General features: G+C 39.3%; 2 protein-coding genes and 1 long non-coding RNA gene across 20 annotated transcripts; 2 read left to right on the top strand and 1 right to left on the bottom strand.

The window, feature by feature from the left end:
- Positions 1-13,387: 13,387 nt before the first annotated feature.
- LOC143885848 (protein FAR1-RELATED SEQUENCE 5-like) lies at positions 13,388-14,638 on the top strand. The gene has a single exon (XM_077389898.1). It carries the CDS (start codon positions 13,388-13,390, stop codon positions 14,636-14,638), a length of 1,251 nt encoding a protein of 416 aa, XP_077246013.1.
- Positions 14,639-14,994: 356 nt separating this feature from the next.
- LOC143886131 (uncharacterized) lies at positions 14,995-16,202 on the top strand. Its single transcript, XR_013253687.1, has 3 exons — positions 14,995-15,594; positions 15,670-15,742; positions 15,897-16,202. It is a non-coding gene; the product is annotated as an uncharacterized LOC143886131 (long non-coding RNA).
- Positions 16,203-18,398: 2,196 nt separating this feature from the next.
- LOC143886403 (uncharacterized) lies at positions 18,399-56,315 on the bottom strand. Of its 18 annotated transcripts, none has more exons than XM_077390363.1 (16): positions 56,148-56,315; positions 30,495-30,650; positions 28,511-28,770; positions 28,301-28,400; positions 28,086-28,210; positions 27,919-27,997; positions 27,698-27,842; positions 27,421-27,530; positions 27,197-27,317; positions 26,911-27,088; positions 26,708-26,800; positions 26,338-26,430; positions 26,190-26,269; positions 25,561-25,605; positions 23,134-23,234; positions 18,399-18,600 (listed from the first exon to the last, which is right to left on the bottom strand). In XM_077390363.1, the coding sequence occupies exons 7-16, from the start codon at positions 27,806-27,808 to the stop codon at positions 18,525-18,527; spliced, it is 1,008 nt and encodes a 335-aa protein (XP_077246478.1). In that variant the 5' UTR covers positions 27,809-27,842; positions 27,919-27,997; positions 28,086-28,210; positions 28,301-28,400; positions 28,511-28,770; positions 30,495-30,650; positions 56,148-56,315; the 3' UTR covers positions 18,399-18,524. The 18 variants fall into 18 exon arrangements, 8 of the variants coding, with proteins under 8 accessions (XP_077246478.1, XP_077246476.1, XP_077246475.1 ...); XM_077390361.1 differs by lacking the exon at positions 30,495-30,650 and adding an exon at positions 28,890-29,034; XR_013253773.1 differs by lacking the exon at positions 30,495-30,650 and adding an exon at positions 19,147-19,433 and having other exon boundaries at positions 18,526-19,072.
- Between the last annotated feature and the right edge of the window lie 15,774 nt (positions 56,316-72,089).

Raw genomic sequence — 72,089 nt, 5'->3', positions numbered from 1 at the left:
AAAATCAGAAATTGATATCAAATCTTAATGATAATTCATGAAATGTTTCCAGTAGGCCACAATCATCTATATCTTGTTACTGGAAAAGTTTCAATTGAGTTGGAGTTTGATTGCTTAGGGTTACTGTCTAATCCTAGCAATCTGGTCTTAATGATATTAAATCACAATTTAATAGCAAATCAATACAAAAGTCAGTAAAAATCTCCAAAATACCTTAACTTTTCATCATAAATTCAATCCCTAACTTTTTTGAAACAGAAACCTTAGGGTTCATAGATTGCCTTTGTAAATTGGCTATGCTGAGACAATTTAACTGCCGAGATCGTAACTATAATCGTATACTAATTACGATCGATCCAGCATAATTGGAGTGCGTAAATTATAGTATGTTATTGGCTCTGAGGTCCACTGTCCACGGAAATCCTGAGAAACATGCCAGGCAATAAGATACTATAACTTACGTGTTAAATTATACAAGGGTTGAGAGCACGATTCCCTTCCATGGTTGTGATTCGAGGCCGAAACTTGCGAACCATAGAGCCTTTGGTATTCCTTAGATGTTTAGGAATCGAAAATTCTCAAAAATCGAAAATCATTAAGTTCAACAAATTGAATTAACTCGATCCGCGTCTTAAGAGCCGTTGGATTACGGTCTCCTATCGTAGGAACCTTTAGGGCCCGTAAGGAACACTTACGTCACGTTGCGTCCTAGGTTTAGGGAGTCCTAGAGTTAAGAGTCCAGCTTCATCACGGGCGTTTGCTATGGATAGCAACCATGCCATAGATCTAGTTACACTAGTCACCCAATTTTTTCCTAGGACAAACCTAGTTACCTAGGATGTAGGTTAACCTGCATTAGTCTAAGGGACATCTTGCACCTAGATATGACCATATGGCATCTTAGATGAAGTCTTAGGATAATAAAATCTTCAACTTTAATTAAATAATTTCTCTTAAACTGTTAAAACAGTCAATCCAGTCTAGGTCGGTGTCCTAGATGAGTTCAGCATAAGTAGCTTAGTTCAGGTGCACCGAACTGCGTCGACTCTGATTCCAGTGAGGCTGGGATACGTAGGCAACTTGGATACTTGAGTGGCATACCAAGCCCGAGTCGGCTCCACACATAAGTGGTGGGGTTTTTTACATTAATCCTTAAATTAAAAATAATTAAATCACTTAGGACTTTCCATGAAATTAGAATTTTAGGAGAATTTTTACTTAGATTGAAATCAAACAAATTAAGAAAATCAAGATACATATTTAGGAATTACACTGAAATTAGATCTTAGGATGCATGTTATGTAGTTCGCACATTAATATAGAGTTAAATAAGCCATTTAAAAGATATTCAAAAGAGTTAACTTTTGGAATTGAAGACCGATTATCGGGCATGAATAGTGCATGTGGTGGTAACTCTCCATACCTTCCATTCTCGTAACCAGGTAACGAGTCTAGATTTCTGGTCAATTATGGGGTCCTAGATCCCTCATCAAGGTGGCGACTCTGTCACTCTCTTTTGCGTGGAATTCGGATTGCTTTAGTGATCCCAAGTTCACGAAAAAGATAAATTAAATCACACCTTGCTAGGCTCGGCGGCTTACCCCTGCCCTTATGGGTACTGGGTTGCACGTTTGTTTGCACCCTATGGCTTGGTTGCTGCCTGCTTGGTTGGGTAATTAAAATCAATAATAAAAAGCACACGCCATTCGTGTGGGTACGAGAGACCAAGAGAGAGCGTAGCACCTCGCGCGCTCGCGACCCTCTCGCGGGATCGGGTCCCACAATAGCAAGGTGATCCGAGGTCTAAATTTACTTTGGATCGTGATCCAGACATAGCCACAAAATCTGATGGAATGTTTTAGATCTGAATGGAGGTGCAAATGTAGAAAAATACACTTTATATTTTCCCCCGTTTATGTCTATTCATTAGTGGTAGCTTTGTTACATTAAAAAACTCTACTTAAACCACAAACAACATGCTACTTTCTCACTTTTCGTTTCGACAACGATTCTTTGGACGTACTTCCCTCTGCTCCCTTCCAATACTAGGCCATGTTCATTTCAGATTGTGACAACCGATGGTGAGGGCCCCAACCGATTATTGGCTTGGGGCCCTCACCATTGGCTTCCACAATATGAAATGAACAGGGCCTAAAATTGTAACTGTGTACTCACAAGTAGAACCTAGATCTCTCAGATTCAAAATGGATCACAAACCAAACTCAGAAAAGTACATAGGATCCAAAAAGCACTAAAAAAAGATTAGACCAATAAGTGATCGAAAGGAATGGGTGTACTTCTTTGGCTTAAAGTCATGGGTATGCTCCCCAACGACGGGAGTTCAAATACCCATGTAGTAACCCGAAGCACATGGTTTATGGGTGATTGCCCACATCCATAGGGATTAGCCTGCCCTAAAATAAGGCGGGCATACCCTATGTCCTAAAAAAAAATCATAAAGAAACTTGACGGAGTTCGGGCCGGGCCATCAACACCCCTACAAACAAGTTTTCCTTAATCTATTAATTACCTTATAGATGTAAATTTCCTTATAGCTATTAAATGCCTTAAATATTACATCCTTAATCTCCATCTCTATTTTTATATCAAAGAAATTTTGTAACAAGAGGGTGTATCTTTCATAAGAATATTGTACAGGCTATGCGCGTTGCTGGATGATATATAATGAAATAAGATAATAAAAGCCCAGTCATTATAAAGAAATTGTTAAACGAGTCATCTATCTATATCTATAAAGTTGAATGTGGTAAGCTGGGGTGTCGCCACGTGGCACCCCCACTACATCCCGAAATTTAAAAACGCTTGAATGTGGTAAGCGGAATCCTCTACGCTGCCTTTAATTTAGATGTTTCTATTAAATAGGCAGTAATGTCCCTTTAATTTAGCAATAAATCCTACAAAAATCTCTCTTTATTCACCCATATAGTAGGTTGTATATGAAGGTCTCTCCGTTTCCTCTAACCCTTTCGTCGTAGAAACTACCTCCTCGCATTCCACATTTTTCAGTGCTATATTTTAGGAAAAAAATTGGTTTCTCGGAAATCTTTTAACGTATAGCCCTCTACGCAAAAATCTCGCCCAAATCTTCACGGCTATCTATCTATATCTATAAAAATTAACTGAAAGTACGTTTTTCCAAGATTTTAGGCAACGATAATCTTTTTTTTTGGGTAGGTAACGATAATCTTCCCCAAACGTCAACTATAGAAAGTATTACGTCTTTTCCTATCCCGGACTCTCTTTTCGTGTTCCAAACGGATGCAACCCTTGATTTATCTCAATCATCTTTTATTTCTTCCACAGCAGCCATGCAACCCTTGATACCAGACCCTAACTCTAGCATTCTTACTGCCCACAATCATCACTTTTAATGATTTAGTGTTAAAAGTAAGGTCGGGTTTCAGGTTTTTTCGCCTTCTCCTTCCTCTGTTTTTATTTATTAGGCGAATTGTCATTTTTCTGGGGGATTTTCATTAACTATAGTTTTTCTGATTCTATGTATTTTATGTTTCTTTCGTTAGATTTTCCTTCTCTTACCAGATGATGTCAAGGTGGAATAATATTAGGAAGAGTTGAAGGATGTTATCCTCTATCTAGCCATACCCAGATTAGAAGAATAGAAAAAAAAAGGTATAAGGGTGGTAGAAATCAAGTGACCATTTTTCTGGGATGTGTGTATTTTGGAAGGTTGAGAATTGCTATTGCGAAAATTTCAGGGTCGTCTTTTGTTGTATTGAATGTGGATCGATTAGGTCTTGGGCAATTTCATTGTCCCAAATGAAGTGTTTTAATATTTTTATACCATTCCGTGTTACTGCCAGGGCATTTTTTTATATTACTATTATATTTCTTAGAAGTCCCACTTATATTGTTGTTTCTCTAATATTTTAGTTTTGATTGATTTATTTTGGTTTTGATTTGCGGATATAATAACTTCCCTTGTGGTGGAGGTGAGTAGATTATGCCTCTTGATTTTTTTTAGTTTCCTTCTCCTTTCTTTACTGCAGAGATGGGTTTTATGTTGTTTACATCAATGAATATTGTTAACTTTTCCTTTTTAGATTGTTGGATTATAAACTTTTGATGGGCTTTGGTTGTTTTTTTTGGCTTTGAATGATATGTTTTGGGCCTTCATCTTTTCCATTGTAAGATTAGAAATGATTTTTTTGGTATTGTTGTATATGGTTGTAAATGTTATTTTGGATGTTAAAAATAAAATATCGCGCGCATTGTTCATTTGAATGACCAAATGTCGTTCCTTATGAATGTTTATTCTCATCGGTTTAGGGTTTGATGTATTTTTCTAATGAACTGTAGGAAAGATGTAATTTTCTAATGAACCATAGGAAATACATGTCTGGTGACTTCTAGAGCCAGTGGATCCGAAATGGATTTGTCTTTTAACACCCCTTCACCTTTGCAACACGTGCATTTAGCAGGAATGTTGTCAAGTAGGCATGGTCATTCCAGCACTTGGCTGATTTCAAGGCGTTATGGTAATGCCCATCAGAAATATATTATAGTGACATATTTGATTTTGAAGGATACAAAAAAAATGAAGTATTTGAGGGTTCAATTATTTCTTTCATTTTGATTGTGCTTTCTTCGTTGCATTCATTGAGACTCTTCAATCTTCATCCTCCTCACCTTGCATCCTCCTTCCCATATTTGCTACTAACTACAGTGATCTGCTCCGGTTCCACCATCAATATCACACAGCATGTGCTTTTTTTTGGTTTGGGAAATATTTGTTTCATATTTTTTTACAACATTATTTCCCTCTAATTTTTTCAATTAGGGACCTTCAATTTATAATGATATCCTCATATCCCTCTAAATTGCAGTCTAAAATCCTGATTTCTTTCTTTTAATTTCCATTTCATTGCTTCTGCAGCCTTATACTACTTGATATAGACCTTGCCATTCATAAAAAAAAATTATAGTTGTTTGTAGGATTGCAGGTTAGATGATTAGAATTTTTTTTCATTTAATTTCCATTTCATTGCTTCTGTAAACTTATATTGCTTGATATAAAACTTGCCATTTATAAAAAAAATATAGTTGTTTGTAGGATTATAAGTTAATTGGTATGGTTAGACGATTAGGGTCTTGAAAAGCTGCATCCTTTACCAAGGGTTGCTACCAAAACTGGATTCGATTTAAAAAATACTGGTATGGTTAGATGATTAGACTTTTTTCCATATTTGTTTTACTTCATTTCTCCTAAAATAAGTTTACGTGCATGAAATTTTTGTATCTTATTCTTTGACGGTTTAGGGCTTCATCAGAATCTAGATTTTAGCTTTCTTTTAGGGCCCGTTTGGATGCCGAGAAGATTTTGATTTGGATTTCTCACATTTGCAGCCTTTTTGCATTGTAATTTGGATCGGATCAAATTCTTGGATTTCTAATTCAGCAGCTAACAGTGAAAAATAAATAGATTTCTAAGTTTGAGGTGGAAATAAGAAATTGGAAATCAAATTCTTTAGGGCCCATGAAATTGGATCTGAAATGGATTTGTCTTTTTACGCTCCTTCACCTTTGCAACACGTGCATTTAGAAGGAATGTTGTCAAGTAGGCATGGTCATTCCAAGAATGACTTTCAAATTCATTGTTGGTTCTAATTCTCCAAGCTCTCTCGGAGATTAATATCTGGATCAATTCCTCTAAGCTGTGGCTGTGCCATGTGGCACATCCTCTCTATCTCTGGAATTTTAAAAGTCACTTTACTTTCGTATCTATCTAACCAATCTTAAGGAATTTCAAAGGTCACTTTACTTTTATATCTATCTGCGCCTAAGGGTGTCAATTTTGGCTCGGGCTCGGAGGCTCGCTCGAGCTCGGCTCGAATCCTTAACGAGCCGAGCCGAGCCGGCTCGCCAGGCTCGTTAAGCTTAATGAGCCTAGCCCAATTTAGGCCAGGCTCGGCTCGGCTCGTTAAGAATTTAATATATTTAAATATATATATATTATATATTAATTTATACATTAAAAGGGTTGTCCAGGGAGTGAAAGGGGGTCAAAATATATCACTTCATTTTTGGAACCCCATTTGTGACTAGGACCACCCCCCATAGTGTAAAAAGAGTAGTCAAATTACACTAGTAGGGCTGTCCACGGAAGATGAGGGGTGTGAACATAATATAACCCGAGCTCGGTAAGGCTCGCGAGCCTGGCCGAGCCTGACCGAGCTCGAGCCTGGTTCAAGTCCGAGCCGAGCCTGAGCCGAGCTTTTGAGCTTAATGAGCCGAGCCGAGCCGAGCCTGACCAAGCTCGGCTCGGCTCCTTTACACCCCTATCTGCGCCCATTCTTATCGCATTTAATAAAGAGGAAGTTGAGTTAAGAATATGAAACGTTACCAATATGAAATGTTCCAATACCTCTGCATGGATAAGTCTCTCTTTATACAGCTGCTTCTATAATGCTTACTATTTTACTCTCTCTCCATTTCAACGACAAAATCTATAATATAATATTAAGCTCTCTCAGAGATTAATATCTGTGATATTAATATGGTTTATATCCTCTCTCTAAAAATGGCTGGGAATGCCATGATTTCCGTATTTTCTTCAACCTCTCCCCATATCTCTCGGTACATTTCCCATACCGATTGAGTGTTCTCTCTCTACCTTGGTATTTCTTCTGGAAAAAGTACTGAATTAGGGCTTGATTTGGGTTTTTTCGGGTGAATTGGAAAAGGTTCCAATACCTTGGTTTTTTGTTTAGTTGGGTTTCCTTAGATTTCTGTTGCAATTTGGAATTTTTTTTTAATTTTCATTTCTTTTTTTTTTCTTTTTCGTTTATATCTATTCTTGCTTTATGATGTTCTTATATATTTTACTTCGTTGTTTCTAAAGTTAGGTGTTTTTTTTCGAATTTTGTTTCGGATTCATGATATGTTTGGCTAAGTTTTATGAATTCCTTTATTTTTTGTGCTTAAATTTGTTATGTATTTTAATTATTCATTATTTTTTGTTGAAGATATATGTCCTTGGATTGTTTTCTTATGCGTTCTTCTCTTGAAATTTTCTCAATATCTTACGATGAATGTTTCTTCTTTCTTTACTTCTTTTTCTTTTTTTTTTAAATATAAGTTATAAAGCTTTCTGTTTTAGTTATAAAGCTTTCTGTTTAGGCCGGGACTGCAACTAGTTTAAGACTATTTTTTTTTTTGGGATAATTGCATTTTCACCCCCTCTAGTTTCTGACATATCCACTTCCACCCCTATAGTTTAAAATGTAACAAATACACCCTTGTAGTTTCAATTTGTTTAAGGTTTGCCCCCTCAGCTGAAGGTTCGTCCATAGATTGAAGGGTTAGGATGATCCGATGGAGCTGATTTTTTGGGCACACCCTATCTATGTCAGGACCCATCAAATGAACGCTTTGGATCATCCAAATAATGTGGGCCCATACCCGAATCCAAACACTACCAAAAAATCATCCAAATAATATGGGCCCACATTGTTTGGATGATCTAAAACGTTCATTTGATGGGTCCTGACATAGATAGGGTGTGCCCAAAAAATCAGCTCCATCGGATCATCCTAACCCTTCAATCTATAAACGAACCTTCAACTGAGGGGGCCTACCTTAAACAAATTGAAACTACAGGGGTGTATTTTTCACGTTTTAAACTATAGGGGTGGAAGTGGATGTGTCAGGCCTACCTTAAACAAATTGAAACTAAAGGGGTGTATTTGTCACGTTTTAAACTATAGGGGTGTAAGTGGATGTGTCAGAAGCTGGAGGGGGTGTAAATGTAATTTTCCCTTTTTTTAAAATGGATGTACTTTTTCTTTTAAAAAACAAAAGTATGTTATATCGGGATGGTTTGTCACGGTCACAACACCGTATAATTCAACGCTCACGGGTCTTTGTTTTTTGGGGGTGTGGTGGCTTTCCTTTGTTTCTGATCACCAAACTCAAATGCAAAGATTGTTTCTCCTTTTATAAAATTTTGTGTTTGTCGTTATTTATTCTCCCCCTCGTGATAACGGATGTGATATGAGACTATTACTGCTACTGAATTGATATCCACAGCCCCATTTTTTCATATTGCCGCCCCTCACATTATTAAACACTTTTCTGGCTAACTGTTGAAGTCTTTCAAACATTGTGAAACTTTTAATATGGAAAGGAAAATGATATCAGCACAACCATGTTTTGATGACTGCACTAACTCAACTCGTCTTTTAGTATTTAAAGAGCTGTCAAAGGCATTACAGTTCCCTAAAAGCCCTCCCAAGCCAATTAAAATAGAAAAGACAAGTTGAGTTTGTGCAATTAATAAAACATCGTAGTGTCAGATGCTCAAAAGACTGTTACTCACAGGCTTGTTCTTAAAGAGCCACTCTCTGATTCCAACCCGATTTTAAGGAAAAAGCCCAAAAATCGACCAAAGTTGCACCCCCCCCCAATCAGAAAAGCATGCATATAGAGTGCCACTATTAAAACAATGGGGTGTGAATATCAGTTTTCCTACTAGAGAAAATACAAGAATAAATTCGGGGTTAAAACATACAAAAAAAATAGGGCGCTGATATTCTCCCTCACCCGTGATGGCTGGCTAACTTTAAACGTTAGGATTTAACGTATGTGTCACTTTCCCACCATTTGACATTTTGACCGGTCTCTCTCTCTCTCCACACACACAACAGGAACAGTTGGTGGGCCCAACAGAAATCGTTGGTGGAATGGTAGGCCCATCGTTGAACAACATAGGCCCCACCCATACCACACCATAGGATAATCCTAACCGTCCATTTGATGGGCCATAAATGTAAATAGGTTGCTTCCCAAAATATCATTTCCATAGGCTGATCCTAGCCCTCCGATCTAAATAGAAACTACATCTTATGCAACCTATATAGATTGTAGGGTTGTGATCATCCTATGGAAATGATTTTTGGGGCACAACCTATTTACATTGTGGCCCATCAAATGAATGGTTTGGATCATTCTATGGAGTTGGTCGTAAAGTAACATTAAGGCCCGTCCACAACATAGGACGATCCAAGCCGTCCATGGTTTGGATAATCCTATGGAGTTGGTCGTACAGTAACATTAAGGCCCAATCGTAGGCCCCACCAATATTTTTTCAAATTGAAGCGTACCGTCCACAACATAGGATGATCCAAGCCGTCCATGGTTTGGATCATCCTATGGTGTGATTCGTACAGTAACATTAAGGCCCAATTTAGGCCCCACCCATATTTTTGAAAATGAAGTGTACCGTCCAGACCAGAGGATGATCCGAGCCATCCATTTGATGGGCCATAACATAAATGGGTTGTGCCCCCAAAAGGGTAGGCCCATCAAATGAATGGTTTGGATCATCCTGTGGTCGTACACTAACATTAAGGCCCGTCCACAACATAGGATGATCCAAGCCGTCCATGGTTTGGATAATCCTATGGAGTTGGTCGTACACTAACATTAAGGCCCAATCGTAGGCCCCACTGATATTTTTCAAATTGAAGCGTACCGTCCACAACACATGATGATCCAAGCCGTCCATGGTTTGGATCATCCTATGGTGTGGTTCGTACCAATTTAGGCCCCACCCATATTGTTGAAAATGAGGTGTACCATCTAGACCATAGGATGAACCGAGCCATCCATTTGATGGGCCACAATGTAAATAGGTTGTGCCCCAAAAATCATTTCCGTAGGATGATCACAACCCTACAATCTATAGAGGTTGCATAAGATGTAGTTTCTATTTAGATCGGAGGGCTAGGATCAGCCTATGGAAATAATATTTTGGGACGCAACCTATTTACGTTTATGGCCCATCAAATGGACGGTTTGGATTATCCTATGGTGTGGTATGGGCGGGGCCTACATTGTTCAAAGATGGGCCCACCATTCCACCAACGGTTTCTGTTGGGCCCACCAATTGTTCCTGTTGTGTGTGTGCGTGGATGGAGAGAGAGAGAGAGAGAGAGAGAGAGAGAGAGAGAGAGAGAGAGAGAGAGAGACCGGTCAAATGGTGGGAAAACGTTAGCCAGCCGTCGGAGGGGGGGGGGTATCAGCGCCCAAAAAATATAAGAAATATTTTTGAACCGGAAATGACCATGTATGTTACAAGGTTAAAAAACTTGTTGGCCATCAAAACTTCAGTCAGTCGCCCACAGTTCTACCCTCATTGAATGATCCTACCAGTGTTGAATGGATTCAGATTCGCGTCGCGGGATCCGACATGGATTAGAGGTGTCGGATTTGACAAACCCCCAAAATTTGCATTCGGTAATCCTTGAATAAAATAAATTTTCAAAATAAATTTTTTTACATTTATATATATATATATATATATATATATATGAGAGAACATTTCCTACACACTTGTGTAGGTAAGTTACCTACACACTAGCTTAAAATACAGTGGGGGCCCACATTGTTTGGGTGATCCAAACCATTCATTTGAATGATCCTCACATAGATAGGGTGTCCACAAAAAATCAGATCCATAGGATCATCCTAACCATTCAAACTATGGAGGCGAAAAATGGACTAAAATGGCCCATCAAAAATATTTTGAAAAATATGGGAGGGTTTGACTCGACCTGTAAGGCTCCGGGTGACACGGGTCAGGTCAAAATGATCGGGAAAAATTTACGGGTCACGAATCTTGGACCCATACCCGGCCCAAGAACTGTACGGACCACATCATAGGTTGATCCAAACCGTCCATGTGATGGAACACAACAACAACAGGTTGTGCCCCTGAAATCATTTCCATATGCTGATCCTAGCCGTCCAATCTATAGAGGTTTCCATAATATGTTGTTCCTCTTACATCGGATGGTTAAGATCACCTTATAGATTTTTTATTACTAAAGCATAAAGGAGGGGGTAAGATTGAAATTATGTGGCTTTCATGGGTGCCTTTGTTAAAAAGCATAAAGGAGGGGGTAGGATTGAAATTATGTGGCTTTAACAGGTGCCTTTGTTAGAAAGCATAATAGAGGAATGGAAACTAAGGGAATTATTTGAATTTCTCCCAAAAATCTATGAGAATTACACATCACTTTTTTTGACTTTTTTTCAACAAAGGCACCCATTCAACCCACATATTTTCAATCCTACCCCTTCCTTTATGCTTTCTAACAAAGGCACCTGTTAAAGCCACATAATTTTAATCCTACCCCCTCCTTTATGCTTTTTAACAAAGGCACCCATGAAAGCCATATAATTTCAATCTTACCCCCCTCCTTTATGCTTTTGTAATAAAAAATCCATAGGGTGATCTTAACCATCCGATGTAAGAGGAATGGAAACTAAGGGAATTATTTGAATTTCTCCGAAAAATCTGTGAGAATTACACATCAATTTTTTTGACTTTTTTTTTAACAAAGGCACCCATTCAACCCACATATTTTCAATCCTACCCTCTCCTTTACGCTTTCTAACAAAGGCACCTGTTAAAGCCACATAATTTCAAACCTACCCCTCCTTTATGCTTTTTAACAAAGGCACCCATGAAAGCCACATAATTTCAATCTTACCCCTTTCCTTTATGCATTTGTAATAAAAAATCCATAGGGTGATCTTAACCGTCCGAAGTAAGAGGAACAACATATTATGGAAACCTCTATCGATTGGACGGCTAGGATCAGCGTATGGAAATGATTTTTGGGGCATAACCTGTTGATGTTGTACAGTTCTTGGGGCGGGTACGGGTTCAAGATTCGTAACCCGTAAATTCCCCAGGTCATTTTGATCTGGCCCGTGTCACCCGGACCCTTACGGGTCAGGTCAAACCCTCCCATATTTTTGAAAATCTTTTTGATGGGCCCAAAAATTAATTTCTTCTAATCTTTGCACTGGTCTATCCCCCACAGTTGGTGGGCCCAAAAATTATTTTCTTCAAATCTTTGAACAAGGTAGGCCCCACCTGTATTTTTCAAAATGAATTGTACGCACCACCCCATGATTCAAACCCTCCATTTGATAATCATAGCCCTCCGATCTAAAGAAAAACTGCATATTACAGAAGAGAAAACGGTTCCTACACATATGTGTAGAGAATTCTCTAAACATTAGTGATGTCTGAGATGTGGCTTAATTTCAGCCCTTAGATCAATACACATCTAAGCCATACATTTAAAAAACGAAAACCAGTGAGGGTTTCTCACGCCCAAACCCAAAAACGAACAAAGCCCAAAAACGAACAAAACCCAAAATCTAGGGCATCTTAGGAAGAAACCCAAATCTGTAAACCTCTTCTCTTCTCTGATTAGCTTCTCTGGTTTTGATCAAACCTCATCTCCTTGCATCTCCTACACAGGCTGAGAAACCTCCAAAAACCCGATTGTTCTCAATACAATACAGAAGCCGGCTCGGGTTTTGTACGAACTCTCGTCTCCTCGCATCTCCTTCACAGTTCGAGGTAGACCGTCGAAGAAGAACAAGGGTGAAACCCAAAGCCGACGATCTCCTTCACCAGGTAAGTCCTTCCTTCTCTGTTCTTTTTTTTTTCCATTTTTTAATGCTAAAAGAGGAAGAATCGGGTTTTTGGGTTTTTTTCGTTTTTGGCTTTCTTGCTCTTGGTGAAGGAAATCGTCGGCTTTGGGTGACGGAGATCTTGGTGAAGCAGAAACCCAAAATGCTTATTTCCAGTGTAAATGAGGGGATCTCAGCAACAAACCCAAAAACGAAAAAAAACCCAAAACTAGGGCATCTCAGCAAGAAACCCAAATCTATAAACCTCTTCTCTGTTCTTTTTTTTTCCATTTTTTTATGCTAAAAGAGGAAGAATCGGGTTTTTGGGTTTTTTTCTTTTTTGGCTTTCTTGCTCTTGGGTTTCCACCTCCTTCCCCAGGTAAGGGTGAAACCCAAACAGAGGGAAGAACAAAAGCAGAAACCCAAACACTAGGAAGACAAAAATGAGGAAACGCATCTCGCTTCCTCGCCTTAGATTCTCGGGTTAGCAGCTTCTCTCTTTTTATTTACGTTTCCCTTTTTCCCCTCAAAATGCAGGGATTAGGGGTAGCGTTTCTCTATTACGGTAGTTAAATCTGTGGAGGAACAGAGAAGGAAGAAGAGCTTATTTACTCAACATAGTCTGAACTGGTAAGAGTTTATTAATATTTTTTTGATTTTATTTCTAGTGTTGAAGGGATTTAAATGCTTATTTCCAGTATGAATTAGGGTTTCTATCGATGTTTAGGTTGTTAAAATTTTCTCTTTAGCTTTTTGGTGTGAGATTCATCTGTACGATTTCTATTTACTTACTTATTTCATCAATTTGCAATTTTCTAAATTTTGAAGTTACATGTTTATCTCGATCTGATGTTTTTTTCGGTTTATATGGTCGATCAGTTGCATCTTCAGGTTTTTTGATCCTCCTTTACAGTATATGGATCCGTTTGGGCTGTCTATTGTGGATGTTGATGAAAATAGATTAATTATGGCTGATGATACAATGTCGCAAGCCGATAGGTTATGTGTTTATGAGGGAAATAGATTAGAGATGGGTGATGAAGAGGAACCGCTAGGTTGGGTTGATAATGATGAGGGCGGTACTGGTACCTCAGAAACGCCTAATAAGGATGATGCGGCGAGTGTTTTAGGTAGCAAACCTTTTGAAGGCCAGCTTTTTTATAATTGTGAAGATGCCTATGCATTCTATAACTCATATGCGTTGAGTACAGGTTTTGAAATTCGAAAAGGCAGGACCAATAGGTCGATCAAAACAGGTGAACCTATAAGGAAGAGTTATGTATGTGATAAAGAGGGATTGAGAAATCCTAATGATAAGAGACAGATTGGGATGGATGTGAAGCGGCGTCGTGAAACAAGAGAGGGTTGCGAGGCAAAGATGGAGATCAATTTGACAAAAGAGGATAAGTGGGAAGTTAGAATTTTTGTGGAAGAACATTGCCATGATCTTACATCTCCATTGAAGACACGATTGCATCATTCACATAATACATTACATAAGAAAGCCTTATGTAAAAACTTGATGGATAAAATGCACAGTGATGGGTTTGGTCCTTCTGGCATTGCAAGGGCAATTAACGCTTCAAATGATGGTTCATCTAGTGCTCTCACACCAGATCAGGTGTCGTCTCATTTGAGAGCACATAGGGCTAACAACATGGGACGAGAAGTTGCCACAGTAGCTAATCAGTTCCAACAGAAACGAGCGGAAGATCCAAATTTTCAGTTTGCCATGGAGATAGATGTTGATGGAAACCTGAGATCGATGTTTTGGGCGGATTCGAGGGCCAGAGAGGCATACCTAACCTTTAGCGACGTAATTTTTTTTGACGTCACTTATAAGACGAACAGGTATAGGATGCCGTTTGCACCATTTACCGGCGTAAACCACCACAAACAGTCTACACTTTTTGGTTGTGCCCTCTTAGCAGATGAGACGGAGGAGACATTCACTTGGTTGTTTCGACAGTGGTTAAAATGCATGTTTGACAAAGCTCCAGGGTGTATAATAACTGATATGGATGGGGCGATGAGAAACGCGATTAGGCATGTTTTTCCAAATACACGCCATCGCTTTTGCTCTTGGCACATTAGTAGGCATCTAGTTGAGCATGTTCCAGACATGCGAGATGCAACTAGTCAGTTGTATAAGGAATACAACCATTAGTTTTATAGGAAACACAAAACCGACAGTGAGAAGGAATTGGGAGCGTTGGTGGAGAAATATAATTTACATGACAGACATTGGTTATGTAAGATGTGGGATTTACGAATGCACTGGGTTCCTGCTTATTTTAGAGACACATTTACAGCTGGAATGACTTCAAGTGCACGAAGCGAAAGCATTAATGCTTTCTTTGATGGATTTGTTAAGCAAAGTACCACTTTAGAAAAATTCGTGGTACAATATGAAAAGGCACTTGTGGCTCGGCGGAAAAAGGAAGCTGAAGAGGATTGGAGGACTAAATCATCACATGCAGTATTGATTGTTGGGAGGACAAGGTAAGAATGCGTAATGAGGAGGAATGGAAGAGTTACAAGGTTATATATGATGTATCGGAAGGTGTTAATGCTACATGTGAGTGTGCGATGTTTGAGACCGCAGGGATTCTATGTAAACACATACTTCGCATAATGGATATGAGGCGTTTAGGTTCTATTCCTGAGCGATATCTCTTAAATAGGTGGACAATTGGGGCGAGATATCAAGTGAATAGTTTCGCATCTACAAGCATAGGAGATAGTGCCGAAGTAACTTCATTTGAGAGATGGTGCATTACATCAAGGGTTCATAAAGTACTAGATGAACACCCGAGAAAGAAGAGCATTTTGAAGAAGATGGAAGAAGACTTAAATGTGTGGGTAGCGGAATGCGAAGAAGCAAAGAAAGACAAGGAGAGTGTCTTGGAAAGCAGTGGCAGTCAAGTACAATCCAACTATCCTCTCGAGATACCTATTCACGACCCTCAAGTTGTGAGAACCAAGGGTCGGCCAAAAAATGCTACAAGGTTTAAATCTCCATTGGAGGCCTCTCAATCTCAACCCAAGCAGCAAAGGACGTGTAAAAAATGTGGAGAAAAAGGCCATTATGCGACCACGTGCAAAAACATACCCGAGGAAGAGGTATGTTTTTAAATCTCAATGTGTTTCTAATAATTTTTTCCAAATTGGAAGGTTTATAATATGTTTCTCATATAGATGACTACAACGAAGGTTGTATAGGAAGAGGTTAGAGTTGGCGAGAAGGAGGACCACCGTTGGAGTGCACTAAGTAAGTGTTTACAATCATAATCCCTCTATTCTTTTTAATTAAAACTCATGCAAAATGATTGGCCATCCTTTCTTTATCTGTGTGCCATATCTTGTTTCACTTCTAATAGATTTTTGTGTACCACTGATGAATTTTAATCATGCATTTGATGCAGGTCAGTAGAAGAGGTTGGAAATTGGTCACTGAAGCTTTGGTGCAGATATTTTTTTGTTCACCTGCTATTTGGAACCAACAACATTTTTCTTCACCTGCTGTTGGTGAGATAGTTTCGCATCTACTTTTTTGAATGGCTGTTATGATTAGAGATGCATATAGTATTTTATGGTATAGTTTTTTTAAAAATTGCAGCATTCAATCAGATCTAAGATGCTAACACACACAAAATATTAAGTGAACGGACAGTTATCACAAGCCATATGCAGTGCCATATTATGGTGTGTAGATTTGTGTTTAGATTAGTTTTGAGTCCCATCTAGATTAGTTTTTCAAAACCATTATTTTGCTTGTTTTAAGTCATGATTTTTTCTGTCCTCCCCGGACCTCAGCGTACAATTCCGGGTTAAAAAAAATAAGATTTTTGTTTATGTATGTTATACTATGCGACTGCTAACATTTTCTGTTAGTATGTTCTTAATTTAGAGTGTAATCGTGTAATGCATTTATCAGTTTGTATTAATGTCTTTTTTACTTTACTGAACAAATGATATAACAAACATGCTGGAAATCCTTTAATGATCAGTATATATAGACTTTTAACAGTAACAGTGTGGTTGATTTGTTCATATAACACAGGTTTGACAAAACATAAAGGCTTTTAACTGTAACAGTGTGGTTGATTTGTTCATATAACACAGGTTTGACAAAACATAAAGGCTTTTAACAGTAACAGTGTGGTTGAATGTTCATATAACCGAGACAGGTTTTTGACAAAACATGGGTCATCCTTATTCTTATATAACAGACATGGATTTATAGATCTCACTCTTGCTTTCATAATTCTTCCTGAAGCTTTGTATTATTTATGGAATAGCTTTCACTATGTTTCTAGAGTTCTAGTTAATAAAAATTATCATTTTCATGTTGATTTGTATCTGGCAATTAAAATTTCTCTTGAACAGATTATCACATCTTTTCTCATGAAGGAAATTTTTAATAACAATAACTGACGCATGCATAATTCCTCAGTTAAATATTAGGTGACCCTTCAATTGGATGGTTAGGATCAATGAGAATGTGAACCAATTATATAGTAGGGATGGCAATGCTTATCTTTAAATGCTTATATCATACAGTTTGATATGTACTATCCTTTTTAGCCCTTTTTTTTCAATGCTTATAGTCCTCTTTAAATGCTTATAGTTCTTTTTAGCCCTTCTTTAAATGCTCATCAAGCATATGGTTTACATACTTATGCAGGTTCCAGAATAGCAGTTCCACGGAGTCTTCGGTGGGCTGCTTGTGGAGCGGTATCCATAGCTCGACGACAGCTCTGCTTGTCCGCCTTTTTAGTCCTCAATGTGAACCCCAAAATATAGCTGCTTATGACAAGGCCCAGTAGAGCCTTCTATTTATAATATTTGAAGCTTGAGATCTAGTGTTTGTAATTCTATGGTACCAACAGAAACCATTAACAGTGCATTTATTAGTGACCTTCTCCAAAATTTTCAGTAGGTGATTGCTCTTGAGCCCTACTGAACGATGCAGGGTTTTTTTTTTTTTTTTTGGGTTGAACAAAGGAAGTTTGATGAATGTCTTTGAAGTATACATGTTTTGGTCACACAATTTGATTGTTTGGCTTTAGTATCTTTATCATCTTTTATGACGAAAAATTACCTTCAGGTAATGTTTGGATGCCATGATTTTTTTTTTCCATGGAATATTTGTTTATTAAGTGATGTGAGAGGGCCAGGGAGGGTGGGAGAAGGACAGAGTAGAGATTGCATGACAGAGGAGAAGGGGTTAAAAAGCAGGGAAAAATAAATTGTATTTTGATTACAGTTTTTCTTTTCCTTGTCTTCAGCCTTCAGCCTTCTCTAAAACTTTTAATTCATGGCAGCCAAACATGGCCTTATTATGTGAAAATTTTACCAGTTACTCCATGCCTTACTGAATATAATGGGAAATGATAAAAAAAGATTTTGGATCTACTTGTGTCATGTCTGTGTGATTAAATCCGTAAGTCCCACCAGCCAGATGTTGTTGAGAACACGTTCAGTTTTATTCCAGCCATAGCTAAACCATTGATTTTGGTACTTCTCTATCGAAAGCTTGTAGGTGCTGTTTTTGAGAGATTTAGGGCAAGGAAAGGATTGTGGGTTTTTGCTAGGGCTTTCTCTCATGTTCCTAGGGGGCTCCTACCTATCGATTGAAAGAAAGCATACAATGTATCTCTCGTGAATAAAACTGAAGAAAAAATAAAGAACAGAACATGTGCTTTGAGTTGGGTTCTCTTTAGAAACCTCCTAATTGCAAAAGGATATATGCCTCGTGCATGTTTGGAACCCTGTGAATTAAGCTTGTCTTCTTGTATCTAACATTTTGTCAGAACGTTGATAACTCGCTTGCAAAAGAAGAAAATTGCCTTTGCCACATTTGTTTGTTTATGCTCATCATTTTGGTTAATTAATTCACATGAATCCAAATCCATTTCTTCCAATGTAGTACATGAGATATATAGCCCACAATTTAGGGTGGTCCATGGACATTTTTATAGAAAATACAAACCTAAAGGAAAAATTACTGCCATCTTTTCAAGATTACCTTTCTTAAGACAAAAATACTCTTATCTTCTGAAAAAATGACAAACATATCCTGCTTGAACACCAGTCGTCCTGTTCGTTTGAGATTGAACACCAGTCCTGTTTGTAGAGTCGACTTATCAGTCAATTTACAAGTGCAACCATGGCGAAAGCATATGAAGCTTACAACTATACAAGCAAAGCATTACAAGAGATGATGTCTGTTACAATATGATTGAGACTCTTTCATTCTTCCCACCTCACTTAGTGCTACATTTAAAAAAAAAAAAACAAGGAAAAAAACCACAACACCCATAACTTTAATCCACCCAGTTTCATTCTCGACCACTTTAACGGCTTCACGTCCCTGTTGCACCAACACCTTCAATTCAGCAACCTCATTATCCAACCATTCCAACACTTTAATGGCTTCACGTCCCTGTTGCACCAACACCTTCAATTCGGCAACCTCGCTCTCCAACCTTTGCAGACGTTGATTTGCAATCTTGTTGTCCCTCCTCAAACGAAATTCGTTGTCGTCAACATCATTTTGACACCAACGGAAATACTCACACTTCTTGATGCCAAGTTCCTGTGCGTTGCATGAGCTTTAGGAATTTGAAATTTGATCAAGAAATTAAATCACACGTATGAATTTTTACTTACAACAAATCCACATGTGTAGTAGGGCCGTCCTCGGTTTCCATTCTTATCTGACTTAGTTATTCTGATACATGCTTTCTTTTGACACTCACAATTCACCACAGTTGAACTACCATCAACCACACTGTTACCTGGTGAAGGAGATCGTCGGCTTTGGGTTTCACCCTTGTTCTTCTTCGACGGTCTACCTCGAACTGTGAAGGAGATGCGAGGAGACGAGAGTTCGTACAAAACCCTAGCCGGCTTCTATATTGTATTGAGAACAATCGGGTTTTTGGAGGTTTCTCAGCCTGTGTAGGAGATGCAAGGAGATGAGGTTTGATCAAAACTAGAGAAGCTAATCAGAGAAGAGAAGAGGTTTACAGATTTGGGTTTCTTCCTGAGATGCCCTAGATTTTGGGTTTTGTTCGTTTTTGGGCTTTGTTCGTTTTTGGGTTTGGGCGTGAGAAACCCTCACTGGTTTTCATTTTTTAAATGTATGGCTTAGATGTGTATTGATCTAAGGGCTGAAATTAAGCAACATCTCAGACATCACTAATGTTTAGAGAATTCTCTACACATATGTGTAGGAACCGTTTTCTCATTACAGAAACCTCTATAGATTGGAAAGTTGTGATCATCCAATGGAAATTATTTTTGGGGCACAACCTATTTACATTGTGGCCCATCAAATGAATGGTTTCGATCATCCTATGGTGTGGGTCGTGCATTAACATTAAGGCCAAATTGTAAGACCCACCCAGATTTTTCAAATTAAGTTTGCGGTCAACGCCATAGGATGATCCAAGCTATCCATTTGATGGGCCGCGACGCAAATAGGTTGTGTCCCCAAAATCATTTCGATGGGATGATCGCAACCCTCCGATCTATAAAGTTTCCGTAATATGCAGTTTCTCTATTGTCTATCATGAGAAGCTAAATATAATGTTAAATATATACTAGTGGGACACCCCGTGCGATGCACGGGGAGTGGGAAAACATTATATTTAGCTTCTCATGATAGACAATAGAGAAACTGCATATTATAGAAACCTTATAGATCGGAGGGTTGCGATCATCCCATCGAAATGATTTTGGGGACACAACCTATTTGCGTCGCGGCCCATCAAATGGACGGCTTGGATCATCCTATGGCGTTGACCGCAAACTTAATTTGAAAAATCTGGGTGGGGCTTACAATTTGGCCTTAATGTTAATGCACAACCCACACCATAGAATGATCGAAACCATTCATTTGATGGGCCACAATGTAGATAGGTTGTGCTCCAAAAATCATTTCCATTGGATGATCACAACTCTCCAATCTATAGAGGTTTCCGTAATATGTAGTTTTTCTTTAGATCTGAGGGCTATGATTATCAAATGGAGGGTTTGGATCATGGGGTGGTGCTTAAAATTCATTTTGAAAAATACAGGTGGGGCCTACCTCGTTCAAAGATTTGAAGAAATTAATTTTTAGGCCCACCAACTGTGGGGGATAACCAGTTCAAAGATTTGAAGAAATTAATTTTTGGGTCCATCAAAAAGATTTTGAAAAATATGGGAGGGTTTGACCCAACCCGTAGGGGTCCGGGTGACACGGGCTAGGTCAAAATGAGCCTGGAAAATTTACGGGCCACGAATCTTGGACCCGTACCCGGCCTAAGAACTGTACGGACCACATCACAGGTTGATCCAAACCGTCCATGTGATGGAGCACAATATCAACAGGTTGTGCCCCAAAAATCATTTTCATACGCTGATCCTAGCCGTCCATTCGATAGAGGTTCCCATAATATGTTGTTCCTCTTACATCGGATGGTTAAGATCACCCTATAGATTTTTTAGTAAAAAAGCATAAAGGAGGGGGGTAAGATTGAAATTATGTGGCTTTAATGGGTGCCTTTGTTAAAAAGCCTAAAGGAGGGGGTTAGGATTGAAATGATGTGGCTTTAATGGGTGCCTTTGTTAAAAAGCATAAAGGAGGGGGAGGTTGATCCGAACCGTACATGTGATGGAACACAACATCAACAGGTTGTGCGCCAGAAATAATTTCCATACGTTGATCCTAGCCGTCCAATCGATAGAGGTTTCCATAATATGCTGTTCCTCTTACATCGGATGGTTAAGATCACCCTATAGATTATTTACTACAAAAGCATAAAGGAGGGGGTAAGATTGAAATTATGTGGCTTTCATGGGTGCCTTTGTTAAAAAGCATAAAGGAGGGGGTAGGATTGAAATTAAGTGGCTTTAATGGGTGCCTTTGTTAGAAAGCATAAATGAGAGGGTAAGATTGTAAATATATGGGTTGAATGGGTGCCTTTGTTAAAAAAAGTCAAAAAAAGTGATGTGTAATTCCTACAGATTTTTGGGAGAAATTGAAATAATTCCCTTAGTTTCCATTCCTCTATATATATACTAGCAAAAAACCCCCTGCGATGCACAGGCCGACAAAGAATTGTACAGGCCACATCAAAAACCTATCAATAAAAATAGATAATCCATGAGATCATAAATAAAGCTATACACATCAAATGAAGGAAGACTAAAAAATAAGACACGCGCCCGCGTTCACACACACACAATCATCCAGTTCATAAATCATGTAACAATGATTCTCTTATCATGCCCTTTTCATAAGAATACAAATTTGGTTTTGAAAGAAGCAACAGAATTGACATAATAACATATGTACTAAGAATATTGTAAGCCCAATGGTTTCCACCTTGGCATTCCCATCTTATTTTGATGATTCCAATACACAAGTGATTTATGATCACTAATGTGTTTGATTGTCTAAGTTGTAGATCACATTGGTGCTAAGACAACATTGCTTGGATTGAGGCCAAGAAGATCTCATTGGACCACATCATGAAGGCCAAAGACATCGAAGTCCAAGACAAATGAAGACTTGAAGAATCTATTGAAGATCAAGTTATATTAGATTGTATTAAGATCCAATCCTAGTTTAGGATTTTGAAAGGCATAATTAAGTAAATAAACACACACCCTAAATATATAAGAGATTGTCCTTATGGTGTTCCAACACCTTGGAACCCTCATAGTAATCCCAACTTGGTGTTAAGTTGAAAGCCTAAAAACAAGAAATGAAAATCTGCATGAAATAGGCTTCTCGGAACTCTGAGAAATATTCTCGGAACTCCGAGAACACTAATAACGGTCAGATTTATATCCGTTAGTATTTTTTTCAGAATTACCACTATGCCACCAAACGGTCATATTTGAGTTTTTCTATATATATGGGCATTCTAAACTTCAAAATATGAATCCTAACACTCTAACTTCATTTGAACATCCAAAGAGTGAATCAAACTTGATTATGCCTCTCATCCTCTAAAAGCTTAGGATTTGGATCATAGGCTAAATTTGTACATCTTCTACATCTTGTAAACCCTTGTGAGGGATTGTTTTTGTTCTTTCTTTCTTATCAAGAACTTTTGTATTGGGCGACTGTTCGGAGAAGCGTAGCCCACTCTCCGTGGTGAAGATTGCCACCAAGGTTTAAGGTAATCGGAATTTGTAATCGGCACCAATCTTCGCCGAAGTTAAGAAGATCACATAGTGAAGCCATCAACGGGTTTGGTTGGTGGAGTGGAGTAGCCCTCGCGTTTGGAGGACCGAACCACTTTAAATCTCGGGTGCAATCTCTCTTACTCTTGCTCTTTATTTGCATTTGCACTTTAGATTTAACTTGTGTGCTTGAATTTCTTTTTGATCTCTTAATTTTCAAAATTGGGTTTGAGTTTTAAAAAGAGTTAAAACTTGTTAGTAACCTAATTTTACACTCCTCATAGTTGCCGTACTTGGGACCACCCTTGGAATTTCAAATATCAATTTGATGCACTTGACACATGGTTCTGTGGTTTTCCAGATCATTCAAGCAACACTGATATGAGGACAAAAGAACTTAATATAAACTTTTTGTATTAAAGTCTAAATAGGCATGGTAAAGCATAGATTGATAAAGAGGTCTGGAAGGAGTAATACCTGCTCAAGTGTTTGTTTAGCTCTTTGATTTGAAGCATGCTATTTTTGTTTCTATAGAGTGGAAAATAATCCCAACTAATACTCAGACCAAGCTTCAAATTCTACAGGGGATAAAGAAAATGCATATAAAAAAATATAGTAATGTATTCCAGATTTTGAAAGATGTAAACGTACTAGAAAGAACACAGTTCAGGGAGAATCAAAATAGGCCGTTTAGGCTCAAGCAAGTAATGGCCATTGCAAAATCTAAGCATAACTTCTTCCATTTTCAAAATACCTAATGAAGGTGATGTGATTATATACAATTCATGGAAATCAGTTCATTACAATAAGTTTGATTATATAATAAATAAAATAAAATTTGGAATGTAAAGTAGAAAATGGAGCCGGTCAATATCCAATGCAGCACAAGAGGAGGGGTGGGTCAAGATCTTTGGTTTCACTATCAATGCCAGTAGTATTTCAAGCTCACAAATGGAAAAGCCAACCCATCTTGTCCTTAGCCTATTTTGGTTGAAAGTGCTGGACCCTTTCCATGTGTTTGTGTAGAAACCACCGCTTTGACCGCACTAAGAGGCTTCCAAATTGCAGCTTTGGGTCATTGAGAATGTTAAAATAGAGTTTGGTACTTGCACTGCAGTTTTAAAACAATATCCAATTTCATCATTACCGCTCGTTAGATTCAGTGCTAGAATCATAGTTTGAAAAATGGGTCAACCTGTTTCAATTGGGTTGAGTCAACTCAGCTTCAGTTCACCTATGGGTCACAGCAAACCACTATTGTTTGACTGACAGAAAAATTAAATCAACATTAGTTTTGATTACCACTGGTTCTGAATTGAAATTATATGGGCAGTGCTTACTTCATTTGGTCCTTCATGGATTGAACATTGACAGAAATCAGAAACTCCATCCGCTCAACAGTACCCTGTCTATTTGAATCAGCTGAGTTTTCTTCATTTTTATACAGCACTAATACAACATTTTTTTGCGTTTAGATATATGCATTAACCCACGACTTAAATCACATCAAATGAAACCTCGTTATGTGTAGGAATAAAAAAGTCGTAGCAGTTCAACTCATGTATACGATTGTTCCTCCCACAATAACTAAGGTTTCAATCCTGATAATTCGATCTCAATCCTGCTAATTAGACGAAAACAACCACTCAAAAAGAAAAAAAAGAAATGGTTGCCGAAAACAACGACCTTACAGTGACATTGGGGCAGACCAAGTCTGGTCAAGAATTCCAAATGATAAGAAAAAAATTAACCCTGAATAAAAATTAGAACCTTATGCATTCAGCAGGCAAAATATGAAAAGATGTAGAAAAGAAAACTTTTCCCATCTAGATATGCAAGAAAATACTGGCCATTAACAGTGTCTTGTTTGCAGTGACATGGCCATAAAATGTCATCCTATATATGGTGATTCCCAATCCAAGGAAAGTGAATAAACCTGTAGTTGAACATGGAAGTAATTGAGAAAACGATGCCATGAAAAAAGATAATAAAAAAATGGGCACAATAATAGCAAAAGAAGTATAGGAAATAACTTTCAAAGTTCAAAACATATGAACATGCAATACCTTTTACTATCGAATAATTGGTATAGAGATTAGAAATGATAGGAAAATCAAATTTTAGATAGCAAAGTAATGAGTATGGCAATTGTCTTGTATAAGAGCATGGTACTTTCATAAGAAACTACAACAATGTGATATTAGAGAGTGGATGCTGAATAATAAATGATGGCACATGTTCAGGGAGGGATGAAAATAGTAGCAGAATAATGGGTTGAATTGTCGGAGCAAAGCTACCACTTGCTCCCAAACTAATCCATTTCTTGCCAATATGCATTTGCAAAAATGTCATCCATTATGGTTGCAACACGGTACATTGTGGTTGCAACAGCCAAAATCATAGTGGATGGAAATTAGGCCATTAGATTATTTGAAGATGGTTGGTTTTCATGGAAATATAATTCATGGATTGCTCATATCCATAGAACAATGCAGATGTCAACTAATGAATAGAAAATCATGACAGAACTAATTTGTATATGCAATTAATGGAACCATAGAAAGAAAATATAAAGATTTCATTTCATTATAAAGTGACGAAATGATTTGAATAACTTATAGTGAATTATTGAAGTAGTTTGGGTTGGAAGATGAACTCCTACATGGATTTGTGAAGTATTGGGGGCAAATAAGTGGAGAGACTACTAAAAAATTGGCAAAGTATATGAGAAGCTCATTGAGTTGGAGTTTTGAATTCTTGAACATATGTGTTGAAGTTGGCCCAAAAAAAAAAAACAAAGATCAATAGATGTTGAATAGAAATATAAAAATTAAATATCAATATATATAGAAAGAGATTTGTAAACACGTGTCTGGTTAAATAGAAAGAAATTAAATATCATACCTTCTTGGAAGGTATGCTTAGCTTTTGATTTGTTAGAATAAGGAGCTACACAGAGGAAAAAAAGAAATCAGTAAGAATTGTAGCACTACTAACAACAATAGGTATTTATTAGTGATTTAGTTTTACACATAAAAGAACATGCATATAGGAGTTGTTATGTGGTAAGTACCTTGTTGGAAGTTCAAAGCTGTGATACGTATCATTTTGGTTTCATGTGGTGTTCAGGTTTTCATTAAGAATTTGATGAAATTGGGGAAATTAACATAAGTTACATCTATGATTTAAGATTAGCCTAAGATATAAACATGAGGTAACTTTTATTTACAAAGTTGTAGTTAAAATATAAATAGGGTTCAGAACCAGATGTACATACTGAATTTACATGTAATATTAACATATTTTATAAATAAAAAGGCTAGTCATCTGATTCTTTAGTCAAAAGTGATGAGAAAGTTATGCGATTTCTTTGAAACTGAGCTGAACGGACAAAGCTATGTAGCTTGTTCCAAAGTGACATCATCTGATTTGATATGTTGGTCCTAGAAAAAAAAAGGTGATTTTTTGGTAAATGTTGGGAATTGAAGTGGTTATTAAAAATATAGGAGAAGAAAGTGTGAAATTTCAAATACCGTGCATAGTGATTCCTTTTCTTTTTGTAATTCTGGAATACTTTTCTTGCCTTCTCCTTCCATAGAGGTTACAACTTCGCCTAAAGCAATGTAAGATTTAATTATGTGAATCTCGTCATATGTGATATTAAAGTCGGTAGTTTTATACCTTCTTTGCATGTATTCGCTATCAGCAATGCATCATCTCTTGTTATTTCTTGTGAAGCCCCTGTTGAATATTCTTCGATGCTTGATTGAACTTCTGAATGGTCACCATTTGTGTGAATTGATATGACATCATGGTCTTAGGAAAACAATATGCAGTTTTGGTGAATGTTGAAATTGATAGCAGTATTAAAAGAGGATAAGAAAATGTGGTAAATTACATAATGTACATACAGATTCTATTTTCTTATATACTTGGGGAATTGTTTTCTTCTCTTTTTCTTTCATACAGATCCAAAATTCGCCTTCAACAATGTAAGATGTAATTATGTGAATGTTATTATATGCGATATCAAAAAGCTGTAAGTTTATACCTTCTTTGGATGCATTTCCTATTAACAATGTCTCTTCTCTTGTTCTTTTTCGTGAATCAGCTATTGAAGATTCTGGCATCCTTGATTCAATTGCTGAATGTTGACGATTTGTATGAAAAAGGAATCATAATTATTTTATTGGTATATAATGAACATGATTTACTCATTTGCAGCTCATTGGAATGTGATGTGATAAAATCTACCTGTAATTGAGTGAAGCAATGCACGACTCTCCTCTGAGTAGTCGATATTGATTATGGAATGTACACTTATACCTGTTGAATTTGGCACGACCTGATTTCTTTCGGCAGATATAATAAAAACATACTTTTCACCTACTTGTCGACGGAATAGGCGGTTAACGACTTCCATGTTATTAGCCTATTAGTAAGATAGAAAGAAATATAACCTAATTATTAAGTGTTGATGGAATTTACTTTAGTACGATTATATTATTATGAAGTACAAGTAATAGATGAGGAGATTTACCTCAACTATTTGCGATTTAAATTCTGTAGCTGATAAACCAAGTATATGTTGACCCTCATCAGTGAAAAGTGCAAAATCGATTGATCCAGATCCATCGGCAACATTCACTTTGATTATATAGCTGTATAGTGTATAAAATATGTTAGTATAAATACAATTAAATTGAATTATAAATTTAATAACGGTAATGTATATGAGTCATAAACAGATATGATATTTTTTACCTGGGGATTGTGTGATCGCTTTCATACCCACAGTTAAGACACTTGCTTGTATCAGTTGTAAGATATTTTCCGTTTGCATAAAACACATGCGTCGTAGCAGAATAGGAGATCTGTGTGTACAGTAAGCAATGTAGCAGTGATTCTATAATATGTTCCTTGTGAATAAGGAAAATGATTTAAGTTAGGAAAAAACTGTAAATATATGAATCTCATATTTTTATGATGCAGAAAAGAAGAAGCTATATTTGATACAAATTTAACTAAATGTGTATCATACATTTGGTGGATCTTGATGTAGATGGTTTCGTAAATCGATGATTCCTATTCTTTTTGCACTTGGCAAGACAGATATAACGTTTATTGGTGAAGATGAAGATACTATGTGCATGACCTATGAGTGAAGTTTCTTATCGACATCTAACCTGTAAAATATAAGTCAATTAATTTAAATCTATAGAGGAAATTGGAATTATTTGGTGAAAATATGATTTTCCCTACCAAGTTGATAATCTTTCAGCACCCATGTTGATTAGGTTGATTGAAATGTCGGTATAGCCCGTGCTTGATAAAGAAATCCCTAGAATCAATTTAAAGTAACAAATTAGTATATAGTATATATTAAATAAAAAGAGTTTTCTTCATGGGAATTAAAATATTATAGTTACCTTGGTACGCTACAGCTTTCACAGATTTCCCCATCAAGATAGTATGAAATATGGGAGGATGAACTAAGTCGGCCGTTATTCCTTCTGCTTTTAAACCCCACAAGGTGAGGATAACAAGATGATTGCTGACACCACAATTAAATATTCGATATTAGTGAATGGAGATTGAAATATGGATTAATAGTAAAAATCAAAATTAATAGTAGAGATAAAACCTTTCATCGATCAAGATAAGATCCCCTTTTAAAGTAAATGTGTTGTTTTTGGTCTTTGCAGGCCGTATGTCACTGACGTAAAGTAAAATTCCCAAGATATCTTTATTGATCGAAAAGATAAAGTTTTAGCACAGATATGACATATAATGTATATACATAAAAACTTTATTGAATATTTATGCGATGTAAGAAAGGAATTGTACAACTTACCAATTATCCCAATTGGATGAGATGTACTTCTGCAAGTAGTTTTGAATGGAGTGAAATTGTAACCTATAGGCATTGTATCTCCATCGAATGGAACAAGTATGTCTTGTTGGCATCAATTGGTAGTCATGATTGATCATCTTGTACTCGGGATTTACTGCTTTAGAAGCGAGATTGTTAATGTAGAAGAACCCATCTTCCTATAGTAAATCTCTATATCTTTGAATATCTTCATTGAAAAGTATCAGTTGAATAAGATCCTTCTGTTAAGAATATAAAAAAAATAAGAAAAATTAATAGAAATTCAGGAAAGTTGGAGTAAATATTTATCTCATGATATAAGCCAAAATAAGGTAATCGTTGTAAATAAAATAAAACATACCTTTTGATCAGCTAAAATAATTGTTGATACCCGGCCAGTGCCATGAGGTCTATTGTATTCGTGAATACTAAAGATTTACTTAACTCTACACTTCACATTCTAAGTTGGCCTATTTAGAAGTATCTGCTCGAAAGGTGTATGCATCCTATAAAAAAGGTACATTCATTGTTTTAAGTATAGTCATATCTTGTCTATAAATTATATTTCCTATTCTAAGTAGTTATAGGCAATAAAATTTGAATGAATGTATGAATCAAGATAGGCCTTACAACATTATTAGTAGCATGGATCATATTCCTTGCAAAACTTCCCTATAAACAACATTTTTGGTGTAGCCTTTCTTTGGATGGTCTTTATTACCTAGCAGTATTTTAACACCACAAAGACTCACAACAAATCTATAATGAAGCCAAAAATGGCAAAATTCCCCAAAGCTAGACTTAAAAAGTAGTAAGTTGTCCTATATGGGGCTCTTCCGTATGTGGAATAAGCCCTGATTGGTTTTACCTAACCCCCTTTGAAATGCACCATATACGTATGAATAGAGAATTGTCCATCACAGAGTAGGATCAGAAAATGGATCAAATTTTTTACAACACAACTCAATGAATCAATAGCATCTCATTCCAGACGAACTGATTTAGAGGGAAAATTATATGACTGGTTAATTTAGAGGGATATTATCATAAATTGAGGGCCTCCAAGTCAAAATTGAATAGGATTGGTTGAAGTCATCTCTTCTTTTTCTTTTTGAATGATTTCAATTCATCTCTTTTGATGTGTAAAAAAAAGGAGCAAAATTTAGAAATATTTTCCTCCTCCCCAAACTTTTGCAGAAGATTTCTGGAATGCTAACAGGGCAAAAGAACTCAAATTTACTAATTGTAGAACCAAGAAAACCACAATAAATAAAGTAAATCAAAGCACTATCTAATATTCATAGTCCAAACTTTGGAAATAGGGAAAACAAAACTAAGTAAAAGAAAGACCTTTAACCTCTCATCTAACCGTCAATTGAGGTGGAGATGAACTATTAAATAGGCGACTGACAATTCAAGTTTGTGATGTTTTCAAATTCTTTAGAGTTCATCCATTTTTGGCCATTTTCAAGTTCAAGAAATGCTCATCTTCATAGCTGGCCTCTTCATTATATTCTTTGATTGAGGGTCCTGTTTGGGACTTTGTTTCTATTGTCTTGTACTGTATTATAGAGAAAGTTATTTATCATGAATAATTCAATTATAATTTTACAGGCTCCTCTCAATTTTACTCCTATTTTTTATGTGGGTTTCGATTTCGGCACCTAGGGATCCTATTTTTCCTCTTCTGCGTTCGTGAACGGAAAAATGTTTTAGGCCTAAAAACACCGAAAGAAAATATTCAGAAAGTTGCAACCCTAATGAAATGAAATTTAAATTTGATGGAAAACATGAGAGAAAAAACTCCCCAAAAACACCCACATCAAATGTTTAGAAAACGGGAAAATTGTAATTGCATTTGACGAAAAATATGAGGCAAAAATCAAAGAGAATGGGTCAGGCCCAAAAACATCAAAAGGGGAAAATGGTTGAGGCCTAAAAAACACAAACAAAATGGGTGTTTTACCTTTTTTTGACAGGTATGATCTTCAAATCCGTTGCTTGAGATACATAGGCTCTTCTTTTCTTTGGAAATATATGCAGCGAGAGGGAGGGAGAGAGAGACAAACGAAGTGTTGTAGCAGAAATATCTCTGACATTGGAGGAGTGATTGGAGAAATATCTGTAGTAGGTGAACATGAATTGTGAGAAAGGAGGAGATATTTGGGGGAAAATAAGAAAATGTCGTTTATACCCTCACATAAATCGCATGTACAGACATGTGGGGGAGGGCAAAAAAGGGTAAAAATCATGCAGAATCGTGAGAAAGGAGGAGATATTTGGGGGGAAATAATAAAATGTCGTTTTTACCTGTGGGAGGGCAAAAAACGGTCAAAATCTTGCACACTGACGTGTTAAATGGGCAGATTTTTCAAATAATTCCAAAAATTCTCTCCTTAGACGAATAAAGAAAAGCAGAAAACAAAAAAATAATCAAAAATCATACTAAATTAATAAATATCAGATCCCAACCCTATTCCATTATTACTCAAAGGGAGCTTCAATTCACGATAATATCCCTCTCATGTAACCAAAATCATATCATTTCCCTCTAAAATTGTAGAAAGAAAAAAATATTCCTAAAAATAAACTTTTCATCGAATTTTTTTTTTTTTTGCAATCCAAACAGGGCCTAAGGTTAACAATGATAATAAATAAAGGTCTAAGAAGAAAATAAAGGGTTTCTATACATCTTGCAAAAGAAAAGAGGTTTATGTTTATCTTGCCTTGAAGAAGAGAAAAAAAGGTCGAAGAAAAGAACTCTGGATAGAGTTTGATGAGAGAAGAAGAAAGGGTTCTGGGAGTTTATTTGAGGGATTTAAAGAGAAAAGATGAAAGAGGGGGAAAGGTTTTTGGAGGATTTAGAGAGAGACGAAGAGAGGGTTGAAGAGGGTGAGAAAATCCTGGATTCTACCTTTTGTGGTTAGACACAGAGAGAGGCCGCATGGGATGGATGGGGAGAGAGGGAGAAAGACACGTTAGAGAGAGAGAGAGAGAAAGAGAGAGAGAGAGAGAGAGAGAGAGAGAGAGAGAGAGAGAGAGAGAGAGAGAGACGTGTGGAGTTTTTGTCGTTTGGGAAAATCCAATTCACGATTTTACTCTTGCGGATAGATAGATATAGCAGAGGGGTTGATGGTAAAAATTTAATGCTGACATGTAATTCCCACAAAAAAGACTTTTTTACCCTCGCATATAGTAATAGATAGATAGGATATAGCTATGGTACAGCAGAGGGGTTGATGGTAAAAATTTAATGTTGACATGTAATTCCTACAAAAAAAGAAAAGAAAAGCCTTTTTTCTCTAGCTATATAGTAGTAGATACTAGCAAAAAACCCTGTGCGATGCACGGGCCGACAAAGAATTGTATAGACCACATCATAGGTTGATCTAAACCGTCCATGTGATGGAACACAACATAAACATGTTGTGCCCCAAAAATCAATTCCATAGGCTGATCCTAGCCCTCCAATCTATAGAGGTTTCCATAATTCCTCTTCAATCGGATGGTTAAGATCACCCTATAGAGTTTTTATTAAAAAAGCATAAAGGAGGGGGTTAGATTGAAATTATGTGGCTTTAATGGGTGCCTTTGTTAAAAAGCATAAAGGAGGGGGTAGGATTGAAAATATGTGGGTTGAATGGGTGCATTTGTTAAAAAAAGTCAAAAAAAGTGATGTGTAATTCTCATAGAATTTTCAAAAAATTCAAAAAATTCAAAAAATTCTCTTCTACTATATTGTATACCAGTAAAAAACCCGTGCAATGCACGGGCCGACAAAGAACTGTACGGACCACGTCATAGGTTGATCCAAACCGTCCATGTGATGGAACACAACATAAATAGGTTGTGCCCCAAAAATCATTTCCATAGGCTGATCCTAGCCCTCCAATCTATAGATGTTTCCATAATTCCTCTTAAATTGGATGGTTAAGATCACCCTATAGATTTTTTATTAAAAAACCATAAAGGAGGGGGGTAAGATTGAAATTATATGGCTCTAATGGGTGCCTTTGTTAAAAGCATAAAGGAGGGCGTAGGATTGAAATTATATGATTTAATGGGTGCCTTTGTTAAAAGCATAAAGGAGGGGGTAGGATTGAAATTATATGAGTTGAATGGGTGCATTTGTTAAAAAAAGTCAAATAATGTGATGTGTAATTCTCATGTAATTTTCAAAAAAATAAAAAAAACTCTCTTCTTTTCATCCCAGCTTATTGTATTAGATAGATATATACTATAATATGCTGGGAGGAAAAGCCTAGGCTTTTTTGAATTTTCTCAAAATTCTGTCGAATTTACACATCACCCAAAATACAGAAATGCCACATATGCCCTCACATTCCCACGCCTCTAAGTTTCAAATACCCCCTCTGCCCTCAAATCCTTATCACATTTACACGTCAGCATTACTCTTTTACCATTAACCCCTTTGCTGCTATCTAACATCTATATCTGTGAGAAATCATTTGAGGGTAAATTCGTGAATTGCTTTGTCATTTAATACAAAAAGTACCGACACGGGTACCTGTATATGACAATTACGGAACAAAGTACCAAGAAGAGGTATAGACATATGACAATGACGAAAAAGCTACTTCATATTACGCATGCGGGATAACTTGCAAAATATTGACGGTTTCCGAGCACCTGAAGAGGAACATCAATTATGGAAACCTCTATCAATTGGAGGGCTAGGATCAGCCGATGGAAATGATTTTACTGCCACAACCGATTGATGTTGTGTTCCTTCACATGGACGGTTTGGATCAACCTATAATGTGGTCCGTACAGTTCTTTGTCGGCATGTCCATCGATTGGAGGGCTAGGATCAGCCTATGTAAATGGTTTCATGGGCACAATCGATTGATGTTGTGTTCCATCACATCGACGGTGTGGATCAACCTATACTGTGGTCCGTGCAGTTCTTTATTGGCCTAGAAAACTGTTTCTTTTGCATTTTTTTCATTACTTGGTAAGTGGTTATGCATACTTGTTTGCTTATTATTTCTACATATTTTTAACTATTTTTTTTGTATCATATTCCTTTTTCTTGCCGTGTCGTGCATCGCACGTCGGGTCTTACTAGTCTAATATAATAAGGAGGGAGGGGTGTTTACTGTTGGCTGCTTAGGTGGCGCCCCTCCCCTTCCTCCCTCACGTCCATGTTAGAGAAATGCCTAACATGCCCTTACATTCCCACGTCTGAGTTTTAAATACCCCCCCCCCCCCCCCCGTCCTCAAACCTTTACACGTCAGCATTACTCTTTTACCATTAACCCCTCCCACGCCTGAGTTTTAAATACCCCCCCCCATCCTCAAACCTTTACACGTCAGCATTACTCTTTTACCATTAACCCCTCTGCTGCTATCTAACATCTATATATGTAAGAAATTATTTGAGGGTAAATTTGTAATCTACGTATGAAAAGTACTAACACAGGGTTCAAGTCTATGACAATTACGGAAAAAAACTACCAATAAGAGGTGAAGACATATGACAATGACGAAATAACTACTTTATATTACTCATGCAGGACACTTCCAAACTATTGACAGATTCCGGGCACCTGAAGAGGAACACCAATTATGGAAACCTCTATCGATTGGAGGGCTAGGATCAGCCTATATTGATTGGCGGGCTAGGATCAACCTATGGAAATGATTTTATGGGCACAACAGATTCATGTTGTGTTCCATCATATGGATGGTTTAGATTAACCTATAACCTTCTATAGATCGGAGGGTTCGGATCAACCTATGAAAAATATTTTTAGGGCACAACCTATGTAGGCAGTGGCCCATCTAATGGACGGTTTGGATCATCCTATGGTACGAGCCATAGCGTACATTTTGATAAAGTGAGGAGTGCGATCATCAAAATATGGTGGGTAGTGCCATTATACAATATAGTAGTGAGGACATTAATACTATATTTTACGGGCACAACCGATTGATGTTGTGTTCCATCACACGGATGGATTGGATCAACCTATAACCCTCTATAGATCGGAGGGTTCGGATCAACCTATGAAAATTATTTTTGGGGCACAACCTATGTGGCAGTGGCCCATCTAATGGACAGTTTGGATCATCCAATGGTACGGGCCTTAGCGTACATTTTAATAAAGTGAGGACTGCGATCATCCAAATATAGTGCTAATGTCCTCACTACCATACTGTATAATGGCACTACTCACCGTATTTTGATGATCGCAGTCCTCACTTTATTAAAATGTACGCTAAGGCCCGTACCATTGGATGATCCAAACTGTCCATTAGATGGGCCACTGCCACATAGGTTGTGCCCGAAAAATAATTTTCATAGGTTGATCCGAACCCTCCGATCTATAGAGGGTTATAGGTTGATCCAATCCATCCATGTGATGGAACACAACATCAATCGGTTGTGCCCGTAAAATATAGTATTAATGTTGTGTTTTGATGGATCAAAAGGAGGAGAGGATATTTTCAAAAAAATTTCCCTTTTCCCTTACTTGGGCACCCCTTGCGAGTATAAAAGGTATTGATAAATGCACCAAAGGAGGTTGTCCATGGAAAGGAATGGGGGGGTTGGGGGTCAAATGCATCATTTTTGCTTAGGTTTATCTTACCCGAGGCACCCCCCATAGAATTAAAGACTAGCTTTGCATGTACTAGAAGGGGCTGTCCATGAGAAGGAAGAGGGGTCGAAATTACCATTTCCTTATATATGAAAAAAAAACATTCATTTGCAAAAGAAAAAAAAAACTGAGAGAAAAATAGAGAGTGAGAGAGAGTAAGGAGAAGAAGAAGAAGAGGAGAACCCTCGTCTCCGGCCTCATTCCCACCGGATTGCTGAGCTCCGGCCAACCTCCAAAATTCATTCCCATCTCTGCAACCCACCTCCATTGATTCCGGCCATCTTGCCGGAATCCAACCATCTCCTTCCTATCAAACCCATCTCATTTTCTATTAGCCCCAAACCCATATCTATAAAGCCCACTCTATTGAAACCCCAAGCCCATCTCACTTCCTTTCATTCAAACCCATTTCCAATCATCTACACCGTCCCCATCTCTGGTCATCTTCTCCGGCGGTCCCGCCAGAGATCCAACCAACATCTTCAACCTTCACTTCCCAACTAACACCACCATAAGCCACCACCATCATTTTCATTTTTATCTCCCCCATTCATAGCAGCCTCAAACCCATCTCCTCCACCACCATCAAGCCACCTCCACATCCTTGCTAACCCTTTTCTCATTACCCCTAATCCCTCTTCAAATTCCAACCCAAACCCCTCTTCGAACCCATCTCATTTTCTAACCCAGAATCCCCATAAACCCTCTTCCATTTCTCTGCTAACCCATTTCGTTCCCCTTCTCTAACTATTCTCACCTCCATCTTCTCATTCTACTTCTTCTTTTTCTTCTTCTTCTTCTTCCCCAATCACACCACCTACAACCGAGCCACCACCCCATCATCATCTCTGCAACCAACCTCCATTGATTCCGGCAACCTTGCCGGAATCCGACCATCTCCTTCCCATCTCGACCAATTCCCATCTCCACTTCTCAAGAGCCCCAAAACCCATTTCGTTTTCCCATTCAAATCCCAAACCCATCTCCTCTCCTCACAGCCACCATCATCTTCATCTTCATCTTCTCCTTCATTTTTCTCTTCGTCTCTGCAAGAATCCAAAACCCTAAAATCAATCACCACCACCATTTCTACTCTAACCTGAACCCATCCCCATTAATTTCCAACGAAAAGAAGGAGAAAAATTGCAGAGAAGTTGTTAATCTTGTCCTTCATCTCCGATCTGAGCTCCACCGCCACTTCTTTCAGACAAAGGCCTTCGCCTTCAAGTAGTCCCTATCATTTTTAATTCTATAACCTGATTAGATTTGAATGTGTGTGCTCATGATTGTAATCCCAGGAATTCTTCATCTTCTACTTCTCTGATTTGGCCTTTATGATGCTGTTTATCATGCTTTGTTTCTCCAAAATGAGTTTAACAAATTTCTTCATATTTCTGACTATTTCGGATGAAAAACCATTATATAGACTGAAAGTTTTTTGGAATTTTTAATGGCCTTGGAAGTCCATATCCTTGGAGTGGATTTTTGGTCGTAAAATAGTAGCCTCAAACCGGACCTTGCTATATCATGTGAATGTTCAAGGTTAACTCATTCGGATTTTCTCTATAGGTTAGATGCAAAGTACTGTTTCATCTTTCTCATTTTCCTCTAGATTCTAACCTTTCATTGGTAATTGAAATGGTTTTATTTCTTATTTTTGATCTTAATCATGGCATATCAATGAGCATCGTAGATAGTTTGGTCTGGTACAAAGAAATATAGCACTTCTTAATATAGCACTTATGTGTTTAAATTGTAAAGAAAATCATTTTAGACAACTCCCCTGAGTGTTTGGTTAGATGACAGTAGTGTTGTGGTAATTCCTCTTTAATGTAGTGGTAATTGGAGAGTCTCATGTCGCTTAGATTGTACTAATTATATGAATAACTGCTTTTAGAATGCAAGGATAATTGAAAAAGCTGATTATATCCCCTTGTTTTATTTTCTTTCGAGATGTCAATTGTTTTTGACAAAATTTTTATCAGGTAGAAGGTCTGATTGTAAGTCCCTGCTTTGGCTTCTCAAATTACGTTCATAATTTTGGGCGGTATGTAATGACCTATGTGTAAACTGGATACCTTTCTTAACCATGGAATATATGCTTACAGAGGAGAGGACAGAAATTTCCACCCTGTTTTGGCACAATTCAGCCCATAGTTGAATCCCTGTTTTGGGCCCATTTGTTAAGCACGATTCAGCCCTGTTTCACCTCATGACATCCCCTGTTTCACCCCATAACAGCCCCTGTTATTACCCCATACTCACCTAGATTCTCTTACTCTGAATAGGGAAAGAGAAGAAGATTGTGTCTTTGAAAAAGTTTAGTTCAGCTGTAGGTGATTTAAAAAAAAAGGAAATGAGAAAGAGTAAATGTGATTTTCAAACATAGTGACACTACTGTTAACCTTCTCATGTATATGCCATTATGTTTGCCATTGTATCCACCCAAGCCTGATAATCTTAAAACTTATCAGGGGTTTTGTTTAGAATTTGTATTTTTTATCAGAAATTTGACTGTGCCAGTGGAGGTTATATTCTAAAGTAGTTCAGTACATGATCTTAAAATCCAAAAAACATTTGAAAACTGGAAAAATTCAAAATCATTGGGAGCGTTAGGTTTTAGTTAGGAGAGTTCGCCATTCGAACTACGTTGGCTTGATCCTCTTCCACGAGGTAGCTTGGGATCTTTATCCCAAGTCCAGCCAAACTTTGTAAATAAAAAACTTTTTCAAACCTTTTGAAGGCATAAAAATCTTTTAAAACCTTTATTTTCGAAAAAATCTTCCTCTAGATAGGACTTTGTCCTAGATAGAAATTTTTTTTTTAGAGTTAGGGGTTTATCCTTGATGTATTGTGTGCTTGTTTGTGCTTGTTTTAGAGTAAGGGTTTTATCCTAGAGTTATAGGAACGCCTCCATCCGGTCAGTTGGCGATTCACATCGTCGACTGATGACTAGAATATGATGCGTTAGTTCATCCTTTGTTTTTCGCAGGGTATACATCCTAGTTACACGTAGGTTGTAGGAACCACCTGCATTAGCTTAAGGCTAACTTGCATTTAGTTAGGGCATATAGGATGTCCTAAAATCCACAATTCACTGAAATCTAAATGATCGCTCAAGAAGCTTTAAGAACTACCCCGATCTTTTAGGTCGAGTATAGGATAGAGGTCTAGGTGTCGTAGGCATCCTAGCTTAGAATAGGCGCAAAGAACTACGTTGCTCTGATTCTCGTGGAGGCGGGGATACGTAGGCTTCTTTGGATGAACATCAGACCATCCAAGGACTCGGGCTAAATCGTTTAGAGTCTTAGGATTTGTTGTGTTGTCATATTGTATGTTTTGTCTTATTTTCTTACTTTCTTGTGCAGACCTTATACCTTTAGCTGTAGCGTGCATGTGTTTCTCCACCAGAACTTAGACACTGGTTAGGCATGTCACTCATAACCTAGCTGTGCTTAGATGACACACTTCTTTCATTTATGTTGTGTATGCTTATTATTTCATCACCGAGTCATGCATGATTAGTTAGACGTCTACTTGGGGATATTTGTTCCCATTTCACATGATTTTCGTCCAAAAACTCTTCGAAGTTAATAATAAATGGCATAAGAGACCAATTGCTTGCACTCGGACGAATTGTGGGTGCTCTTCGGACCTTCTCCATTCGTAATCAGGCACGGACCTTTTATATCTCTGGTTATCCGTTGCAGACAGAGCATTTGTTTTGGTTCCATGGCGTATCCATGGATGGCGACTCTGAGTTATTTTTAGGTACATCTTGGATCCGAGCCCTGGCTCCGGATCAAGATGTATCTCATTCGTTTTGTATCGCCACCCATGCTATGCTATGAGGGTGGCACTGTTTCGAGAGTTCCTTGGCAGAGCTCTCATTCATGTGGAGATCGAGAGGATGTAGGGACTCGTTTTCTCATCATCCTCAGATCGGGGTCTACAGGTGTGGATCCCGTTCGAGAGAGGGTGGCCCACGAGGGTGTGTGTTTTTATGATGGTAGCGTCTTTGTCCATTGGATTTGAATATGGTTGCCTTTTTCATAAATTTAGGATAAAAGTCCTAATTTCACGAAAGAAGCAACTGACCAGAGTCGCCACCTAGATTAGGGATCTAGGACTCATGATTAACTCTGTATATATGGTCTACGATTTAAATTCTGGGTAAGTTACCTGGTTACGAGATCGGAAGGTGTACCGCACGAAGTGTACAACATCGATCTTGCCTGACGAAAGTCAGACTTTACCTTTTAAATGCTTTAGTTGTTTAAGTTTTAATTAAAAGGGGTAAATGTGAGTTTTATTTGGAAAACCTAAATGTTCCTAATGATTTGGCCGTTCACAGTTTAGACTCATGCGGGCCAGGAGTGCATCCTACAAGCCTACTTTTTTTGACATTTTATTGAGATTGATGAGATTTGGTTTGAGTTGGATCAGATCGTGCGAACTATGTTACATGCACCTAAGACTAATGCAATGAATTTAAATTGCATTTTTAGTATATTTGTGAACTTTGGGTTCCAAGAATTCTATTTTGGGGAACTTAGAGTGAGATTTCTAAGTTTAGAACTTTAGAACTTTATGTTTAGGAGATTAGGATGTTCCAATTTAAGTGATTACGAGTTCTTAGATTCTTTAAGATTTTTAAATTCTTTTGAATTCCAAATTTAAACAAATCAACTAATCATGCAAAATAACTAACATGCAAAGAGAAAGCAAAGCAAAACAACTAGCAAGATACCTAAACATGCGATTTCTAAGCATATGATGAGAACAATTAAAGAAATCTAAACATGCAATTAATCATGTAACTAAGCAAAAATAAGCGTGTAACATGCAAAAAGGTTTAAGGAAACGGAAAGGGTGAACAAGGGAATGGAAGAGATGAAGAAGGGTGTAGGGGAACGAGAAGGATGGACAAAGGTTCGACTGAACTTGGGAGTGCCAAGTTGCCTACGTACCCCGTGGTGGGGATCAAGCCACACGTAGTTCCATAGGAAGGGGGTTGGATCTTGAAGATGGAATTGGGGGTTGAGATCGGTACTTAAACTGGTACTTTGGATCAGAAGCTTAGATTTGGGATTGGAACTTGGAATTGGGCTCCAAAGAATTGGACAAGTAGTCTCCTATATTCGAGGCATAGGATTTGAGGGTTCGACGAATGAGCTTAGGAAATTCGGCCAAGTGAATGGGGTTTGGGCTGTGGTGAGGTGGATTTTGATGGGAGTGTCACTTGGTTAAGGATTGGGTAATGCAATTCGGTTTGGTCTAGGGGTGAGATTCGGTTTGGAACAAGAGGGTGTAACTTGAGTTGGGTATAAATGCATGACTCAGGTGGGGTCACGCTACGTTCGGGTTGGCTTGGGCTGACTCGGGGTGACTCGGGTTGAATCCGGTTCGGTCCGGACTCGCGTTGGGTCCATGTTGGACCGGGTTGGTTGAGTCAAGTCTGGATGGTGTGGTTTGGATTGAGCTTCGGGTAGATGGTTCTCGGCCATGTGATTTTGCCACAGTGCATTGGATATTTCCGTCCCCACTCTAGATTCTGACGGAATGCATGGGGATATGACTCATGGCCATGAAAGGATATAATGGCTTTCAACAAGGTACATGACCATATGGGTTTAATTTTCTAATAGAATATACGAGGATATGGTCCATGGCCAATGGAATGCATGGGGGTATGACTCATGGCCATCAAAGGATATAATGGCTTTCAACAAGGTACATGACCATATGGGGTTTAATTTTCTAATAGAATATACGAGGATATGGTCCATGGCCAATTGGATGATATGGCTATACTAATGGGAGTTTTCTGATGGGTATGGTCATACATGACTTGGGTGATACAATTAAATACACAGTGCATGGATATGATGAGTTCAAGTATATCCTTCACATGCACAGTGTATGAATCCGATTACAGTGCATACATAGTCCATGGCTTAATTATTCAAGTGCATACACAAATGTACAGTGTGTACACAATGCATGAATTCTTACTCCTTCATAGACCTAGCATATGCAATGCATGGAACTATTGGGAAGATTGTGTTTTGTTGAATTGGACTTGCGGGTTGCGGGTTTGCGGCTCGGGCTGAGATTAGGGGTGCGGCTTAGGGTCTGGCTTAAGGGGTGGCTTAAGGAGTGCGGCATTTAGTGCGGCTTAGGGTGCAGGTTAGGTTGAGTTGCGGGGCTGATACGGCGTCGGGTTGCGGGCGAGTTGTGGGGCTGATCGCTGGTTGGAATGGGTTGGAACGGGTTGGGACAGGATGAACCGGGTTAGGTCGGGGCTGAACCGGGTTGGGACGGGGCTGAACCGGGTTGGGACAAGGTGAACCGGGTTGGGTCGGGGCTGAACCAGGTTGGGACAGTTTGAACCAGGTTGGGTTGGGGTTGAACCGGGTTGGGACAGGTTGAACCGGGTTGGGTTGGGGCTGAACCAGGTTGGGACGAGATTGAATCGGGTTGGGACAATGTGAATCGGGCTGGGTCGGGGCTGAAACGGGTTGGGACGGGGTCGAACCGGGTTGGGACGGGGTTGAACCGGGTTGGGACAGGTAGAACCAAGTTGGGTTGGGGCTGAACCAGGTTGGGGCGGGGCGGAACCGGGTTGGGACAAGGTGAACCGGGTTGGGACGGGGGTGAACCGGGTTGGGTTGGGGCCGAACCGGGTTTGGCTGGGGCTGAACCGGGTTCGGACGAGGTTGAATCGGGTCGGGACAGCGTGAATCGGGTTGGGTCGAGGCTGAACCGGGTCGGGACAGGTTGAACCAAGTTGGGTTGTAGTGAACCGGGTTGGAATGGGTTGTACCGGGTTGGGTCGGGGCTGAACCTGGGTTGGCTCGGGTTACTAATTCAGGATAGGAATTGGGTTGGAGCGCGGTTCGGATTACGGGTCTTGTGTGGGGTCAACTCGGGTGGAGTTGGATTGAATCCGGTTGGGTTCGACTCGGTTGAGGTGGAGTGGGAAAGGTGGGTTAGCCAAGTGGGTAGGGTAGGATGGCTCGGCCATGTAAATCGGATTAGGAGGTTCGACCAAGCCATTTAGATGTGAGTTCGGTTGAGGTAGATGGAATTTAGATGGGATGGGTATGGACATGATTTACGGTATTGTGGGGACATGGTATATATATTTGGAATTATGGGGATGTGATGGGTTATTGGCTGCTGGGGAAGAATGTAATGGGAGTGCATGATGGTATGGGGAGGACTGAGGAGGGCTATGGAGATGTAAGTACATGGTTCCGTTAGTTTTGGGCCACGGGATATAGCTATGGGGATATGGCTCATGGCTATTGACATGGCATATAAATCTGATGAATATGGAAATGGAATACATGCAAGTCTGATGGTTGTGGACATAGGTAATGGAAGATAAGTCCGACACTTATGGACATGAGGTTTGGCTAGCAAAGCCGAATGGGTTGGGACTTGGGTGAAGGCCGAGTGGGCCAAAAAAATTCAGGTTGGGTTTACGTGGCCACGCGGGTTAGGGGTGTTGGTTAGGCCAGGTTGGGGCTGAGTCAGTTGGGTTTGGCCAAAGCCGGATGGGCCAGGGTTCGGGTTGAGGCCGAATGGGCTGGGGGGTTTAGGCTAAGGCCAAGTTGGCCGTGGGTTTTGTTTGGTCAAGTTAGATTGGGGTTTGTGCGAAGGGAATTGGGATTTCTGCTAAACAAAAGCCATTGGATTGGATTGGGTCTTGATGGCCTTATGGACCTTACGTGCTCAGCATATAGAATTTAGGAATTCGAGTTCTTTTGGTTTTAAAGCATGGGCTTCTCAACACAAAGGACTCAGGTTCATGGGTCATGTGCAAAACAACAACAAAAAATGAAAAGAGAGGATTCAAATATGGATCAAATTCAAATTGTAAATTACTTTCAACCAAAAGTTAAAGATTTTATTCTATTTGAAAGTTCTTTCCTGAATTCTTATTGGATGAAGAACTCTTCGCTCGAGGATTTTCGAATTTGGGAGTCTTCTTAACTTGAAAAACTCTGAATTCCGATATGGCCTACCTTTTGAAGGGAGAAAGAGAGGGGAGATAATATCGTAAGGGAAGGGAGAGAATTTTATTTTTTCTTCTCTTTTTGGAAGTGAGAATGAGTAGAGGTATTTATAGAGAAGAGAATGCTTGGGTTGCTAAAGATGGAGTTAAGGAAAAAACAAGGGTTATGATTGACAGATTGGAAATTAGCAATAGTGCAACGGTGGGGATCCAAAGAACCGTAATATTTTCTTTCCAATCTTGGGAACGTTTTTCAAGGCAAGAGAAAAACGTCCAAAATCTTCTCTTTGTGACCAATGGAATGTCTTTCAATGGTAGAGATGAATTGCCAATATTTAGAAACAACTCCAATGAATGAGATTATGCCACTTGTGCCATATTTTATTTTTTTTTATAAATTGAGAAAGAAAAGGAGATCAATTGGAAACTCCCATATTGGACGAGCATGTGAGTGGAATGGAAAGAGCTTTGAATGAATGGGATTTCTTTGCAAAACTAGGAAAGCAATTAGGATAATGACAAGTGTTTCAACAAAATTTTGCAAATCAAGAATAATTGGAAACGTCCAAATGTGGAGTGAAAGCTAGAATTTTAGCAAGATTTCTACTCAATTGGAAAAAGACAAATGCCCTTTTTTAGGTTTAGGCAATTCTTTTGGCCAATATGCTTGAAACACACATTTCCTCTGAATTTACAAAATTAGCTCAAAATCTTTTAAATTATCAACCCAACACCTTAAAAATGGGAAAGTGAACAGTATGGAACGTTTTCCCAAGCATGGGAAAACGTGTGGGAGGGGAGAGAGAAAGTGCGGAAAAACACACAAATGTCGTTTTCTGAAGATTTTGGCGTCCGATTTCGATAATTTTTTTACCTTTGGAATCCTTGATTTTTCCTCTTTCGTTTAAGCCCAATATTGCCATAGAAATATTGTTTTCAAAATTTTCGACCAATGTGAGCCTTTGATCTCCGTCGATAGATCATTTTTCCAAAAATCGAGCAAATCGGTGGTCCAAACGAACCAACTGATTCGATCAACTTTGGGGCAATGGTTAAAACTATTAAACCAAGATATCAACATAGATTAAGACATTAAAAACTTTTGTTATCAATGATTTAATGAGATAATTTTGACAGATCTCATCCATCCGGCCTTGATCCGCGACTTTTCATTAGGTTTTTGCTTAATTAAGTAACCCAATGTTTAATCCGGATTTGAGATTAACCTTGATTGATACTAAATGATCATAAATTCTAGGTAAAGGAAGATACCCAAGTCAAAATCTACCCTCGATCTGAGGATTTACGAAAATCGGGTCTCAGAATGGAATCAGGGCCCGGGCTGTGAAGTGACCCTAGCTTCTTTTGTCCCGATTGATGATCCGTAAAGTTAGATCGAGATATTAATAACCTAAAATTTATAAATCCATGATAGAGAGACTCTCACATGGATTTGACACACCAATCATGGTATTTTTCCAATCTTTCGGATCAAATCATCTTACCAGGTACATCTCTTTATCAATTTGGTTTCCAGGGAATGTGAGGATGTATATTTTACCAGTGAAATTTCACGGGTCAATATATTAGGCAATTGTTGGTTAAAGTGTAGTAAAATGAGGGTGTCTACAGATGCCCCTCTTTGGCAAAGGTTACTTAGTAACCGTATGCCAAAGCTAAAGAGACATTCTCATTTTGCAAAACTTTAACTGACAATAGTCTCATTCGGATGGACGATGTGATGTATCAATTTGTATTTCTATGGCAATTTTAAGGAAATGTTCCAAACAAAACAACCCGATACCCCCTAATGCAATGCAATCCTAAATGCAGACTAATGCAGAATTTTTGTTGATTTTTATTATTTTTTATGCAACATGCTTTTCTATCCTAATGATGCAAGATGGGATGATAGAAGTGCGGCTGAAGATTACGGATGATTGAAAAGATGATTTGGAGAAAATGGAATTTGGCCGAATAAATGGAGAATTCATCCGGAAGTTGAGATATGGTGCTTGTGGATGGATTGTTCACTCGGGAAAGTAATGATACGATGATTGAGCGGATAGGATGAGGATGAATTATTAGAATTGCATGTCTGCGAAAGCGATTGTCTGCGGAAGTAACTATCTCTAGAAGCAACCTGTTTGTCGAAAGATAAGGCCGGTAAGATTGGGGTCAGTGAGACAAAAGGGTCAGGATTTGGATCTGCGATGGGTGTAACTCAGGCCAGATTTTGAGATACGAGTGGGCGCAACTCAGGTTAGATTTTGAGGTGTGGGTGGGTGCGGGCGCAACTCAGGTCAGAATTTGAGGTGCAAATGGGTGATAAGTGCAATTCAGGTCAGATTTTGAGGTGCAGGTGGATGCAGGTGCAACTCAGGTCAGATTTTGAGGTGCAAATAGGTGATGGGTGAAACTCAGGTCAGATTTTGAAGTGCAAATGGGTGATGGGTGCAACTCAGGTTAGATTTTGAGGTGCAAATAGGTGATGAGTGCAACTCAGGTCAGATTTTGAGGTGCAAATAGATGATGGGTGCAACTCAGGTCAGATTTAAAGGTGCAAATGGGTGAGGAGTCCAAATGAATTAGTGAGACGGGAGCTAAAGAAAATTTGATTTGTCTGCAAAATTAACCTGTCTGCAGAAAAGGCCTTTCTGTTAAAAAGACAAGGGCAAGCGGGACTGGGGGTCAGCGAGACGGGAATCAAAGAGGATTGGCCTAGATGACCGGGTAAAAATAGCTTGTCTGCAAAATTGACCTGTCTGCGGAAAAGTCCTGTCTGTTAAAGAGGCGGGGGGCCAGTGGGACTGTGGGTCAGTGAGACGGGAGCCAAAGGGAATTTGATTTGTCTGCGAAATTGACCTGTCTGCGGAAAAATGCCTGTCTGTTAATGAGACGGGGGCCAGCAGGACTGGGGGCAACGAAACGGGAATAAAAGAGGATTGGCCTAGATGACCGGGTGAAAATAGCTTGTCTACGAAATTGACCTGTCTGCGGAAAAGGCCTGTCTGTTAAAGAGACGTGGGGCCAGCGGGACTGGGGGTCAGTGAGACGGGAGCCAAAGGGAATTTGATTTGTCTGCGAAATTGACCTGTTTGCGGAAAAAGCCTGTCTGTTAGTGAGACGGGGGCCAGCGGGACTGGGGGTCAGCAAAACGGGAATCAAAGAGGATTGGCTTAGATGACCGGGTGAAAATAGCTTGTCTGCGAAATTGACCTGTCTGCGGAAAAGGCCTGTCTGTTAAAGAGACGGGGGGCAGCGGGACTGGGGGTCAGCGAGACGGGAGCCAAAGGGAATTTGATTTGTCTGTGAAATTGACCTGTCTACGGAAAAGGCCTGTCTGTTAATGAGACGGGAGCCAGCAGGACTGGGGGTCAGCGAGACAGGAATCAAAGAGGATTTGCCTAGATGGCCACGATATGGTCCTCGTGAACGAATAGTCCACTCGGAGCAATGATACGGTTTTTTGAACGAATAGTCCACTTGGAAGCAATGATCCGGTTTTCGTGAACGAATAGTCCACTCGGAAGCAATGATACGGTCTTCGAATAGTTCACTCGGAAGAAATGATACGGTCTTGGTGAACGAATAGTCCACTCGGAAGCAATGATAGGGTCTTCATGAACGAATAGTTCACTCGGCAGCAATGATACGGTCTTCATGAACGAATAGTCCACTTGGAAGCAAAGATACGGTTTTTGTGAACGAATAGTCCACTCGGAAGCAATGAAACGGTCTTCGTGAACGAATAGTCCACTCGGAAGCAATGATACGGTCTTCGTGAACTAATAGTCCACTCGGAAGCAATAAAACGGTCTTCGTGAAAGAATAGTGCACTCGGAAGCAACGATACGGTCTTCGTGAACGAATAGTCCACTCGGAAGAAATGAAAGGGTCTTCATGAACGAATAGTCCACTCGGAAGCAACGATACGGTCTTCGTGAACAAATAGTTCACTCGAAAGCAATGATACGGTCTTCATGGATGAATAGTCCACTCAGAAGCAAGGATATGGTATGAGTGAATGGCTAGTCCACTCAAAGGCCCTAGATGGGTCGTCATCTAGTCCAAGAAAGATTTGGTCTGAATGAATAGCTAGTCCACTCAAAAGCCCTAGACGAATCTAGTCCTAACTTGAATTTCTTGACATAAATGAGTGACATGGGATTTAATGAATTTGCTGGAGATGATTGAGTTAAACAAGTATTTCTTCTACTGAGGATTTGGATGAACATTTCCTGCTAGGACAGAACATCAACGGTTAACTTTAGTGAGATTTGGCAGACATGAAGGTGAATAAATGAGGGGATACTTCGATTCCAAGGATTGAATGCCTTTCTTCAATGAGGATTGGGACAAAAGATAACCACATCTAAGGTTCTTCCATTGCCTAAAGGTTCTCTTCAATTGTTTTGTTATCTGAAGATGAAAACAACATTCTCACAGGTCCCTTGCCACAACCTTTTAACATTGGTCGATCAATTCACTGGCTTATGTGATCTTTTGAATTTGAAACTATCCCTTTGTGATTACTTGTATTTGCTCCTTTTCAAGAGTTTTCGCGCAGACGAAGAAGAATAGCCTTCACCTTTTCACCAAGAGAGTTGCAGTTTGAGGAGATGGAATTACGAGCAATGTTTACACAAATGAGACAATATTTTTTTGAGGAACGACTAACTGAGAAGACTCAATTTTTCTGAGACAACGACTAAATGAGAAGACTCAAACAAATTTTTTAAGGTTTAATGGGAATGTAAAGACACAGGAATAACGATACTGACGCTTCTGATCATAACTAATAATTTTTTTTTTTTGATTGGTAGGTCTAACCTCTCAAAGGGTACTTTATCAGTTTGTAAATATTTGTACTTTCTTTCTTAGATCAGTAGTACTTCATGGATTGTTACTAACGCTCTTTGGATTGCTGGGTTTCATGCCCCTAGCTTTGAGGATGCAAAATATGACTGCTTGAATTTCTTGGATTTCTGAGTCTGATATTGGATATTGCCCTTGTGGATGATTTCTTACCATGACCAAGGTGCATTTTCTGGTTTTCAACTTGGCGGACCGTTTGCCCTAACTTTTGCCTGAATCGCCCTTTTGGGTTTTCAATTCAGCGGGCTTGTACCTTAATTTTTGCCTAAGCCGCCCTTTCGGGTTTTCGGCTTAACAAGTGAGTGACCTTGATTTTTGCGTAGACCGCCCTTTCGGGTTTTCAGCCTAGCAGGTCTTCAAACTCCGTTTTATTTATCTTCTTTCTTTTTTCTTTTCTTTTCTTTTTTCAGATCTAGAACCTTGAGCACCGTGCACCGAAAGGACTTATAGGTAGGGTGAGGTTTAACAAAGGAAAGGCTTAAGGTTTACAAATTTCGACCGAACCTAGATGAGCAGGTTGCCTACGTATCCCGGTGTAGGAATCAGGTCGTTCGTAGTTCAGGGCAGATGCCCCAAGTATAAAGGTAAAATGGTTTTTTTTTTTTTTGGAACTTTCTTTCTTCTCTTTTTTTTATTGATTGATTTTCTATTGCTCTTTTTGGGAATTTTTTTTTGAACGACCGCACTTGAATCAACCAAGTTGCCTACGTACCCCAGTGAAGGGATCAAGTCTCGCGTAGTTCAGGGCAGATGCCCCTAGTATAATGGCTTTGAAAGGAATATTTAGTCTCAAAGGGTTTGCAAATGGGGTTTTTCTTTATGCTTTTGGGTTATGATTTTTGGGGTTTTGTTCGGCCAAAGGAGGCCTTCAGGTGCTCAGGCTTACAATTTTTCAATTTTAATGAGGTTCATCAGTTCTTATAATATTTTCCTCTCGGAGTTTGACGGCTTTTCCAGGTAAGATTGATCCACACTGTAAGAGCTCGAACTTGTCCCTTTGGATTGAAAACGAGTGATAAATATTCACTAAGTCTCCTTCCTTCAGGATTCTGATTGCACACTTTCTTGTTAAAGGCTTACTCCGGTCTTGATGTCTTTAAATTGTTTACTCGAATTCCAACATCATGATTTGGATTTGACATCTGCTTTGATATTTCACTAGTTGGTTCCACTAATTGATAGCCTTCGTGAACTTCTTTGTATAGAATCCCATGTCTGCATATTGATTCTGATGATCTTGGCAACCTAAGTCGAGGCAAGCTCAACTCATGCCCCTTGTATAATGTCTGTCTCTTGAATTTTTGTTCTCTTCATCTCTTATTTCTTAGACCTCGTCCTCGGTGTGAATTGTAACTCATGTTGGACGATCTTTTCTACTTTGAATTCTTGAAGTAGGTTTACTAGTTGCTCTCCTTAGAGGATAGGATGTTTCCAATTAGTATTTCCTAATCTAAGGTTTCAGTGCCAATAATTGCTTCTTCAATTTTTCTCTTTGAAAGGCTAGGTTCAGCGCTCCTCCCCTTGTTTGAGTATTCATTTTATTTCAAGGGGAGTTTCGTCGGCCTCCTCATCCGTGTTAATTTATGTCATTTTATCATAAGCATACACAAGAATATACTCGAAACTGAAACTTTTATTAATTGATCAGAGAAATTACATCAACCATAGCATAGATCAAAGACTTGTCCTGAACAGGCTCAGGAACAAATGACTCGGACTATAGAAATAAAACTAGCAACTAACACTTCTTACTTGCAAAGAAAAAGAGACTGATAAGATTGACTGACTTTATTTGGACTTGACACCAACACCTGAGAAACCATGAATGATGAGGCCTCAACTGAAAAAAATTTCTTCAACTGCAACACTCTGGCTCTGAGGATCAACAACTGCTTCTTCTGACTGTTGCGACTTCTAGCTCAAGATATTCTAGCAAATTCTTCTCTGGCTCTGAACCTTCTAGAAATATCACAGACACTCCCTCCTTTCCCCCTTTCCCTGGATGAGAATAGTAGGGTGGGTCAAAGGCCCGAATGGTGGTTATGAGGGTGGATGGATCAAATTCTTGGTGAATAATTGAGATGGTGCCGACATGGGTGGAGGATGTATCTGAATGGTTGGGTAGAGAATTTTGAATAACAATAAGTTTCTTCTCATCAAGGAAATCTTGGACAGCATGCTTCAAGGCCAGGCATCGATCGGTGGTATGGCCACGACCTTGGTGATGTTGGCAATACTCGCTCTCATTGTAGGTCTTAGGAAGTGGATTAGGAATAGTTTTCGGTTCTAAAGGGGTCAACCATCCCTTCGTGATCAACTTCTTGAGGATATTGGATGGTGAGGTCGGTAGCCAAGTGAATTCTCTTTTCTGCTTTTGGAGTTTTGGGCTCGTTTCTTCTTCCGCTGATTAGTCCTGTAAACTTGATTGGGGAATCCAACTTTCTCTACTCCTTTAACTGTAGGGAGATTCCTGATATATTTAGGGTATGGAACAGGTTCAGAATTCGGACCAAACTCCACAGTGTCTTCAGTCATGCTATTGACGTGTTTAACACTTGCGGTTTGTTTCAGGTTTTTCACTTGCTTGACTTCGTGAGTTAACGCGACCATCTGCTGAGAGAGGTTCATCACCAATTCTTCAATTGTGGGTTTCTGAAGTGATTCTGCCATCTGAACGGAGCTGAAGTTTCACAGAAATGTGAGAAAATCCTACCAAGGAAGCAATAAACACCAGATTCAGTTTGATTCCTAAGACGCATTTTGTCCTTTAAGCAAACCAAGATTAACAGCTTCACGACTCTAACTGGTTCAGCCTCAAAGAGAATGCACGGGTGAGACACAAGGTGACATGGATGCAAGATGCAATAGATAGTGGAATTCGGGACAGAAGACAAGGTACAACCAATACAAGGGATGCCCCTAGTGTGCAAAGTATAACCATTATCATGCAACCAATGAGGTCTAGGATAAAGAATATAGCCAACTTGGAGAATAAGAGAAGTACGAGTCTATCTCGGAGAGAATGGACTTCGAACAGATGCCCCTAGTCTGAAAGGATTGGAGTTATAGGGGTTTATAGATGAACTTTGATGAGATGTCTCTAGTTCTAAGAGCATGAAATTTTAAAAATGAGCTTGAAGAAGATGCCCCTAGTCTAAAGGGAAGATGAAGTCCTAAGTTAGGGCTATAAGATGAATCATGAAAAGTAACCCTAAGCTATAGGAGATGTGACCCATGATCAATGAAAAATGGGGTGTTGATCAAGAGATGATTGGTAGGAAATGATGGGATTTCCTAATCTAGCGGAACCAAGAGGTTTGGTTCATGACTTTGTTCGTGTTCCTAAGACCGATCGTAGCCATTGGAAGATGGACTATGGCCTATTCTAGGCACAAAAATGGGTAGGATATCCTAATCTAGGCTTACGCACGTGATGTACGCATCTTCGTGCTATATGCATGTGTGGGGTAATCTAGGGGTAAGGCCAAGAGTTCCCTTAGCGTGAATCCGTGTTCGATATACTCTACCGGTGTTCAGAGTAGTAGTACGTGAACCAACAGATCCGTTTACGCACCATAAAGGTACTAGGCTAAGAGTGGAATGCTTCTCTAACACAGAAGCACCGGGTCATGACCTCCCAGTCAACCGTGCTAGATAACATTCTGGGTTCCTAAAATAGGGCATGTGTGAATGTGATATGCAATGGTGTAAATGCAAGTGATGTAAGTGTGTACAATTTGGGGATTCGTATCTCATGCCCTCAAGTCCTTTAATTAATCTTTTGAAGTTTAGGTGATGGATTATTCAAGTGAGCACACAACATTTTTGGTTCTTTTTTCTGTATTCTGAATTTTTTAGTTTTTGAATTTTCTTTGTGTTTTGCTTCCCATTTATCCCATTTAATTATAACCTAAATGACTAAAGCTTTTAAAAATTATAAAGTTAGGTAATCAATTCCCAGTAGAGTCGCCAATCTGTTGATCCCGTCCCGAGAGAGGGTGGCCCACGAGGGTGTGTGTTTTTATGATGGTAGCGCCTTTGTCCATTAGATTTGAATATGGTTGCTTTTTCAATAAATTTAGGATAAAAGTCCTAATTTCACGAACAAAGCAACTGACCAGAGTCGCCACCTAGATTAGGGATCTAAGACCCATGATTAACTCTGTATATATGGTCTACGATTTAAATTCTGGGTAAGTTACCTGGTTACGAGATCGGAAGGTGTACCGCACGAAGTGTACAACATCGATCTTGCCTGACGAAAGTCAGACTTTACCTTTCAAATGCTTTAGTTGTTTAAGTTTTAATTAAAAGGGGTAAATGTGAGTTTTATTTGAAAAACCTAAATGTTCCTAATGATTTGGCCGTTCACAGTTTAGACTCATGCGGGCCAGGAGTGCATCCTACATGCAACTACATGCCTACTTTTTTTAACATTTTATTGAGATTGATGAGGTTTGGTTTGAGTTGGATCAGATCGTGCGAACTACGTTACATGCACCTAAGACTAATGCAATGAATTTAAATTGCATTTTTAGTATATTTGTGAACTTTGGGTTCCAAGAATTCTATTTTGGGAAACTTAGAGTGAGATTTCTAAGTTTAGAACCTTAGAACTTTATGTTTAGGAGATTAGGATGTTCCAATTTAAGTGATTACAAGTTCTTAGATTCTTTAAGATTTTTAAATTCTTTTGAATTCCAAATTTAAACAAATCAACTAATCATGCAAAATAACTAACATGCAAAGAGAAAGCAAAGCAAAACAACTAGCAAGATACCTAAACATGCGATTTCTAAGCATATGATGAGAACAATTAAAGAAATCTAAACATGCAATTAATCATGTAACTAAGCAAAAATAAGCGTGTAACATGCAAAAAGGTTTAAGGAAACAGAAAGGGTGAACAAGGGAATGGAAGAGATGAAGAAGGGTGTAGGGGAACGAGAAGGATGGAGAAAGGTGCGACTGAACTTAGGAGTGCCAAGTTGCCTACGTACCCCGTGGTGAGGATCAAGCCACACGTAGTTCCATAGGAAGGGGGTTGGATCTTGAAGATGGAATTGAGGGTTGAGATTGGTACTTAAACTGGTACTTTGGATCAGAAGCTTAGATTTGGGATTGGAACTTGGAATTGGGCTCCAAAGAATTGGACAAGGAGTCTCCTATATTCGAGGAATTATGTTTGAGGGTTCGACGAATGAGCTTAGGAAATTCGGCCAAGTGAATGGGGTTTGGGCTGTGGTGAGGTGCAACTTGATGGGAGCGTCACTTGGTTAAGGATTGGGTAATGCAATTTGGTTCGGTCTAGGGGTGAGATTCGGTTTGGAACAAGAGGGTGTAACTTGGGTTGGGTATAAATGCATGACTCAGGTGGGGTCACGCTAGGTTCGGGTTGGCTTAGGCTGACTCGGGGTGACTCGGGTTGAATCCGGTTCGGTCCGGACTCGCGTTGGGTCCATGTTAGACCGGGTTGGTTGAGTCAAGTCTGGATGGTGTGGTTTGGATTGAGCTTCGGGTAGATGGTTCTCCGCCATGTGATTTTGCCACAGTGCATTAGATATTTCCGTCCCCACTTTAGATTTTGACGGAAGGCATGGGGGTATGACTCATGGCCATCAAAGGATATAATGGCTTTCAACAAGGTACATGACCATATGGGTTTAATTTTCTAACAGAATATATGAGGATATGGTCCATGGCCAATTGGATGATATGGCTATACTAATGGGAGTTTTCGATTGGGTATGGTCATACATGACTTCGGTGATACAATTAAATACACAGTGCATGGATATGATGAGTTCAAGTATATCCTTCACATGCACAGTGTATGAATCCGATTACAGTGCATACATAGTCCATGGCTTAATTATTCAAGTGCATACACAGATGTACAGTGTGTACACAATGCATGAATTCTTACTCCTTCACAGACCTAGCATATGAAATGCATGGAACTATTGGGAAGATTGTGTTCGGTTGAATTGGACTTGCGGGTTTGCGGCTCGGGCAGAGGTTAGGGGTGCGGCTTCGGGTCCGGGTTAGGGGTGCGGCTTAGGGTCCGGCTTAAGGGGCGGCTTAAGGAGTGCGGCATTGGGGTGCGGCTTAGGGTGCAGGTTAGGGTGAGTTGCGGGGCAGATACGGCGTCGGGTTGCGGGCGAGTTGTGGGGCTGATCGCTGGTTGGAATGGATTGTAACGGGTTGGGACAGGATGAACCGGGTTAGGTCGGGGCTGAACCGGGTTGGGACGGGGCTGAACCGGGTTGGGACAAGGTGAACTGGGTTGGGTCGGGGCTGAACCGGGGTGGGACGGGGCTGAACCGGGTCGGGACAGTTTGAACCAGGTTGGGTTCGGGTTGAACCGGGTTGGGACAGGTTGAACCGGGTTGGGTTGGGGCTAAACCAGGCTGGGACGAGGTTGAATCGGGTTGGGACAGCGTGAATCGGGTTGGGTCGAGGCTGAACCGGGTTGGGACGGGGTTGAACCGGGTTGGGTCGGGGCTGAATCGGGTTGGGATGGGGTTGAACCGCGTTGGGACAGGTTGAACCAAGTTGGGTTGGGGCTGAACCAGGTTGGGACGGGGCGGAACCGGGTTGGGACAAGGTGAACCGGGTTGGGTCGGGGCTGAACCGGGTTGGGACGGGGCTGAACCGGGTTCGGACGAGGTTGAATCGGGTCGGGACAGCGTGAATCGGGTTGGGTCGATGCTGAACCGGGTCGGGACATGTTGAACCAAGTTGGGTTGTGGCTGAACCGGGTTGGAATGGGTTGTACCGGGTTGGGTCGGGGCTGAACCCGGGTTGGCTTGGGTTACTAATTCAGGATAGGAATCGGGTTGGAGCGTGGTTCGGATTGCGGGTCTTGTGTGGGTTCAACTCGGGTGGAGTTGGATTGAATCCGGTTGGGTTCGACTCGGTTTAGGTGGAGTGGGATAGGTGGGTTAGCCGAGTGGGTAGGGTAGGATGGCTCGGCCAAGTAAATCGGATGAGGAGGTTCGACCAAGCCATTTAGATGTGAGTTCAGTTGAGGTGGATGGAATTTAGATGGGATGGGTATGGACATGATTTACGGCATTGTGGGGACATGGTATATGTATTTGGAATTATGGGGATGTGATGGGTTATTGGCTGCTGGGGAAGAATATAATGGGAGTGCATGGGTGATGTGTGATGTGAGATCTGGCTTATGATGGTATGGGGAGGAGGGCTATGGAGATGGAAGTACATGGTTCGGTTAGTTTTGGGCCAGGGGATATAGCTATGGGGATATGGCTCATGGCTATTGACATGGCATATAAATATGATGAATATGGAAATGGAATACATGCAAGTCTGATGGTTGTGGACATAGGTAATGGAAGATAAGTCCACACTTATGGACATGAGGTTTGGCTAGCAAAGCCGAATGGGTTGGGTGTGAGTTGGGACTTGGGTCAAGGCCGAGCGGGCCACTAAAATTCAGGTTGGGTTTACGTGGCCGCGCGGGTTAGGGGTGTTGGTTAGGCCAGGTTGGGGCTGAGTCAGTTGGGTTTGCCCAAAGCCGGATGGGCCAGCGTTCGGCCATGGGTTCGGGTTGGGGCCGAATGGGCTGGGGGGTTTGGGCTAAGGCCAAGTTGGCCGTGGGTTTTTTTTGGTCAAGTTAGATTGGGGTTTGTGCGAAGGGAATTGGGATTTGTGCTAAACAAAAGCCATTGGATCGGATTGGGTCTTGATGGTCTTATGGACCTTACGTGCTCAGCATATAGAGTTTAGGAATTCGAGTTCTTTTGGTTTTAAAGCATGGGCTTCTCAACACAAAGGAATCAGGTTCATGGGTCATGTGCAAAACAACAACAAAAAATCAAAAGAGAGGATGCAAATATGGATCAAATTCAAATTGTAAATTACTTTCAACCAAAAGTTAAAGATTTATTCTATTTGAAAGTTCAAGTTTAATTTCTTGAATTCATATTGGATGAAGAACTCTTCGCTCTAGGATTTTCGAATTTGGGAGTCTACTTAACTCGAAAAACTCTGAAATCCAAAAATTGTAGAGAACCAATGAAATTTGCATGCTTTCGCTTTTGTAAAATAAAATTCCGATATGGCCTACCTTTTTATGAAATTTGAAGCGAATCCTTACGCCCCTTTTTTTTTATTCGTTTGATGAAGAATGTTGATGAAAGGTAAGTTGCCGAAGAATTCCGTTCTAAAGGTTGTGATCAACTTTTGAAGGGAGAAAGAGAGGGGAGATAATATTGTAATGGAAGGGAGAGAATTTTTTTTTTCTTCTCTTTTTGAAGTGAGAATGAGTAGAGGTATTTATAGAGAAGAGAATGCTTGCGTTGCTAAAGATGGAGTTAAGGAAAAAACAAGGGTTATGATTGAAAGATTGGAAATTAGCAATAGTGCAATGGTGGGGATCCAAAGAACCGTAATATTCTCTTTCCAATCTTGGGAACGTTTTTCAAGGCAAAAGAAAAACGTCCAAAATCTTCTCTTTGTGACCAATGGAATGTCTTTCAATGGTAGAGATGAATTGCCAATATTTAGAAACAACTCCAATGAATGAGATTATGCCACTTGTGCCATATTTTTTTTTTTTTTATAAATTGAGAAAGAAAAGGAGATCAATTGGAAACTCCCATATTGGACGTGCATGTGAGTGGAATGGAAAGAGCTTTGAATGAATGGGATTTCTCTGCAAAACTAGGAAAGCAATTAGGATAATGACAACTGTTTCAACAAAATTTTGCAAATCAAGAATAATTGGAAACGTCCAAATGAGGAGTGAAAGCTGGAATTTTAGCAAGATTTCTACTCAATTGGAAAAAGACAAATGCCCTTTTTTAGCTTTAGGCAATTCTTTTGGCCAATATGCTTGAAACACACATTGCCCCTCTCAATATACACAATTAGCTCAAAATCTTTTAAAATATCCACCCAAAACCTTAAAAATAGGAAAGTGGACATCATGGAACGTTTTCCCAAGCATGGGAAAACGTGTGGGAGGGGAGAGAGAAAGTGCGGGAAAACACAAAAATGCCGTTTTCTGAAGATTTTGGCGTCCGATTTTGATATTTTTTTACCTTCGGAACCCTTGATTTTTCCTCTTTCGTTTAAGCCCAATATTGCCATGAAAATATTGTTTTCAGAATTTTCGACCAATGTGAGCCTCCGATCTCCGTCGGTAGATCATATTTCCAAAAGTCGAGCAAATCGGTGGTCCAAACGAACCAACTAATTAGATCAAGTTTGGGTCAATGGTTAAAACTATTAAACCAAGATATCAACATAGATTAAGACATTAAAAACTTTTGTTATCAATGATTTAATGAGATAATTTCGACGGATCTCATCCATCCGGCCTTGATCCGTGACTTTTCACTAGGTTTTTGCTTAATTAAGTTACAAAATGTTTAATCCGGATTTGAGATTAACCTTGATTGATACTAAATGATCATAAATTCCTGGTAAAGGAAGATACCCAAGTCAAGATCTGCCCTCGATATGAGGATTTACGGAATTCGGGTCTCGGAATGGAATCAGGGCCCGGGCTGTGAAGTGACCCTAGCTTATTTTGTCCAGATTGATGATCTGTAAAGTTAGATCGAGATATTAATAACCTAAAATTTATAAATCCATGATAGAGCGACTCTCACATGGATTTAACATACCAATCATGGTATTTTTCCAATCTTTCGGATCAAATCTTACCAGGTACATCTCTTTATCAATTTGGTTTCCAGGGAATGTGAGGATGTATATTTTACCAGTGAAATTCCACGGGTCAATATATTAGGCTATTGTTGGTTAAAGTGTAGCAAAATAAGGGTGTCTACAACAGGCTGGCGAGTTTGCTGGCGAGTTCTTGAAACATTGCATTACTCTATTAAAATGTCATTTTTACTAACTTTAGAGAAATTTGGGCCAAAATCATTTTAAATGGGAACTCTATCATTAGAATCCAGGGGCACCAGATAGGTGCGGAAATAAAATGAGGGATTCACACACTGCACAACATACATTATCATTTTCTTTGTTTTTTATTTCTTTCATTGTTTTTCATTATTATTGGCTCCACGGGATAGATACAATGCGCGCCCGACTCAGATGCGCCGGATCTGCACCCGTAAACACTCAGTGCACTTGTGTTTACAGCAGCCGATGAGCAATGAAGCATACTATGTATAACACTCGGTGCACTTGAGTTATACATCTAAAGTATGGATCATATGCATAGTGCCCGATAGATTGAGTCTGCAGCCCTACTTTGTTTATATACTATGTATATACTTACTAACATAGTAAAACCCAACTAGGAACTACCCGTGTTTATATATGTATATACTGCATTCGTATAAGGACGAACATATGTTGCTTACACATGTGGAGCTTAGAGTTAGGAGCTTTGTCCTACTTGTAGACTAGGGTAGCTTAATTTACATGGCTACAACACGATCCTAGTACACTCACCAGTCTGTCTTGAGTCGAGACTTCCTTGACTCCGCTGGATTAGAATTAGGGATGGTGCCCCTGGTTAGGGTATACGTATATGTATATATATTTATATATACTGATTATATATATTAGGGTTCTCCTCTTAGTTAGAGTTCCTTATTCATTTCAATCGGTTATATCCATTCTCTATTCAGATCTAGATCCAGTCAGTGGCTTTTGCTTGCCATTACCTTGGCTGGGATTTGTCCTTCGATCTGTTGGTTATAGAATTTGACCCATTGTCATATATTCTCATCTATAGTCAGTCATTCATTTGATTATCTTTCTCCTATGACCACATTTCGTTTACCGATTGTGAGCTTACCTTGTTACTGTTAGTTGAGTATTAGTATTCTTACTGAGAGTCTTGTACTACTATGTTTTCCATTCACATACCCTTTGGTTGAGCTGTGGGAATCCCTTGTATAGCCGTTATCCTGCCGGATTTTATCCAGAACATTTTAAGCATGACTGCTGTTCTTTAGAGTTAAGTAAACTGTGAGTTTATCCTATCATTACCCTCTTGTAGCACTAGCGCCGTTATGCTGCCGGATTTTATCCAGAATATTTTGAGCATGACCGCTATTCCTTAGAGTTAGTTAAACCATGAGTTTACCTTACCTTGACTTTCTTGTCTAGCCGTTATGCTGCTGAATTTTTCACAAAATATTTTGTAGTCAGTTTATCTTGTTTCGATTCCCATGTATAGCTTCAATTAGCTTAGAACCCATTTTTAGTGAGAACTTCTGGTTTGATCAGTTGTATTTGCATCCTTTCAGTTTCACTGGGTTAGTGGTCTGTACAGGTCGTTCTCGTGGTCACAATTTATTGGTTACCCTTTGGTTATGTATTCATTCTTTTGTTGTGTCATAAATTCATCTTTTGTATACATTACTCAGTAGGATTAGATCCTTACTTGTCTACTTGTTGTGTCTTAGATCTGGTTGATGGCTTGTCCGCTGTCTTTATGACCATGGTCTATCATTTTTTATCATATTGATCGTATAGTTGTTGGTATCCATCATCAGATTTAGATCTGGTCTATGACCTACTTCTGTCATTTTGTGGCCATGGTCTACCTTTCTGATTTGCTGTGATGAAAAATTCTTTGTCATCAATTGTATCCTTCCCATGTGATTAATCGTTAAATTTATCCTTGTCATTTATTTATACCAAGTTATCTTCATTTTCTAATAATCTTATCATATCTCTATGTTAGGTTTAACCATGTCAAATAACGTATTGAATGATTGGATTAGTGAGGCTACCAAAGCTCCCCCGCGTGAGAATGAGAGGAGCATGGTTGATCGATTTATAAGCACATTCAATCATTTGAGCGTATCTGGAGTGGATTGGAAATTTCTCTAAGCAGCTGCAAAACTTTGGGATCCCACCCTTCATGTTTTTTGATTTGGTCCTTTGCGCCTTGTTAGAAATCCCACCTGAAGGACTCTGGGTTCGACCTTTAAGCATGGACTCCCCTAATGTCCTCTTCTGTGAGCTATTCAAAAATGATACTGTGGACCTCGATCCGAGATAGGCGAGCGAGGGAACGGGTCCCTAGCACCCTCTCTGGATCATCCACGTGTGAAGGAGAGCTCTACCAAGGAACTCTCAAAACGGATGCCACCCTCATAGCATAGCACGAGTGGCGATGTAAAAAGAAAGAGATATGTCTCGATCCGGAACCGAGGTTCGAAACCGAGACATACCTGAAATAAACTCAGAGTCGCCATCCATGGATATGCCATGGAACCCTAAAATCAAATCCTCTGTGCAATGGATAACCAGAAATATATATGGGTTCGTGCCTGGTTACGAATGGGGAAGGTCTGAGAGCACCCCCAATTCGTCCGAGTGCAAGCACTTGGTCTCTTATGCCATTTTTAGTAACTCCAAAGAAGTTTGAATAAAAATCATGTGAAATGGGAACAATCCTCAGGACTCGTCTACCTAAGCATGCATTTCCTGAGGATAAAAATAATAAACACATATAAAATAAAATGAAAGATGTGTCACCTAAGCATAGCTAGGTTATGAGTGACAAGCCTAATGGGTGTCTAAGTTCTGATGTACAAACACATGCAAGCTATAGCTAAAGGTATAAGATCAGTGCAATAAAGTAAGAAAACATATCAAATCCTACAATAACAACACAACAAATCCTAAGACTCTAAACGAATTAGCCCGAGTCGTCGGATGGTCTGGTATTCATCCAAAGAAGCCTACGTATCCCCGCCTCCACGAGAATCAAGGCAACGTAGTTCTTCGCGCCTATTCTAAGCTATGATGCCTAAGACACCTAGCCCTCTATCCTAGACTCGATCTAAAAGACCGGACTAGTTATTAAAATTTCTTGTACGATTATTTAAATTCCAGTGAATTGTGGATTTTTAGGACACCCTATATGCCCTAACTAAATGCATGTTAGCCCTAGGCTAATGCAAGTGATTCCTACAACCTATGTGTAACTAGGCTGTATTTCCTAAGGAAAACCAAATGTGGACTAGCGTATCCTACTCTAGTCATCACTCGGCGATGTGGATCGCCGACTGACCGGACGGAGGCGCTCCTATAACTCTAGGACAGACCCCTAACTCTAAAACAAGCACACAGCAAACAAACAATCAAACAACCTATCAAAAGAAAAACCCTAACTCTAAAACTCTCTATCTAGGAGAAACTCCTAACTTTAGAGGAAGATCTTTTGAAAACAAGATTTTAAAGGTTTTTGAAGAAGGTTTAAAACATTTATTTACAAAAAAGTTTGGCTGGACTTGGGATGTAAATCCCAACCTGCACTACGTACCTCGTGGAAGAGGATCAAGCCAACGTAGTTCGAAACGAACTCTCAAACTAACAAACACTTACAGCAAATCAACTATTTTTTATGTTTTAAGTTTCTAATGTTTTTGAGATTTTTAATGATTTCAATGCTTATGGATTTTAAAATTTCTGATGTTTTCACCCTTTTGGCCAAAGACCGGAGGGAATATACAAAGCAAAACCCTAGGGCCAAACCGTAGGGTGAATAAGGGAAACTATGCTCTAATAATACCATTATAAGAGCAAATGAGTCAAAGACTCTCTAATAACAGCACAAAGGAAGCAACCGAGTCAAAGACTCTCTAATAAGAGCAACTGAAGGATAAATGAGTCAAAGACTCTCTAATAAAAGCAACTAAATGATAAATAAGTCAAAGACTCCAATAACACTGCAAATGAGTCAAAGACTCTCTAAAAGAAAAGGAACACGAGTCAAAGACTCTAATAACACCAGCTAAGGATAAATGAGTCAAAGACTCTCTAAAAGAAACGGAAACATGAGTCAAAGACTCCCAAAAACAACAACTAAAAGATAAGTGAGTCAAAGACTCTCTGAAAGAAATGGAAACACGAGTCAAAGACTCCTACAAACACCAACTAAAGGATAAATGAGTCAAAGACTCTCTAAAAGAAACGGAGCGCGAGTCAAAGACTCCAAAACAACCAACTAAAGGATAAATGAGTCAAAGACTCTCTAAAAGAGAAAGAAACACGAGTCAAAGACTCCACTAATGCTAATTAAAGGATAAATGAGTCAAAGACTCTCTAATAACACTACATTAAAGACAAATGAGTCAAAAACTCTCCTATAACACCACCTAAAAGGCAAATGAGTCAAAGACTCTCTAATAACACCATCTAAAGGATGGATGAGTCAAAGACTCTCTAATCAAGGGCTAACTCCTATGCGAATGAACTATCGAAAAAGGAATAAGAATTTGTGCACATTTGGCAGAAGTAAAACACCCAGCCGGGCCGGACAGCTACCTAGCCCTAGGGTGCAACAAATGTGCAACCCAATACCCATAAGGGTAGGGGTATGCTGCCAAGCCGAGTAAGGTGTTCTCCCAAAACCAAACGACGCACAAAGAGGAGGTTTAGCAATAGAATGAGACTGGGTAAGTCTCTTAGACACAGATGAGGGGTATGCTACTTGGACTGAGCAAGACCCCTAAGGATGGGCTTGGGCTAGCACCTTCATCGCCCTCGCAATGAGAGGGGATTCTAGTATCTAAAGAAATTTAACAGAAATCTATAAGACTGTGTTAGTCCATCAAAGAGAGAAGAAAAGGCTACCAGATAATCGCAAATTCCATTCTATTCTTATAAAATAAATCAAGTGTTAAGCAAAGAACAATTTTCAATTAAAAAAAAATACACAACCTATAGCAATCATAAAATGATAAACAACATTAATTAGTCCAGACCAGCCGCTGGATAGCCTAATAAAGCAAAAAAAACAATATCAAACACTTCTACGCGCAACCACAAACACCACCCCAAAATGGGGATGAAATCAGATGATGCTAAAGTAATCATCTGATATCATAATACACATGATAATATTTCTAATCCCGCCTTGAAATCAGACAGTACTCATGTCGATAATATCGAATAGAGTAGTCCTCTGATCTCCTTCTTTCCTAAAACAATTTATTTTAATAATAAAGAAGAGATGAATATAATAAGTTTTCAAGATAATCTCACCTGAACAGTTCATTCATAACCACCTTTAGAACCTAACTCAAGGCTTAAGATAAGAAGAGTATTAAAAATAGCAACAGATTATACAAATATATTCAATGATATTCCCAATTTATAAAAAATTTAGTGCAAAACATAGTTGAAAAGTGGACAGATTTTTAGTGCAAAAATGGTGAGCCACAGAAACACAAAGACGGGCTCCAAGTAACCTTATCATTGCCCTCTTGATTTTTGAGCCAACATTAAAAGAAGACCAGATGAGAATCAATGGAATGAAAATTAATCATTTGAGTCATCAAGCCATGCGACTTCATCATTGTATCCATTCAAAAGTCAGCCACATAAATCTATTCACCCCATATAAAACGAAGCCTGTTCAATGAGGATAAAAGAAAGGAAGCCGGCCTCACACAACTAGAACCATACTAACAACGCTATCTAAACAACATAACCTATACCTTAGAGAGTGGAGTTCCCTAAGAAAATTAATCAGAGAAATGAGATCAACCAATGTTGCCGGGCTCTCAAGAGAAACAAACTGAGAATGCAAACCTGAAAGAATGCGATTTATGCTCTTTCCCTTTCCTTTTAGACTTTTCCTTTTAGGGAATTAAAATCAGGGGAGGTTTCAAAGGAGTAGTGACAAACTGACATTATAAAGACTACACAGACTAGGAGTGTAATCCAGATCGATTTTGGTCAGAATTCGAGTCAGGATTTTACCCTAAAACCAAGTGAGATTCAAGATGAAAACTAAATTACAATAATCTAACCTTCCATCTACCAATGAGATTTGGCTTAGCAAAGTGAATAAAACAACAAAGAATTGGAGGAGCAAAATCCAAGCAAAACAATTACCAAACATATAAGGAATTTGCATCAAAGAAAAGAGAGACTGGGTTGATCTTACCTCTTCTATTCTAATGCTCAGATTTGCCGCTCAAGAGAAACTTGAAACTCTCCTAGAAAGAATTCCTCACGGGACCGGTATCTAAAATCGCCAATCTAGAGATGATTTCCCCGTTGCGAGATGACAGCCGTAATTGCGATTGGGAATTGCAGAGACAACAACGGGTAATGGATCCAGTAGAGTTTATCAATGAAGAGGTTTAGGATAATTCTGGGTTTCAGTGAATGAATTGATTAAAGGACAAGGAAGGGATCATGGCTACTGTTGAGGTGGGTTTCGACGTGGGGTTCGGGAAAGGGTTGCAGGGATGGTGATGGTGGAGCCGGAGCTCTGATTTGCCGGAGCTTAGAAGTGGCGGTCGGAGATGGTGGCTGCGAGGATGGTGAGGCCGGAGATGGTGGTCGGAGGTGGGGAAGAAGAAGTAGAAGATTAAGAAGGAAAAAATAAAAACAAAATAGTGGAGGTAGCCGCCCCTTTCTTCCTCTCTGCTTTAGCTCTCTCCGATTTCTCCTCCCTCGGTTCCTCACGAAAATGGGGGATTTGAAATGGGTTTGAGTGGTAAGGAGAAGATGGGTTTGATGGTGGCAATAACTGTGAAGGAGGTGGGTTTCACTGAAGGTTGAAGAAGATGGTGGTAGGAGGTGGTACGGCTGAGAAGGGGAAGAAGAAAATCTGCCGAGGGTGGAGGTAGGTGGTGAAATGGGTTTGTAAAAAATCAGAAATGGGAGAGGTTAAAATGAAATGGGTTTTGTGATGGTTGAGATATATAAGAAGAAAAAGAAGGTGGTCGGTGGAGGTGGGATGGGGTTGTGGTGGTGGTGGTGGAGATGGAAGGAGAAGGGTGGAGGAAAAATGGTCGGATCTGATGGGGTTTGGGATGAAAAATGATCTAAGATCTTGCGTGAAAAGGGGGGAGAAGGTAGCAATGGTGGCAGCGATGGGGATGGAGCCGGAGCTCAGATTTAATGGCGGTGGTGGCCGGAATTGCAAAGAAATGGGGTTTCAAAGGCTTGAAAGACAGAGATGATGATGGCGGAGGAGATGGTGTTGGAAGTGGTGGTTAGAGGTGGTGGCGGTACGGCGGATTTCCGACGGGAGATGGAGCCGGAGGAGAGGGTTCTTCTCTTCTTCTTCTTCTTCCCTTCGCTCTCTCCTACTCTCTGTTGCGGCTCTCTCTCTCTCTCTCTCTGTCTCCTTTCGGTGGCTGCCCAAAAATGGGTTTCTCTCTGTTGGGGAGAAGAAAACCCTCCCAGAACCCTAATTCTAGCTGCCTTTTAAAAGGGAAAACGATAAATTAACACCCCCTTTAATTCATGGACAGCCCCATATGGCATTTTTGGTTACTCTTCACATTACAAGGGGGGCCTGGGTACAAGCAAGCCCTAGGAAAAAAATGATAAATCCGACCCTTTCAATTTCTATGGACAACTCTTCTTTCATATAATCCACTCCCCCTTTTCGTATGACAAAATGATAAATTCAGCCCCTCCTCACTCGCTTGGACAACCGCCTACTAGTGTAATTTGGGGTCCATACACATTGATTTGAAAAGGTTATGCACAAAACAAGGAGGTGCAGGGCACGGTCAAAATGGGGTGTCTACAGATACTGTTGATGCTCTACCTTGTTTCAAGGGCACATACGTGGAAGTCTATGATCTCATTAAACTCTTTTCCAAAAACATTAACCCTGCTAACTCCCATTTTCAGAATTGTTGGCGTAATGCCTTAATCTTTGGAGTTCTTTCGCGTCATATCATTCGTGGAGACTCTCGTGCTGCCCCGTTAGCTTTGCTTGGTGTAGTAGACCAAATTAAAGAAAGGAAGGAATCATGTTCGTATTATGCTGGAAGAAACCTTTTCTGGACTAGACCGTATTGACCATCAAAAGGTTCAAAATAGTTTCTATGGGTGTGCCAAATTGTTATACGTATGGCTTTGTGAAAAACTCCACGACAAGTACACCCTGAAATATTTTCCATCCTGGCAACCAATGGCCAACCAACCGCAATCCATTGATGAGTGGTGTAATTGGTTACAACACGTGGAGAAAAGTCAGTTTTGTTGTGTGAGTCATCCTTGCTTACAAATTATTACCAGCACTTACCCATATCAATTTGTGTATCTTATGGGTTTAGAAAAGTCAACCTTTTATGCACCAACCCATTTGCTTCATCAGATCACGGGGTATCCATGCCCTCCCGGGGCTGTAGCACCTCCTTCTTGTGAAAAATTGTCTCCTGATCTTATCAACACCATCGTAGCTGCTTGGAGAAATAAGGTCGTGGAAAAGAGATTTGCCTTAACATTTAAGGTCCGGCGTGGGGAGTTACCGGGAAAGCTCGCAGGCAAAAGAGCTCAGATTACGGAGCTTTGAGGATCTTCGGCATGAGATTATTATTTCTTTATTGCCTTCATTTGTTTTACTTGAATATAATCAGAGTCAAAGATTGTAAATCTGGTTTCATTATAGATGAAAATTTAAAGAAAGGAGTTTTACTTGATACATGTTGTAAACAGTTGGCAATTCAAAGTTTCATCAATTTTCATGTTGCTAATCGCCATCGTTGTAACCTGTTTTGATATAATCAATACAAAGTGTGTTTGTATCTAGTCTGTTAACTTCCAATCAGGATTCTGAAAGAGAGCAACCATCGCTCCGAAAAAAGACACCCAAGCTAAACCCACCTGGTCTAGACCTACCTCGGTATCTAGACTCGTTCATCACTTTGATTCCCCTGTGTCACCAGCATTACCTTTACCATCTTCACCAGAGTTGTCAGGTTCTTTTGAAGTGAACCAAATGGCTACTGACCCAGTAGACCCCATGATAGTTATACAAGAGATGTTGAGAAATATGTGTCGAGATATAGCAGGGCTGAAAGATGAAGTGACTCATCTAAAGAATCAGAATACTGAAAAAGTCTCTACTTCTAGAGATCCCACCATTCAGCCTCCTCCGGCCGTATTTCCTAATCTCGCCAGACCTGTCGTCCCTCCCGTAGAGATCAATCTGGAAGAGGAGCAATATGCCAAGGAATATTATGTCCCTCATATAAACAAGGAAAATGAGTTGTTCGATATGTATGAAAAGATGGCTCGTGACATTGAGAGCATGAAAGTTCAGGGTTCCAAGAGGTTTGATATTTCTGAATTTCTGATATCCCCAGGTGCTATATTCCCACCTAAGTTCAAGGCGTCTGACTATGACAAATATGATGGAACTGGGTGTCCGAGAAACCACGTCAGGTGGTTCATCACTCTTTCTTAGCAGCATGGCCTAAGTCTAGAGCAGATGGCCCATTTGTTTCCCATGTCTCTTATAGGGGTGGCCAAAAGATGGTTTTTGAGGTTGAAACCAGAAGAGATTAGGACATTGGAAGAGATCTCTAACCGGTTCGTAGAGCAATTCTCCATGGAGGAAGGGATCGAGGTCACTAAAAGAGATCTGAAGCTGTTCAAGCAGAATCCTCAGGAGACTTTCACATCTTTCACTTTCACATCTTTCATCAGGTGCTGGAGGCACAAGTCTGCCCAACTGAGCCAGAGAATGTCAGAAGAAGACCAGATAAAGTTGGTCCTCAAGAGCTTGTCTCCACATTACTTTCACTTCATAGCACCGCAGCACTACCAGAATTTCGATCACTTGATTAAGACTGGCACCCAGATCGAAGATGCTATTGCTAAGGGCCTTAGAGCCAGGACGCTATCTGATGTCCGAGAAGGGAAGAGGCCTATGATCCAGCCAAAGGAAGTACAAGCAGTCAGTTATGCCAGACCTGTGGCCAAACCTGTTACGAAAGTTGCTAGACCAGTGATAAAGAAGCAGTTCAGACAGTTTGACCCATTACCGTATCCACTGCCCATGATACTTAAGAAATTGATCAGAGACAAGAAGATCAGACTTCCAGATGTCAAACCTGTACCTAATCCACTACCTGCAAACTGGAGAAGGGATCATTACTGCGAATATCACAGAGGCCCGGGCATTTAACTGAAAACTGTTTGGCTTTGAAGCAGGTAATTCAAAACATGATCGATAAAGATGAACTCGCAGTTGAAAGGTCGAATACTATTCAGAATCCTCTTCCCAACCATTGTGTTGTTGCTCATCCCTCTACTAACGCCATCTTTGTAGATGAGCCCATCCTTGATCCCTCTGCTCTCATTTGCACTATTACGTCAGACGAAACATATGTTTTGAGGTTTGACGAGGAGGAACTCAAGGAATTCAAAGAAAATGAGCCATATGTGCTGTCGTTTGACGACGTTGAACTTGCTGAGTCGTCTTCATCCCAGTCTTATGCGCTTCAGAATGTTAGTATGGAGAAAACAAAGAAAGCTACCTATGTTCTACGGATGGAGGACTTTGAAGAGGAAAATGTCAGTAATGCACCATATGTTTTCAGAATGGAGGAAGACGAATTGCTGTTGCTAGACGATCAGTGTGACGAGATGCGTCACATGACTAGAGGTGGGGGAGTATTCAAACCTCCGGAATGGAGTGTAGAAAATCCGACAGAGGTTGCAAGAAACACAGAAAATCAGAGGTATAATAAGACGAGCACAGACGAAGAAGATGAGAGCTTGTTAAAGCAGCTGAAAAAGACTCAAGCTAACATCTCAGTATGGGGTTTACTTATGGCCTCATCAAAAGACAGAAAGCTAGTCATTCGAGAGCTTAATGCAGCACAAGTTTCTGTTAATACCTCACCCGACGAGCTTGTCAGTCTTGTAGCCATGGCCAGAGCAGCGAAAACTTTGTCATTTACTGATGACGATTTACCTCCTGAGGGCCGAGACCATACCAAACCTCTTAAAATCACAGTCATTTGTAATAAGAAGAATGTGCCAGAGGTGTTGGTCGATAATGGCTCTGCGCTGAATGTTTGCCCGTTAAGCACCGCAACAACCCTTGGGTTCGGTCCTGAGAACTTTATTCCATCCGAGCAGGGTATTCTGGCATATGATGGCACTCGTAAAGATGTAATCGGGACTCTGGTCACTGAGATACAAATCAGAGGAGAGGACTTTGAGATGGAATTCCAAGTCTTAGTGTGGGATCCGATCCCGCGAGAGGGGTGGGGTGCGAGCCGCCACGCTCTCTCTTGGTCTCTCGTACCCACGCGATTGGCGTGTGCATTTTTATTATTGATTTTAATTCATCTTTTATGTGAACTTGGGATCACTAAGGCAATCCGAATTCCACACAAAAGAGTGACAGAGTCGCCACCTAGATGTGGGATCTAGGACCCATAATTAACCAGAAATCTAGACTCGTTACCCGGTTACAAGAATGGAAGGTATGGGGAGTTATCCACCATATGCACCATTCCTGCCCGATAATCGGTCTTCAATTCCAAAAGTTAACTCTTTTAAATTTATTTTAAATGGCTCATTCAACTCTTTGTTAATGTGCGAACTATGTGACATGCATCCTATGATCTAATTTCAATGTAGATCCTAAATGTGTATCTTGATTTCTTAATTTGTTTGAATTCAATCTAAGTGAAAGTTCTCCTAAAATTCTAATTTCATGAAAAAATCCTAAGTGATTTAATTAAGCATTTACAAGAAAATTAATATACAAAACCCCACAATTTGTTGTGGAGCCGACTCGCGGTTGGTATGCCATCAGACATCCAAGCTGCCTACGTACCCCCCAAGCCTCACTGGGATCAGAGTCGACGTAGTTCGGTGCACCTAAGCTAAGCTACTTATGCCTAACTCTACTAAGACACCGACCTAGACGGGATTGACTGTTTCAACAGTTTTAAGAGAAGTTATTTAATTCAAGTTGAGGATTTTATTATCCTAGGATTTCATTTAAGATGCTATATAATTCTTATCTAAATGCAAGTGGTTCCTTAGACTAATGCAGGTTAACCTACATCCTAGTTTACTAGGCTTGTCCTAAGGAAAGATAGGGTGACTACTGTAACTAAACCTATGACACGGTTGCTATCCATAGCAAACGTCCGTGATGAAGCTGGACTCCTAACTCTAGGACTCCCTAAAACCTAAGACCCCCTAAAACCTAGGACACGACCTGACACTAGTGTTCCTAAATTGGGCTCTAATGGTTCTTATATCGGAAACCATAATTCAATGGTTCCGAAAGACTCGAGACAAATCGATTCAAGCTCTTGAAGTTAATGAAGTTCAAATTTCAAGGATTTTCGATTTCTGGACATTTAAGGAATACCAATGGTTTTAGGGTTCACCAATTTCGGCCTCGAATGTCATCCAAGGAAGGGAATCATGCGCTCTTTCCTTGTGCAATTTAATACTTAAGTTATAGCACCTTATTGCCTGGCATATCTCAGGATTTCCGTGGACAGTAACCTCGGTGCCAACAACATGCTATAGCTTAAATATTCAAATTGTCAAAGATCGGTTGCAATTGGGATACGATTATGGATGCACTGACCATTTTACCATGGAAATCTAAAGACCCTAAGATTTCTATTTTGATGGATTAAGGAGTGAACATGTGACCGAATTTTATGGTTCTTTAGAAACTTTATGATGATTTTTAATTAATTTCAGTTTTTCCATGGATTTTATCAATTTTAAACCATATGAGTGATTTTACAAGTGAAATTGTTACAAACGAAATCAAAATGAATTGAAAATTCTACAACAGCAAGACATGATGGGATGTAGCTTATTGAAAGAGTTTTACAGACTTTTACATTAAGCTCATATTTAATTTTGATTTAAGAATAATACGACTAGATTGAAAAAATAACACAGAAACTACTAGAAATAGAAATCTAAATTCATTGAAATTTCTACAGTAGTAAGATATAAGTAAGAATAGCATACTGTGAGATATTCATGAATTTTAAAAACCATTTACTACCAATTTCGGATTTTTCAATTTTAAGACTAGATTATGAATTTACACTACAACCCTTAGAAAAAAAATCCAAATCACGTGAAACTTTTATAGCAGCAAGAAATATAACATATAAGACTACTGCAAAAATGTTGAGAATTTTAATTGTGATCTGATGTCAGTAAAAATTCTCACAAAATCTGATAATTTTCAAAGAAAACATTAAATAATATATCAAACAAAATCCAAAAATTCTCAAAACTTCATGGTAGAATGTATCAGTATCATATTATATTTCCACGAAATTCCATTAATTTTGGAATCTGTTTAGTATATATTTTATTTTTCTTCGTCAAAAAGATGTTTTCGAAGAGTTTTCTATTTTTAAAACACGATTTTCGAGAAAATTACGACTCCGGAAAATGTTCTTTAACCTTGTTCTGATGTGATGAACCCAAGAAAAATTTGAAATTCCACAAAACAAATCATCCTGAGATAGCTATTTTTTCAACTTTTGTAATTTCTCAGCCATTATTTTAAATGAAATTCCACTCTTCACTCAAATTTTCAAAATCCTTTAATTCAATGTCCGATCCTATCCGATGGTTATTTTAGTCTATTTAAATAGATCAGTGTATTAAATTTCGGGACGAATCGGAATTGAAACACTCATGTAGATCATGATTTTGAGCACACACATATAATATCGAATTAAATTCAATTAAATGCTAAAAACCATGCAAAAATATATAAAGAATACCAAATAATCCTGGAAAAATCTGAGAATAGTGCACCTACCTGTGATGGAGATCCTCGCCGAATCCAAAAGCCGAAAATTCCGAAAAATCTCGTCGACGCTCGATCCTGCGTCCTTTCTTCCCTTTCTTTCTTTGCTTTTTTTTTATTTCCACCACGTTGATCGCACTCCTTGTCTTTAGGGTGCGTAGATCTGAGGTATACGCTTTGTCTCACCCTTTTTTATGATGAAGAAGACCCAAAGAACACTCCAATAATTCTTGATTGTATGATGCCTTGGAGAAGAAGAAGGAATTCAAGAATTCCTTTTTTGAAGAACACTTGAGAGAGAGATCACACTTTAAGGGAGAAAAAAAAAATTCTTGGGAGGAGAGAGAAAATTGACTAATTTGGATTTTTCCCCCCTTTCCTAGATTGTTTGCTTTGATTTTTATGTAAAAAAAAAGTTAGGGTTAAGAGAGAAATAGCAATTTCTAATGTGAGAGCTCCCTTTTTGGCTTGTTTCCAATTTTCCCCTCT

The sequence above is a fragment of the Tasmannia lanceolata genome, unplaced genomic scaffold (genome assembly GCF_043159265.1).
Source record: "Tasmannia lanceolata isolate RefF3 unplaced genomic scaffold, GAP_Taslan_0.1 ptg000011l, whole genome shotgun sequence".
Classification (NCBI taxonomy): domain Eukaryota; kingdom Viridiplantae; phylum Streptophyta; class Magnoliopsida; order Canellales; family Winteraceae; genus Tasmannia; species Tasmannia lanceolata.
This window is presented reverse-complemented; position numbering and strand designations above follow the sequence as displayed.

Bases quoted from the DNA above. Each gene is read 5' to 3' on its own strand.
- LOC143886403 (XM_077390363.1), bottom strand. From the start codon at position 27,808: ATGCACATAGTATCTTCATCTTCACCAATAAACGTTATATCTGTCTTG. The intron at 26,801-26,910 runs GTAGATTTTATC...GTCAACATTCAG, and splicing joins ATTGCTTCACTCAATTACAG to CAATTGAATCAAGGATGCCA. The intron at 18,601-23,133 runs GTATTACTCCTT...CTCTACAAACAG, and splicing joins CTAAACAAACACTTGAGCAG to GACTGGTGTTCAATCTCAAA.
- LOC143885848 (XM_077389898.1), top strand. From the start codon at position 13,388: ATGGATCCGTTTGGGCTGTCTATTGTGGATGTTGATGAAAATAGATTA.